We start from the raw sequence: 72,089 nt of genomic DNA, 5'->3' as shown, positions 1-72,089 counted from the left end.
CTTGAGTGATCGTCGTAGTAACTCTTCTTGTGCGGTCTGGGCTAATAACAAGTTGGCTCGAGCAGTTTGCAAAGCTTGCGCTCTGTGGTTCTCAACAACCCGCAATCTTGCATTCTCAACTCGCACATGAGTCAACTCTGCTTCTAACTCTTGAATTCTTCTATTGCTTGCCATCGTAGGCCATTGTTCAGCTGCTCTCGTGAGGAATTGGGCACATGCCCGCAGATGTTCTGGTTGGACTACAAAATCAGGGGCTTCCTAGGGCATTCCCCCTATTAGCCTCTCCACTACTTGCTCTGGCTGTGCCGAAGCCACTTCTGTAGACTGTGGAGGCTCCACCACTGGCTGAATAACCGGTGAAAGGGCCACCACGGGCACTGGCACAAGCCGCACCGCTTCCCTCCATCTCTTATAGGCAAACCCACTTGCCTCAGATCCACTGCGTTTGCCCTATGTAACTCCTGAAGCGAAGGTCTGTGAGGTCGAGCCTGGCAAAGACAGCCCACTCTGGGTCTGGGCCGATACTGGTGCCTGTTGCTCCTGCCGCCTTAGCAGCTCAGTGCGTTGGTCGACCCCTGCTAGTTCCTGCATATCCGACGACGGTGGCGTTTCCTCTAGCACCGACTGCTGCACCGATACCTCAGCCGCCGACTGCTGCACCATACTAGAAACTCCTTCTAGAACCTCTTCAAGAACCCTGTCCGTCAGTCTGCTCTGTGGCACAAAATTATCTGGGATCGAGAACAGGACGGTCAAAATTTTCCCTAACTTAGAGTTACATGTGGCGTTCTTTACCTACTGGGCTGCCACCCTCCTGTCGGATCCTCAGCGTTGACACTCTAGCCCATGACACAGACCTGGTTGCCGTTGTTTCTATATATGCCTTGGCCTTAACGGAAATAGTATACGTCTTGGCCTATGACCGGATTGCCTCCAAAAACCAGCGATAGCACTAGCGGAGCGATTCAGAAGAACACCCCATCAGCTTGTACTCAAAACCCTTCTTGGCCCCAAACCACCTCTCCATCTCCTCTGCAGTAGGGATGCGGGTGACATTAGTGGTCCCATCCATTGGCAACAACAGGGCCTGATGCACCCACTCCCCTATCAACATACGGATCCCCCACCACGAGCTCATGTGTAAGCGAAATTGCCAAGGGGTGCACTGGAATCGCCGCCCAATCTAGCATAGAGAACTAGAACAGGCGCATATGCTGGTAGCCAGGCTGTTGTCTCTGCATTAGCTGGAGCTCTTAATGGCTTGAGGGGTACAAACTGAGGGCGGGTTCACATTGGAGCGGCGGAAAACATACTCTCAAACACACTTTTCCAGGTGGAACTCTTACAAAATGCACACTTCCGCCGTCCAAGTGTTCACATAGGGAGGGGGAAGTAAAAGGGAGCCTGACTTCTTCCGCCGCCCACTGTGAACACTGGGGGGCGGCGGAAGAAAGAGTAAACACCATACCAAAAACCATAGAACAAAGCTATATTATGTCCACAAAGCATAGTGTAACTACAAAAATAAAGAAGCCACACTACAAACCACAATAAGCCAGACAAAAGACTTGTATTACAAAGGCTTAATCGGAGTTGGTAGGTGAGTCCAGCTCCTCTAAAGCCGCCCTTCCAAAAACTTGTAGGACATTCATCCTTGCTTGCTCTCTATACATTGTTCGGGCAAGACTATCTCGCCGCTCCGAGCCAACTCCAAGGTCACTCGCACCCCCTTCATTGCCTCCTTGAGCGCGCTCCATTGCATCCTCTATGTCAACTTCACGTATTGCTTGAAGCTCCCTCATGGAGGTAGCTATTGCTCTTCGATCCTCTTCTACACGTCCAGAGCATGCTGACAATTCTGCTTCCGCCTACGTACCCACTCCATATCAAAAGACTCTCCATGTTGGATACAAATGTTGTGTAGCACAAGACAAGCCGCAACAAGATCTGGGACATGATGTAGATTCATGTCACATCTTTTTAGCAAGATGCGAAACCTTGCCTTGAGCATACCAAACGCTCTCTCAACTGGCATCCTTGTGCTCGATTGAATGAAATTCCAATGGTACTTTAGACGTGTCAACCCTTCCTTGCATCCTTTGAAAGGCACTAACATGTATGGCCGTGCGGGGTAAGCACAGTCGCCAACCAAACAATAGTTACCCAGCTCGCCCCTTGCACATGCTTGCCCTGTATCACTTCTGGAGAAGTTCAAGGAGTCATGCGCTGATCCGGCCCAACCGACATCATAATTCCATACTGAGCAATTGGCGGCTACTGTTAGTTGTAGCAAAATAGAGTGGAACCCTTTCCGATTGAAGTAGTCAACATGGTTGTCACGGGGTGCAATGATGGGGATGTGAGAACCATCTATCGCACCAACGACGTAGGGAATTCCCCTAAGTGCCTCAAACTCTCGTGCTAAAGTTGCAAGCCGAGATCTTGAAGGCCATCTTATGTACATATTCCGGAGACCCGATTTCACAATTGCCTTGGAAAATGCAAGGATTATTTCACAACATGTGCTCTTAGCACAACCATAGGTGTCACCAAGGCCCAGTAGTCCATCTCCTGTAGCAAGTCTGCTTAGAGCAATGGCTACCCTGTCTTGAATAGACACAGGCACACGGAAGTTTGTGGTTTTCTTTTGCATGAATGGTGCTAGACTCCCACAAAGGTAATGAAAGGTTTCTTTGCTAACCCTAAGACGCCGCTTGAACATGGTAGCACTATAAGCACTTAGGAGATAGCATTTTACAAAGCCTTGAGGCCGTGGATATGCCCACGCTTGTCTGTGTTCATGACCCCTCCTACGGTTCGCAATCTTCCTCAACCTCACAGATCGTGCCATGCATTCGGTAACATGCAACCAAGTCTGCACTATGCACTCATCATTGTGCATGCTTGGTTCTTTAAGCAATTCATAGATCGCTATAGAACACAACCACGCACAATAGAGTGCAATGTCTTTGGACACGCCCATTGTCACCTGCAAATCCAAAACAAGTTGATACATATTAAATTCTCAGCTTATATGGCTTCTTAGGAGCTTAGAAACATTCATAAATCCATACAACGCATAGGAACAAAGCAACGTCGAGATCCCAAACTTTATAAACTCATACAAGAATAATAACAAGAATTTCCCCCGCCAAGGCTACTTGTTGCCCCCCCTTCCTTCCTTAAGGAATTCACTCATTGTGGCATGCAATCCTGCCAATATCTTCAGTCGCTCCCTCTCCAAGGCAACATTTTGGCTAGAGGTCTCCTTGAGATGGTCCAATAGATGTTTCCCAGTATCGGCCATTGTGGCCAAAGATTCCTCATACTTGGGAGTCACTCGACGACTTGAGGACATGGGTGCTTGTGGCTTCTCGTCATCTAGTGCTATAGTTACTTCATCCTTGTCACCGCCGCCGGGGAAAGTAGCATCATCCATTGTTGATGAAGAAGCGTGGCTAAGAGGAGTGACCGTGGCTCTATCGTGGTAATACTCATCCACCACATCGAACCATTTACATGTGTGCCTCCTGTCATTGCCAGATACCGAGTTGTGAGCTTTGTCCACTCTATATTTTGCTAGCACCGCTTGCCACTTCTTGCGACAACTTTCACTATCCTTATTGAAATCAGGGTAAATGCCGGCTAGCTTTGTGGCCACCTTTGCCCACAAGTTGACCCCTTGTTTCCCAAGATTGTTGAACTCCTCACTCATGCCCCCCCTGACATGAATGAGTTGGTCAACCCAAAAGTCTTGCCACTTGCTTTTCTTATTGTCGTTGTCGTCATCTTCCCCCAAGTCCACCACCACCTTCTTTTTGGAGTTCCTGGGTTTCTTTGGCGCAGGTTGGGTCTCTGACACAATCTCCTCATCGCTAGGCTCCTTCCTCATGCCACGAACTCGCTTTGGTTGAGAAGATAAAGGGGGGTTATTGAGTGAGTTGGGTGATGGTTGGCTTCCTGGGGAATTGGGAATGGAACCCATGTTTGGGATACCTAGGGGGGATGATCGATTAGGAGGTTGCGCTACCATAGGTGAATGGGGGGGGCGAAACATGAAGGGAGAGTTTGGAGAAAAGGAAGGAGAATTGAGCATGGCTTGGAAGCCATGAGGTGGCACATGAAAAGGAGGATGGGGAAATGAATAGAAATTAGAGTGCGGGAGAGAAGTTTGGGAGAAAATAGGATCATCGTCGCCTCGTTGTTGCGATGAATCAAATTCATGGCTCGTGTTGGAATCCATAGTACCTACATCAAACACGAAGAGAATATTAGCACCACATAAATTAAAAACACATAGATAAGTCATGATAATGGAAATGCGGTTTGTGAGGGGTCACCTTATGCGCTCGCTTCACGTTGCCTCCCGCCCTTTTCGCACACCCCTAAAAGAAAAACAAAAGCACACAATGTCAAGTGTACCACAAAAACATTAAAAGAAAGGTAAATGGGTGGATAAAAAGAAAGCATGATTGAAGTGCATGTAAAAGCACCTTGGAGAATGGAAATTGTGAAGCTTATTATGTTCTCTAGAAATTCTAGAGGGTACAAAATCTCACCCTAAACCCTTTAATTTATAGGAAATTGAAGGGTGTTGGGGGGGAGGGACGTTGGAAAATGAACGTTCGAAAATGGCCGTTGGGAAAAAGGCCGTTGGGAAAAATGGCTGGAATCCGTTTTGGGCGAGGGGGGGGGGGTCGGCACAATATCAACCCCCTTCTTCCATCACGTGGCAAGGGGGGGGTGGATTTCCACCGCCCACTGTGAATGCAGAGTGCCATGGGGCACTCTGCGATTGCATGGCAAGCTGGCGGCAGCTTGGCTGCCGCCTTATCTGAACCTGGCCTGAATAGAAGCCATCACCATGAGCAGAGAACAAATAACCACCAGTTGTAGGAAGGACACTGATTGTTGCAAAGAAGAAACTGTGTCGCGCGAGAGGGAGTGATTACACAAAAAATTCAGAGCAAATGAATGCCAACACTACTCTTCATTCCACTTTTGCATGCAACGCCACGTAACAACGGCTAAGCATACTTTTGCATGATAACCCTTTAATCCTTGCCATAAATGCCGTCTATTACTCCCAACTTGCATGTCCACTAAATGATTTGGAGACGGGCACCCATGACGATCTGTTACTGCCACAGCCACCCAATTTACCGCAACTTCTTCTTGAATGGGAAAGGAGCACTCTAGGTCGATTCCATCATATGGTCGCAATCAAAAACCATTTACTCTATGTGGTAAAAGTCGACCTTGCAAATATGTCAATTGGAAAGCATTACCTCCAACGTTGCGGTAAATCCAGAATGGCCCTGACCATCATATGGGTATTAAAAACCAAGACTGCTTGACCTCTTTCAAAAACGTGCATTTTGGAAAAGCGATCCACTTGTTCCTTTTTGCGATTCTACAATTTTGTCAACAGGTAGAAACTCTGCAACCGGTCTTCCTCTAGATTCTCCAAATATGCTCACCGGAATTGCAACGACTCTTTTGGAAGTAAGCGGTCCTCCACCACAATGCGAAGACTCGGGACCACATACTCCAAAGGAGTGACAGCTTCCATCTCGAAGGCTAACTTAAACGATGTTAAGCATGTGGCTACTTTGAATGCGGTCCGATATGCCCATAAGGCTGATGGCAGCTTACTGCCCCAATCTTTCTAGTATGAGTGACCACTAGTTTGGTCAACATCTTCCCAAGTGTTTTATTAGTTGATTCTGCCAGCCCAATTGCCTATGGATGATATGGAGAAGATTTCTTGTGGATGACCATAAATAATGCCATCATTCTCCACACCACCTTGTTTACAAAGTGACTACCTCTGTCTCACTGACCAACTCCATCGGACAGCCATATCGCATCAGCACATTCTGATATAGACACTTTGGCACACTGATGTTGTTGTATTATCCCTCAATGCCTAAGCTTCGACCCATTTAGTGTAGTAATCCGTGGCCATCAAGATGTACCTATTTCCAGTTCCTTAAGCTACTGGCTTGGTTGGCCTAACAAAATCCAACCCCCATTTTTGGAAGGGTTCTAGAGGCAACACCAGCTGTAGTGGCATCCGATGCTTAGCAGTTGGCTAGCCTAACCTTTGGCATGCATCACACTGCTTAATAAACTTCTGCGCATCGGCGTGCATTGAAGGCCACCAAATTCCAGCTCTTGTAGCATGATCTTAGCAGTGATTGGTCTCGCAAAGTGATCGCCCGCCGTAACCCTAGCATGGGCTTTTGCCCGAACAGCCTCCTGTTCCATTGGTAAAACATAGCGCTGCAGGACACCTAACAGGTTTCGATGATATAACTATCCGAGTAAGACTTCAAAATTTCGGCTCCATAGAGCCAACCTCTTCCTCTGATCTGTTGAGAGGTGAGCTGTCATCTCCCTGGACGTAAGGAAATACATCATCTCATCATACCATGTCCATGGGACTCACACACCCATATCCTCAAACTCTGACTAAACTGCAAACAACTGTGCATCTAGGAAATCATCATCGACCCCTACTGCTAATTCTCCATTATCTAGTCAGGACAGATAATTGGCCACCACATGCTGAGTGCCGGACCAATGAACCACAGTATAATCAAATTCTTGTAATAGTAGCACCCACCGTGCTAACCTCCCCGCCCGTTAAGTTCTGCTTCTTCACCAAGTACAACAATGCCGAGTGGTCTACATGAAAAATGAAAGGGCGTCCCAGCAGGTAATATCTGAATTTCTTCACAAAATAAATCATCCCAAGACACTCCCGCTGTCTAACTATGTAATTTAAAGTGTAGTAGATAAAAAGCTTATGGTGTAAAGGTATTTTGAGGCACTTTAATGTGCTAGAAAGAACATTAAAGCACTTTTGGTTGCTAGAAAGCATATTAAAGCACTTTCAGTTGTTAGAAAGCACTTTCAAGTGCTTGAAAGCATTTTCAACCGTGTTTGAAAGCACTTTGAAGTGCTTGAAATCTCATACATTTTCTTGAAAGCACTTTTAAGTGCCTTTGAAAAGCTCTTTCAAGTTCTTTTTGGCACTAAGAATGCTTTCTAGCACTTTTGAAGTGCTTTGCAGTGCTTTGCAGTGCTTTAAAAACAAAATAAAATAGTCAAAAAATACTTTTAATAATAAGATTATCCAGTAAATTATTGAAATCCTAGTGTTGTTACCTCTAATGATTCCACCTTTTCTTTCATTGGTGAGCTCCTCTGTGGGTCAACCCTACAAAAGCTCAGACCCTTCTCATACATTTGGATTTACACTTCTAGCTCTCCAAACTCCACCAGGTCAGTCCTCAGGTTTCTTATATTGTAGCCATCTATTTTTTCAACCTTTTTAGCTCTAACACGAACAATGTAGCTGTGCTGGAAGCACCTTCTAGCCAAAGTAGAGCATCTCTCTTACTTTCATACTCTACTTTTGATGTCCTTGATGCTTTTTCCTTTTCAGCCAACCTGAATTTCACCTTGGCAAGCATTGCCTTTGCCAGCCCTATATATTTCATAAAAGTTGCTTTGAGCTTCTTCTCTTTCACTTCCTCCCAAATGGAGGCATGCCTTATGAAGTGTCTTTCTCTAACATTGAGCTCCTAGCAGTGGTGGATGGGTTGTCAATGGCCCACTCGCTTTCCTCCAAGTGTCCAACTTCCTATTTAGGACACCCATTTGGCCCTACATAGTCTTCAACACATTGTCACCAAAAAGGGCCCATGCAATTTTGAGGCCCTTTGGATCATTTTTGCATGCTTCCCATTTTTCAGATACAAAGCACTTTGCAAACTTTGTTGTGATTTCATTGTTGGGAGGAATCCCTTGGTATACTTTCTAGTAAAGTAGTTGACACTCATGAAAAACTCTAGGCGAACCATGCTCAATCTTGCTACCTTTTGGTGGTTGGCATTGAAGACCGTCAACGACTCTAGAATATCCTTATCATTGAGATGCATTGGAAGCTTGGCTGTTAAGTTGAGTCCATACTCAGCATTCAATTCCTCTTCCATATAGCAAAATTTTGTAACGTAAGTATATTCAAAGTTAGCAGACTACTTACCACTCCCTACATATAGAAAACCATAAAACATGATGAAGAATCAAGACTGATTGCCTCAATTAGAATCATGCAGAAACCATGAAAGAAAAAGCCATTTAAACTAATATTAATAGAAACACCTTACCTTGGAAGGAGCTTTGAATGATGACGTTCCTGATATCCAACATCATCAGGGGGCTATGGAAGGTTTTTGTTGGCACAATTTCTCGGAGGAGTTTTTATTCTGCACAAATAATTTAGGGAAAAGACGCGGGTTACAGAAAGTACACCTATAGGAGACAGAGAGAGAGAGAGAGAGAGAGCCAAACCTGTTGTTCTGATGTTTTGCACCTCTTCAAATCCCCACAGGTGTAGCTATTGTTTGTTCTACATTCCTTTTTTCTTTTTGACTTTCCCTTTCATCCATGAGATGAGAATTATATGTGTTCTTTCCTTCGTCAAGATAGGATGCACTGCTCCCAATAGTGTGTTGAGAAATCATGGATCAAGCTCTCCTAATGACAAATGAGATACTAATCCTACTCTAATGACAACATAATTAACATGACTAATCTAAGGTGGGTGATACCTAAGTGAACTTATTCATGAGTGAGTAGTGCTAAAATGAACTCAAGTACAATTAGGTTACAAGATTGAGACTTGAACTCATAGAGAGACTTGAGATTTGTACAAGTGATATGATTCATTGCTTTGTTGAATGGCCCCCTTTTATATGAGGAGGTACACCCTTAGGCTTGTACATCAATGTGGGATAATTCATGTGGCTTCATGTGGCTTCATGTGGCTTCATGCGGCTTCATGCTAGACTTTGCTCTTGCTTGGCTACTCATTCTCACTCCCTACCTTTTCCTTGTGCTCAATGGCACCACATTTCTCAACACCCCCACTTGATGCCATTTTCTTAGGCTACTGGTCAAGTGTGATTTTTACAACATATTTTCACCCTCCCTCATTTCTAACTTGGCTAGGTAACTCAGAGACTCTTTGGCTTGGTTACTCTCTAGGTCAGAGGTTACTTTTAGAGATGGTCAGGTTGATTTTCACTCCCCTAGGGTGATGCTTCTCTAGTGGTCGAGTGTTTTACATTTGCATATTAATTTGCCTACTCATTTGGTGGCTTTTACAACATATGATTTTGATTAGGGTAGTGGTTGGTAGCTCCTTCTTTGCTTTGTTGAATGCTTGTTGGCTCTTGGTCTTTTGCTCCTTTGATGTCTACTAGATGCACTTTTCGTTTATGGTTTTGACATACTCAAGTGGTTGCGGCGTTTTTACATGGGTTGCATTCTTCTGTTTCACACAAACTAGCGTGCTCATTTGACAGCTAACAATATTTTTTCCAACTTTGTTGATCGAAAACCTTGTTGATGCATAATTTTATGATATCGTTTGGTGATCTCATTGTTGATGAAGATTTGGATGTGGTGATTTTTGATAAACCCATGCGAATAGGCCAGTTTTGCTTGCTTGAAAAACACCTTTGGTGTGAACACACCCTTAAGGGATGGCTAATGGTTTGAAAAACCCATGCTTGCTTGAAAAACGCCCTTTGTGTGAACACACCCTTAAAAAGATGGCTAAGGGTTTTAAAAACCTTTATCTCCAATTTTCAACCACAAAAAAGAAGAGGAAAATGATTCTATGGTAGGGTGGCGGGCGATGGCGGCTCTCTCCCGCTTTGATGGCGATGAACGGATTTCCTCTGCTAGCGATAGCTGCTTGTTTCTGCTCGTCTCTCTGCTTACTGCTAGCGATAGCTGCTTGTTTCTGCCCTTCTCTCTGCTTGCTGCTATTTGCAGATGGAGCTGTGTCGTGTGCTTGAGCCGGTTGAAAAACCTCTACTGCGCGCTGCTTGTGGGTACGTTGACTGCAACGAATGGCGATGCTGCTCGCAGGCTGCAGCTATGCGTGTTGCAGTCTTCTTGATGGCATCGTGGAGATTGCTGTGTTGTTGTTGTTACTGCATGTTGCCTGCTATTAGAGGCATCGAGGACAACAAAAGTAGAGTATGAAATTAAGAGAGATGCTATGCTTCGACTAGGTGCTTCCAGTACAACTGCAATGTTCATGTCAGAGCTGGAAAGTTTGAAAAGATAGATGGCTGTAATACAAGCAGCCTCGCGGAGCCCGGACCTGGTGGAGTCCAGAAAGCTAGAAGTGTAAATCTAGCTATGTGAGAAGGGTCTGAGATTTTATGGGGTTGACCTATAGAGCCTCTTGCCAGTGAAAGAAAATTTGGAGTCATTAGAGGTAACAACACTAGGATTTCAGTAAATCTTATTATTAAAAGTATTTTTGACTGCTTTAAAATATGCTTTTAAGCACTAGAAATCACTCCAAACTGTTGGAAAGCACACTTAGTGCCAAAAAGAACTTGAAGACACTTAAAAGTCCTTCCACCCATTTGAAAGTGCTTCCACCCATTTGAAAGTGCTTCCAAGAAAATGCATGGAATTTCAAACACTTGAAAGTGCTTTGAAGCACACTTGAAAGTGCTTTCTAGCACTTTCAAGCACTTTATAGCACTAAAAAGTGCTTTCTAGCACTTTATAGCACTAAAAAGTGATTCTCTTGAAATGTATGGGATTTCAAGATCTTCAAAGTGCTTTGAAGCACACTTGAAAGTGCTTTCTAGCACTTAAAAGTGCTTCCAAAAGAAAATGTATGGGAATTCATACACTTGAAAGTGCTTTCAAACACCTAAAAGTGCTTTTTCTCCAATGAACTTCATTGCACTTGAAAGCACTCCAATGTGTTGAAAAAGTACTTTTAAGTGCTAAAAGAACTTGAAAGTGCTTCTAGGCACTTAAAAGTGCTTCCAGTCACCTAAAAGTGCTTTTCATTGCACTTGAAAGCACTCCAATGTGTTGAAAAAGTACTTTTAAGTGCTAAAAGAACTTGAAAGTGCTTCTAGGCACTTGAAAGTGCTTCCAGTCACCTAAAAGTGCTTTTCTTTAATGTACTTATAAAAGCACTCCGATGTGCTTGAAAAGCACTTTTAGGTGCTTAAAAGAGCTTTAAAAGTGCTTCTAGTCACCTAAAAGTGCTTTTGAAGCACCTGAAAATGCTTTTTCTTTAATGTACTTAATAGCACTTTAAAGCACTCCAACGTGCTGGAAAAGCACTTTTAAGTACGTAAAAGAACCTGAAAGTGCTTCTAGTCACCTGAAAGTGCTTTTCAAGCACCTGAACTTAAAAGCACTTGAAAGTATTCCAATGTGCTAGAAAAGCTCTTTTAAGTGCTTAAAAGAACTTAAAAGTGCTTCTAGGCACTTGAAAGTGCTTTTCTTTGAAACCACTTTGAACTTTGTAGGTCTCATCAGCACTATGCTTGATCTTCTCTGTAGTGTGTAGATAGTGAAACTCGTCCTCTCTTTTAAGTGTTCCTTCTCTCTGATCATGGTTTCTATTTAATATGCCCCCTTAGGAAAAACATGAAGCTGCTATGTCTAAAGTTGCATATGCAGAGGGCCAATGCCGATTTACATAGGCACTACTTCAACAACTGAAGCTTGATGAGATATTCAACATTGTCCACACACCCCACGATCCTGAACTCTTTGGATTCACCACCATTTTGGTTGATGGGGAATGTGTTGCTTGTGGTCTACCATTGGAGGGTGAGGATGTGGTTGGTGTATACATGCTTGCATGTAGACACCAATACCACCCTCTGTGCTTTGCTAGTGCAAGTAGAGGCAGATCGATCTGTGTGAAGACTAGATGCAGTCAGAGAATCCCAGAGCTTGTAAGGCAATGGGTGTCTGCCCAACCATCTGTGTTAGGTAAGTATGCTTGTTTATACTATACTCTACACTCCGTATGTATACTTTTACTAGAAGCACATCTGTTTCTTGCTTTTGAATGTAGGGCTTAATGCAAGCGCTACGAAGTAACATTTTATACATGATTTAGACGAGGATGGCTCAAAATCCAGTGGGAGACAAGGCTACAAGGCCTTTGATATACGAGAAGAGAGTGCATAGTATGTGCAAGGGGCTACTTTTTGTATTGCTGCAGTGGTGGGAGACAAGGCTACAAGGCCTTTGATATACGAGAAGAGAGTGCATAGTTACAAGGCCTTTGATATACGAGAAGAGAGTGCATAGTATGTGCAAGGGGCTACTTTTTGTATTGCTGCAGAGGCAGAGAAGGCAACTGAGAGTTCTACTGAGACAAAAGAGAAGATAGAGAAGGCTGCTCAGGAGGTGCCTACACATATGCAAATTTGGATGATGCAGTAGCAGCCAGTGTTGTGGAGGCTGCTTTGAAACTACAATTTTTGATGGCTCTGCCACCCTTGAGGATACCCTTCAGCAAATGGCAACCAAGTTATCAAAGAAGAGAGCAGGCAAAGGAAAGAAAAACGATAGTGAAGCTGGTATGTCATGTTATGTTGTCTAGAAACAATGTAAATATATGTATAAGATAGAATTTAATGATCTTTTGTTTTTATGCAGGTGGAAAACATAAGAAAGAAAAATTAGCACACATGGATGCAATGGAGCAAGAAGGTGACCCGCAAGCAGGACCAAGGAGTTCTGGTCATGTTGAGAAAGGAGAAGATGGCTTGCCTAGAGACCCCAAAAGTACTGCACCTACACCACCTATAGCACACCCTCCTAAGCCACGAGCATGTAAAAAGCTATAGAACTGCACTAGATCCTCTAATGTTGCCCTAGCTACTTCTTGTATCAAGCAATGAATGTTCCACTTTTGTCATCTCCACTAGTGGAATGAAATGTTTTTGTGTCTTTGTGCATCATGTTGTGCTATCTCTTTTTGTAATAAAAGTATAGTTCTTTTTGTAAAATAAAGCACGTGTATTTTATAATATGGTACATTTGTATAGGGCTAAGGTGCACAAAAAAGCACAAGTCCAAGCCCCTGAAATTGAAGAGATAGAGATTGACAAGGTACTGCCATAGTACGTGATGCCTTTAAAGTTTAGAGAGGATGATTGGAAGGGAAAGCCAACCCTCATCATTGACATGAGCAATGTGTGTTGATAATGACTTTTGACCCTAGCAGGGGTGATCCTCCAAATTTGAGCATTGATGATGTAGACATTATCGAAGAATGTATGGTGAAGTACTTTGTGTAGAAGGATGGAGAGATATTTTTTGCTGTAGTAGCGAGTACGTACGCCAATGTGTTTATCTGGAGCAGCGGAATGCTTGCCAATGTAGACCGTAAGATGAGAAAATGCTTTCCAAGAGCTATAGGCTTGTTATCTGGTTGGATGGCGCAAGAAACTTTCTTGGTTGCAGATTTCACATTTCCAATAGGGAAACATGTCTTTTTTAAGCAACTTAGGTAGTTTTGGCAGTTGTACTCGTCGCAGTTCAATGAGTCCAATACTCTATTGTTGGATGACTCTCCGTACAAGTGGAGCCGAAATAGTCCTGGCATGTATGTGATAGTACCAAAGATGGAGGATCAATATGAAGCACAACAGAAAAGTTTCATGGTGAAAGAGCTTGAGCCATGGTTGTATAAGTGGCTGTTATCAGTTGATCATGTGGAATGGGCATCAACAATGAACCCCTTTAATGTGCGGGGTACGGTTGAAGAAGAGTTTGTACAAGAGTCTCGGCTCAAAGGAGGAAAGATTATGCCTTATGAAGAATGGTGCAAAATGGAACAAGCTAAAGAATGGTGCAAAATGGAACAAACTAGTCACAGAAGAAAGAGAAGGAGGTGAAGAGAAATTTATGTTCCCCTCCTTATGTAAATATGTTCCATTGGCCATGTAAACACTTATAATGTAATTTGTTGTAGTTTGCTGGTATCAATACAAGAAGTTGCTGGCATTAATGTACTTTAATGTGTAATTTCTTGGTGTCAATGTTTTTTCATGCGTAAATTGATGTTATCAATATAAGTACTACAAATGTACTTTAATGTGTAAACTAATGTGAAATTCTTAAAATGCAGTAATAAAAAGTGGAAAGTGTTGTACATTTTATTAAGTCAAGTGCTATAAGGCACTTCCATGGACACACATAATAAGATTTTGTAAGTTTGGAAGTTCTTTTTTCAGTGTGAAGACTAGCTAGATCCAGAGAACCTAAGTTTCTTATACAGACACCCATATCTAGAGTGTAACCAGTTAACCCACATGTCAACCATTGATAGAACTTAAGAAACATTAGGTATCATATACCCAAAACCAATCGCCACAACTCACTTATCCACTGATATCCCAAAGTCATACATGTTTTTGGACAACCTGTCAAAATATTCAAAGCTTCACAGATTTAGAACAATTGGACATTCATTCTACCCATTGTCAAAGACACATCATGCTTTCAGCTGTAAGTGTAACTTTTAATCTATGATGTCACAAAATTGAAGAAGTTTTTTCCTGCTAGAAGATAGTTGTACAAATTTGCACTTAGTTAGTTGATGAAAGGCATGCTGTTATATATTTTTTCTTCAACCTCAGGTGATAGCCTAAATAGATTTTCCTCTTTTACTATGGGCTCCATATGGAAGTTGATGGCCCGCACTAGGTGTGCGTACATGAGAATAGGAGGTTCGTTGACAAGTAGCTCCCACACATCATCGTGGACTCTCTCATAGTAGTATCCTGTAACTACTAGCAATCTGGCACAGCAAGAATATCTCCCCAATTATCTGGCATCGCCTTGGGTATTCTTTTCTTTTCCACAGAGAAGTTAATAATGTAAAAGTCTTCACCTTGCTTTTCATTGCTTGACACATTAACAGCAAAGTTGTCTCCCACAGCCAATGCGTCACTTAGGGAATCTGGGTGACCAACATACATGGGGGTATCAACACCCTCTTCATCTCACTGGAGCTATCATCTGATCCTTCACCATCACCCATGGGGACAATAGTACGATACTCCCAACTGTCTACATATGCCTTATTCTTGCATCTTCTCCATTTTCCCTGCATACATGGATCACAAAAGCAAGAGAGCCTCCTACATCTCAAGGCACATTTATTTGTAGAGATGAATATCCATTAACAGAATGCATAGAGCGTGAACCTCCCACATGTTTGCATTCCCACTTATTATATCCTTGTACTTCATCCTCTTTGATTTCGCAAAATACTCTGTTCACCTCACTGCCACAAAACCTGGCCCTTAGAAAATTCATGACATCAGTCGCACACTTTAAAGTCCATCCATTGGTTTCAACTGTTCATGTGTAAGCTCTCTCTTAATGACAACTCCAGCTCCATCGTGTTCTCCTTTCCCAAGGCTTGAAGTTGGAAGCTCCATAGCATTTCTATACCAGTTAGGCTAAAGTGCCTAGCAACAAAGTAGAAAGGGTGCTTGGCTTTGAGCTGGGCTGCACATTTGTCAGACCACACCCAATGACGTTTTAGTGCAAGACCCTCATGTTTAAGCCACTGGTCATGTAAGAGAAATAAATGTTGTGTCATGTGTCTTTTCATCTAAAATATAGAAATGGAGAGTTTTCCTAACATCACCTGAATCAGTGCGCACATATGTTATGTGCACTAAGATTGTAACCTGATTACATTACTAGTGCATGGACTGTATTTCATTCTGGTCTTTAAAGGAAGAATTCTCAGCAAAATAAATTACTGAGACCACAACATCATTTGGAAATTTCTCAATACAATCTCTGTATTGTTGAGCCAGCCACTTGCAAATGAAGTTGTGCTTAGTGAAACTCTTGATCTGCTATGTAAACAAGGATAAAAAATCAATGCATTTCATTTGTTGCACCACAAGATCCTCTCTCTTTTTCTTTCCACCATCTTCATCAAATTTTCTTGTCTCTATATCTTGAAAGACCTTCACAGGGAGAGGAGCACGTTATTATTTGTTGTCTCGTAAGGACATAGCACCATTCTTCTTGTACTACATTCACCACATAGCCCCATCATGAATTTATAAGTGTGGAACAATGAGTCTATTGGCTTTGGGCATAGCAAGGATTCCCAAAGAGTTGTGACACTGTTGTAACTAGACTGTGCAGCTTCACACATAAAATTGCTCGTGCCCTAAACACAAACAGAGCAGGCACATGTGTATGTTGTCCTATGAAGCCCGAACTTCTTCTATTGCATGTAATTGAATGATTCCTTCAAAAACATTATTTGCACGGTGAAATACAGCAGTAAGTGTATCTATCCTTCAACTTGTGCACAAAAAAGGCTTGAGGCCTTCAAATCATCTTTGAGAAATCTTGAGCTAGGGATAGCGGGCCTTGAATCTTTTAAAGAACTCCACCTACCACAAAACAAGGTCGTTGATAGTACTTTTCGAACCACATAATAGTACTTCTGGACTACTTCAAAGTACTTAAGGACCACTTAATAGTGCTTGTTGAGATATCGAGCTCAACTAGTGCCATGGTGGACATTGATGACCCGCCTGGGTGATAGCTTCCGCATCTACACCACTGGCATGGTTGGTGAGATTATGAGTGATGCGGCCAGTGGGACGATAGGCTGTGTGATAGCCATTTTGGATTACTAGAGACTGGCACAGTTATAGCGCCAGTTCATTTAGTCGGGTTCAGATTATGGACCCGACCCTTGTATGTTGGTTGGTTGGTTGAGTAAAGAAGAAGAAGATAGAAGAAAATTCAGCCATCCATCTCTCTCTTGTGTCTTGTTCTCTCTTGTGTGTGTGTGTTTGCTTGCTAGGATTTGAAGCTCTCCCTCTCCCCCACATTCTCTTTATGGTATCAGAGCTTGGTTCATGTGAGAGCTAAGGAGGCAAGCAAGAGGCAAGAACAAGCAAGGAAGGAAGCGGCTCTGCACGTGTAAGAGCATCATCATCTTTTTCCCCTTCTTGGTTTAGGTACAACACCCCCTCATAGCTCTGGGAGCTACACATCTCTGATTGTGAGGAGCTGTCTTCGCGCGAGAGCGGAGTTATAGGGCAGATATACCATCCGATTGGACAAATTTTTTTGGCCAAATTCGCGTTTCGGGCCTCGTTTCGTCAGTACAAGGTATTTTTGATAGTTTTTTGGAAGTTCTGGTAGAGAACTGTTCTGCTCAAAATCTGGTTATTACAGTGCATCAGTGCGTTTTGGAAGTGCAGACAAGGTTTGCACGTGTATTATTGATACTCGGTGTATGTACATGTACTCTGGTCACATTTGGTGACACACAGGTTGTGCTAAAGTACCGCTGCTGCTGTGTTACAGGAGATACTGCTGTGTTACAGGAGATACTGCTGTGTTACAGGTTGCATACAGAAGTTGTCTGTATGCAGGTTATTTGATTGCAATAGTTACAAGAGATATTGCTGTGTTACAAGAGATACTGCTGCAGTAGACAAGAGATACTGCTTTGTTACAGGTTGCATACAGAAGTTGTCTATTTGTAGGTTATTTGATTGCTGCAAGAAAAAATGTCTGATGGAATTAATAGAAAAAATGTCTGATGGAATTAATCAGATTGTTAGTGTGAGAAGCTGGATAAGAATAACTTCCATGCCTGGAAGTTCAGAATGACCAACTTCCTAATGGGTAAAGGATTTTGGGATTATGATGTAGGAGACAGTGAGGAGACTCCTGAGTTATCTGAGGAGAATGCCACTCTTGTAGATATAAAGGCATTCAAGGATTGGAATCAGGGTGCAAGAAAATTCATGTATTGGCTTTCAATTAGTGTCACAGACACTATGATAGGACATCTGGTTCAGATGTTCCAAACTAACACAAAGGCAAGGAAGTTGTAGTTAAAGCAAGAGTTGCATACTATGGAAAAGAAAAGCATGTCCATCAATGAATATGCCTTAAAGATAAAGGGCATTGTTGAATCCCTTGGGTCTATCAATGTATTAGTGGAGGATGATGATTTGGTGAGTGTCTGTCTAAATGGGCTTGGTAAAGAGTATAAGCCATTCAAGACCTCCATTGCAGTTAGGGACAATATTCCCAACTTTCGAGACTTGATATCTATGCTGATCATAGAAGAAAAGGCTTTAGGGTGAGGATTCTTCTTCACAAAGCAAGTACACATTGGAACAGGCCTTCTACTCTAATTTAGGTAGAGGCAGACGTAGAGGCCGTGGTCGACGAGGCCAAGGTGGTGGCTGACAAGGAAATCAGAATTCTGGGCAACAACAGTCCAATGATTTACAGCAGCAATCATACACGGGTGGAAGAGGCAAATTTAGAGGCAGGGGGAGCCAAAGAGGCCGAGGTGGTTGGCAAAGAAATCAAAATGAAAATATCATAGAGTGCTATTACTGTGGCAAACTAGGACACATGGGAAAGGACTACTACAAAAAGCAGAATGACATTAACAGTGTGGAAAGTTACAGTAAGACAACTATGCATCATCTAGCAAACATGGAGGTGATGATGATGACAGAAGTGAGCAGTTGTTTGTGATGCAGCACATGGTTAGTTCCATAACAAGGGATGTGTCAGGATCTCAAGATATATGGTATGTGGATTCTGGTGCCTCTAACCACATGACCAGTCATGCTGAGTGGTTTAGAGATATGCAAAAAATAGAAAAACCAGGTTATGTAGAAACAGGTGATGATACTGCGCATCCCATTGCGCATGTTGGTAAAGTGCCATTGTCTATGCAGGATGGCAAAATGAAGTACTTGGTTGATGTACTTTATGTTCCAAATATTACAAAGAACTTGGTTTCGGTTGGACAAATGGTTGAGCAGGGTCTACAAGTGAGGTTTAATCCTCGATGTTTTGTGGAAGACGTAAAAAATAAGTGTCGCAAATGGCAAGATGTTTACTTTGGATGTGAACATGCATGAGATAAAGGCAACCATATTTGCGTATGGAACAAGTGTCATTACAAATATTGACATATGGCACAAGCTCATTGGTCATGTGAATGTACAACGACTGAAGTCTATGTAGGCCCAAAATATTGTTGCAGGTTTGCCAAAGTTTAAGGTTGACGATATGCATAAGGTATGTGAAGCATGCCAACTTGGTAAGCATGCTAAACATGCTTTCCCACATGAAAAGCATGTCAGTGCAAGCCCATTGGATGTCATACATTCAAATGTATGGGGACCGACCAAGACTGCAACAATTGCAGGTTGCAAGTACTATGTTACATTCATTGATGACCACACTAGGAAAGTGTGGGTTTATTTCATGAAGGAGAAAAGTGAGATGTTTGCTCACTTTCAGAGATTTAAAGCCTTGGTCAAGAAGGAAAAATGTATGCAAATAAAATGCGTAAGATCAGATGGTGGGGGAGAATATTTCTCCAATGAGTTCAGTGATTTCTTGGAAAGCAGGGAATCAAGAGGCAGTTTACATGCAGGTACACTCCGCACACAGAATGGTGTTGCAGAAAGAAAAAACAGGCACATTGCAGAAGTGACACATGCCTTGATGGGGCTGAAAAGAATATGCCACATTACTTTTGGGCAGAAGCAGTAGCAATTGTTGTGTACATTATGAACAAGACACCCACTGTCTGCAGCTGTTCATGGTATAACTCCTGAACAGAAGTTTATAGGCATAAGATCGGATGTGTTTCACTTGAAAGTGTTTGGGTGTATTGCATATGTACATGCTCCTAATGAAGTGAGAACAAAGTTGGATCCAAAGGCAGAGAAATGCATCTTCATTGGTTATGCTATGGAGAGCAAAAAGGTTTTAGATGCTATAACCCTACCACTCATGAGATGCGAGTAAGCAGAGATGTCTTCAATGAGATGAGTAGCTGGTATGCACCAGTAGTAGTGAAGGCAACAGAAGATGCAGATGTAAGAAGTGCTGATGTTGCACCACATGTAGAGCAGCAATCACAGGTGCTGAGTGGACCTGGGGAGTCCTTGAGCGATGGATCCAATGTTAACCTATGGTCAGGTAGGTTGAGGAATGATGCAGGTACACATGTATAACGGAAAGGAAAGGAAAAGGTAGATCAACCTTTTGTGCCTGATCTATCTTAGCAGGTCAATCATGTGGATGGTGACTCTAGTGGCTCTAAGCAGAGCCTTGATGAGGAAATTCTAGAAATTCAAGGAATCCATTCTAACAAAAATATCCACCATAAAATTTATGGTATTTTTGTAAAAAAATCCATTAATGCTCGATTTTAATCATAAAAAATAGAGAAAATAGTTAACTCACGGAATTTCCCCGCAACGTCGATTCATCCATTGAATTGTAGTTACACACGTTCCAATCACCATATCGATGATCCACATGCAATTCAACACAAATAAACAAAATAACATTTTTATTAATAAATATTAAAATTTACTAAAAAAAATCAACAACAATTAACTAGAGATTGCTCTGATATCACTGTTAAAACCCTAAGATCTCTCTAGATCATTGTTATGCATAAACATGCATAAATCAGGCATAAACTCAACCACCCCCGAGCCCAAGGGATGCACACATGAATAATAATGAAATACATCATACCTCTACCTTGATGTCCCATACCATCAAGAGGTATATCTCCAATCCAATAGCATGTAGCTAAAGTGTGAAATGGTAGATGAGTAGATATGAACCTCTACACAAGAGAGCATAACATAGCCTTGGCTTCATAAGCCTAAGCCTCCAAGCCTCCAAGCCCTCAAGCCCCCTTGAGTGTGCCCCATGCCCCTATTATATAGGAGGGCCCTCAAGTGACTCTCGACTTTCCATTTCTCATGTGTAACCCTTGGATGCCTGACCCTAACCTTAACCCTTAAGGTTAGTCCTAACCCATGCTCCACTAGAGCTTGTTCCCATGCTCCCATGCTCACAAGCCTAATGTGAGTTAGCCTCCTAGTATATGTACACATAGTGTGCATATAACATAGCACACATAATGTACATATAACAGCTACATAGAGGTTTCTCTGGTGGATACCTAGAACCTTTGCTACCTTTGCAAAGCTGATAGATCGGCTACTGCCACCATGTCCATTGAAACCATTACCATTAACTACAATCATTAAAGATGACCTGTTCAAGAAAAGCTCATCTTTTGATCGGGGCACTTTGACTTGTGTCAAAGTGTTGCAAATGTTGGCCAACACAGCTCCTTCGCAGCCCATTCCTTCAGGTTGAACATCCCTGAAATTGGGATGAAGGAGGAGTTCTTCAAATACTTGCATACGAGTAGCTTTGCCGAGGCCCTTTGTCTGCTCGTACTAGGAGTTAACTACAACTTTACAACTCTTATTTCTTTCCTTCTCATCGACGGACCTATTCTCTTCAGGCCTTCGATTATCCTTGGCTTTTTGTCGATGTTCCCTTTTCTTTGTAGCCCAATATTGCCTGATTTTCTTAGTGCCTTCCTGACCAAGAATAATCATTCCTCCCTTTGCTTGTGCTTTTGAATTGTCCATTTTGACCCTGACCAACCATACTCTGAAAGTTTCATCGACCTAAAAACATTAGGAGAGCATAAGGAGATAAGTGGAGGGAGACACACTTTGTGTGTGTGTAGCAGAGAGAGAAAGAGCTCATGAATGTAGCACAACTCTTGTGAGCCACAAGAACAGAGATAAAGAAGCCGAGCACAAGAGAAACAATAGCTCACCTGTCGTCTCCATAGATCTACAAGACAACCGTATATGAGATGAGAGAGAGAGAGAGAGAGAGAGAGAGAGAGAGAGAGAGAGGGAGAGAGAGAGAGAGAGAGAGAGAGAGAGAGAGAGAGAGAGAGAGAGAGAGAGAGAGAGCACACGTAGTCATGGAGGGTGATCGGGCGTGATAAAATGCATCGTGAACTTTTCACGATAACTATTTGGTAACGCTGCGTGAACTTTTCATGATGATAACTATCAACCAAAACATTATTGTCATGATAACTATTCCTTTTAGTGCCTTTAACCACTCCTTGTTAGCACTTGACAAAGGAATGTCAATGACACTACTTTTTGATCCACCTATCCATGCTTTCACCCAAATGTAGAAAGCCCACACCTCTCGTGGTTAGACCTAGCAGCCCACTAGTTCTTTGATAACTTTTCATCACACACACACACACGCACACACACATAGGTAGTTGGCACATGTTCCACCATCTCCACCAGTAAAACCATCACCACATAACGTTTCATCATGAAGTGTTTTTTTAAATCATGAAGTTTTTTGAAATCTTAAACATTTAAGACCATATTAGGGAGTTTGGGAAAATCCCATTATTGGGAGTTTCCTTTTTCTATCTACTTTTTGGTGTATCTTGAGAATAACAATTCCAAAGTTGTCCGAGAATGTGGATTTAGAACCTACTCTTCAAGAGCTTTCCAATGATATGTCACATGAGGGGGTTTTGATGAAACCTTAAAAGGATTCACCGTGCCTCCCATTTTTTAATCTTGCAAAATGGGAATTGGGATTTTCCCAAACTCCCTAATATGGTCTTATTTGTTCCCACATTTAAAAATGCCTCTTTTACACCCTATAAAGGACTACTTGTGAAAGCCTTCTAAAAAGGAAAAACGTGGTATTGCCTATGCATGCTTTGACCCAGAAGTGGTACCGCCTATACATGCCTCTTTTACACTGTAAAGGACCACTTGTGAAAGCCTTCTAAAAAGGAAAAAAGTGGTACCGCCTATGCATGCTTTGACCCGTCTCGCCCCACCAGTAAAACCACCACCACATAACGTTTCATCATGACCTGTTTTTTTAATCATGAAGTTTTTTAAAATCCTAAACATTTGTTCCCACATTTTAAAATGCCTCTTTTACACCCTAAAGGACTACTTTTGAAAGCCTTCTAAAAAGGAAAAACGTGGTACCGCCTATGCATGCTTTGACCCAAATGGCCTATGTGGACTAATTATTATCTTTTGGGGTATTTTTGGGTGTCTTTGGGTAGATAAGGAGATGGACATGGCATGGACACGTCACTTAGGGTGTGGAGTCTCTTAAACCCTACTTTTTGGTATACAGTGATCTTTACGAGAGAATAAACAAAATTTTCTTTTTTATATGATCTTTTGCATGCTCTAGTGCTTATTATTTACTTATCTCTTTATTAATAATCCCTTAATCATTATTAGAGGATTTAACTTAAGTATCTACATCTATGTAGATACTTAAATTTAAGTTCAATCTACATTTATGTAGATTGAACTTGTTGCGATCATGGTGGGTAGAGAGAGGAGTTCTACTTCCTCCTCGACCCCATAGCCCCTCTATTTTACCATCTACCCCTCCTCTCCTTTCTGGTCTACCTTTTCCCTCCATTCGTTTCACTAGATTTCAACTTCCTCAACTCCCCCATTTCTCCCCTCTCAACCCTCTTTAACTCCTCTTCTAAAATGGCTGGGGATAAAGATCAATCAATCTAGATGTAGTTTAGTGATAGTAAGGAAGTTTTGCATGAGCCATGTACCACCAGCGGTAGTGCTAGCTTTTATGTGTGTGTGTACACACAATAAAATGGTGTTTACCTTATGTATTATTTCAAAAGCAAGTGGGGCAATGAGCTTTATAGGGTAGAGTGGTTAGAAGAAACATTTGTGAGCTATAAATGTTGCGCCCTAGAGTTTAAATCCAACCCAAACCACTTGAACTCCCCTTTTGTGAGTAGGGTACTTGTAATTTTCTTCTAAGCATTGAAAAACTAGTGATGAAGGGTGTAACCATTTGGGCATAAAGGGTGGTATTGCTCACTTGACCTCTACTAGAAACACATTCACACAAGAGATTACCTTAGCAAGCTACTAAGTCATCATGGGGGACCTTTCCAATGGCCAACCTCATAACCCTCAAGGTCTCCAAGATCCACACCTCCTTGGGGAGAACTTTCCATCACCATCTCTCCTGCAACAAGTATTGTCACACCATCATGTTGGACTACATGTCCTCGTCCCTCCTCTCACCTCACAACACTCATACAAGCTCACTAGCATGCATTAGTGAAGAAGATTAGAGAGAGGAATAGCATAAGAGAGGAAGCCTCTATTACACAATAGGAGAGTATATTATATTATGAGAGAAAGTGGCTTATATACAAGGTCATAAGTGCTCACATACACTTAAACTATGGCCGACTGGGCGCCCAAAGCTCATAAGTGGCATATTTCTTATATAATGTTTAATCTCATGTTACATGTGTGCAGTTCATTCATAGGGAAGCCATTCTAGCTTATTGCCACACACTCTCAGAGCAGAATTATTGTAAGTATTCCATTGGACCATTTTTTAGCGTTATCCAAGTTGTAGATTTGGACACCATTTCTTCATAGATTGATCATACATGCTTTTGGTGTCTCCTTCTTTGCTATTTGATGTGGAAGTATAGTGGTAACCCTTGTTAACCCTAAAATAGGTTAATAGTCCTTGATTCCTATTATCAATCACATCCTCATGATCGAGTAGAAGTCTTTATGATTCGAGAAGATGTTTTGTTGATGCTTATGTTGCAAGAATGTCCAATGGTCATATTCCTCTGGAAGGAAAGGGGAAAGCTAGTTAGTAAATGATGAAGTTAGTAAACAAGGTGGGGATTTCTATAATTGATTGCACTTTATTTATTTATTTTTATTTTTTAATAGAATCACAACCATGTTTACATTGATTATTTCAAGTTAGCAGTGGTTTTAAGGTTTGTTAGAGCAATGGAGGAGAAGAGATAGGGGTTCTGGAGGAACGTTTACACAATCATTAGAATAAGAGAGTGAATCTTAGTTTATCATTTGATACATTGAAGTAATGCAAATTGAGCTTCTTGTTGTTACTTTCTTTGTTTTTATAGGACTATGCTAGATGACCTTGAAGTGGACTTGTCCCTATTTTCTACATCCCATGTGCTTTATGTGTGTGTATGTGTGTGTGCGTGCGTGTGTGTGTGTGTGTGTGTGTGCACGTACAAAGAAAATATACAATGAGTGCATTAGAGTGAGGCAAGCAGAAGTCAAAATCATTAGAGAGGCGTGAAAGAATTCTTTTAACATGTGGCTAATTCAAAAGTTCTTCACCTTTTTGAGAGAAGTGTGAAATTTTATAGCAAAGAGGTTATTGTTGAAAGTGCTTTTTGTTTGGTAAGGTTTGAATGGGTTGAGGATAACCTACTGTGTTTGCACCTTTAAAGGGAAATCCAAGCGCTAGGTTGTACCATTGACTAGGCTTCCACCCACCATGGCCCCCCATCCAAGAATGTACCCGGAAGAATGTCAATGTATTTTTCCACCAATGGTTGAGTATTTGTGTTTACATCACTGAGAAGCTACTACTCTATAGTAGTTGGCCAATTGAAGGAAGAATGGTAAGCTAATGAGCTTACCCACCCATGATTGATGTGATTGGCTATTGATGACAATACTTGACCTTGCAGTCAAGTGTTTCAACCATGTAACTTGTGAAATTCTCTTTAGTGTATGACTTGGAGATATGAGTGGAGCATGGCTAGTAGGAGTCATTTCAAATAGTTTTGTCTATATGATTTACACTACCTTTGAACCATCTTTTTTGGATGTGAAAAACTACTACCTTTGAACCATCTTTTTTGGATGTGAAAAACTACTGATACTCACAGACGTAAACTTTGATTGGTGTTTCACATCAATTGGAATTTTTATTTTTCTTCTTTTTGAGGTTATCTTGTGGTTCAAGTGATTTGTTGAACAGGTTAGGTATGATTCTAATTGCCTTTGGAGCACATTTTTGGCATGAAAAACTCAAGATATTGACGCGGCCATGAGTTTGCACTAGTTTTTCACGTCGAATGAAATTTTGCATTTCCTACTTTTGTGAGGTGATTATATGGTTCACCTAATCATTTTGAGGATCTAATAATGGTCCCTTCTATTGTTTGAGCCAATTTTGTGGACGTGAAAAAATTGCGTATTTTCAGGCATCAATATGTACACTAGCTATAATTGATTTTCTAAATTTGATGCTTTTGAGTGGCCTTTATTATTCCTCTGACTTTTGTGAAGTGCTAAGCATGATTTATGATACTTTTTTAATGACTTTCTTGGGCGTGAAAAACCTAAGATACTCTCACAACACAATTATCTTATGAAATTCATGTATGACCATTCTTACATGTTTTGTTCATCTTGCCTTTCATGGGTGTTGGGGCCTCTCCTTTGCCTATTGCTAAGCTTCAAGGACTTATGGTAGTGACTCCCAAAGTGGGTTGGTAAAAATTTTTAATTGTGCCATCGAGTGTTTAAGTGGTTCTAGCGAGTTATTATTGGAGTTGAAGCTTTGAATGGTAGCTCTTCAGATATGGATGCATCTAAGGGTGTGACTTGTTGCATCCCCTTGTTACCCCTAGTGCAAGTAGATTCTTGTGGCTTCTCCATTTTTACAAGAGGTCTTCTTATTTTTTCTTTAGTACCACACCATTTATGATGTGGATATGCTTCTTCTTGGCACAGATGTTGGTGGTGAGGCTATTCTTTCTTGTAGGGCCTTGGGCACCCAAATGGTAGAATTACCCTCATAATATCATTGAGAAATTTTTATGGATCTTATGATGAGGGGGTTACTACCTTCATTGATGAGGTTGCTTCCTTTGTTTTAGGTTAAGGGGGTCTTATGGATCTCTTTGGAATCCACACATTTTGATTACCTTCATAGAATCTTTGTGCTTGCAATGATTTCTTGAGAATCCAATATTTGTTGATTGGAAGAAGATTTTGTCGAGCACTTTTGGGTATCTCTTGCTCTATAGAGGACAGGTTGACAAGTGCTCTTCTTTCCAAGCTTTGAGGTTAGTATTGTGAACATTGTAGTGTACATTTCTTAGGTTGATGAAGTAGCCAAATCAGATTGCCACCCTTAACCTTGAGCTATTAGTAACTGGTTCCCCACCGACCTTTTGATACCATGAAGATATCTTAACATTGACGTATTTGGTAAACCTTATTTTATGGAACGAATAGTTTGGTACCTTTCTTAGCATTAGCTAGCAGTGGAGTAGTGATATTTTTTGGCTTAGGCAGCATTGATGATGTGAGGCTTGGGTCTTCATGAGAGGTACTACTGATGGCGAGGTCACTTGGATTTATTTACTAGCTTTTCAAGAGCAACTACTGTCGATGACAAAGTTTTTATAATATATGCCTTTGACTCCTTTGGTGGTGAGGTTGGTTGAAGAGGAGCTCTCAAAGTAGAGGGTTCATCATAAGGTACTACGGATGTAGGGTAGGTATTTATTCTCGATGGCATCATCTCATAGAGGCTATTTTCTCGGATAAAGGGTGGTCTATTGATGTTGAAGGTTTTAGGGGGCTACCCTTACCAGAGTAAGATTCAGGCTGTGTTTTTGGTGTCGCGAGACAAGGTATAAGAATCTAGAATGGCACAGCCAATGACAAGGTTGTGAAATTAGAGGTAGAAGCCTATTCTTTTGATGGTGAGTTTGGAGCTGGGGTTATAGGGGTTTTGTTAGAAAGGGCTTCTAATGGAGAAGACAAGTTTCCATGGAGAATTTTGGGAGGAGACTTGTAGCCTTTTTACGATTAGCACCATATAGATCCTTCGGTGTCAAATCCTCTCTATCACAAAATGGTATCACCATCTCCATGTTTTGTATCTTCAAGGTGATTGTATTGCTAATGAAGCATGGTTTCACACTACAACAACAATCCATTCCCACCCTAGAACTAAGTATGCTTCTAACACAAATTCAACCATAAAGAATTTACAACTAAGAGGGTTAGTTCACATATAAATCATATGTTCAAAGTACCCTAGACATGGCATCTTCATGTTCTACATGAAATTGATCCACTCATGATGAGCTTGTAGTGTAGACCAACCAAATAACTCCTAGAGTTCAAGGGTCATGAGATTATGTTCACGGCATGGGTAAAGTTGGCTTGAATTTTTTTAATATTTCCAAAGGCTTTGAATCCTACATCAAATCTTCAAAGATTTTCAATAGGGTCAAGTTCATGTTCTGGGGTTTCAAGCTCAATGGGTTTAGGTGGTGAAGGCTCCCTTTCCGAAAAATGGATCCTCTTCATGTAAGAGCATTATGAATGTATTCACTTAGTGCTCTAAGGTGACAGTTTGCATTGATTTGTCAATTGAGTAGTACTGAGAACTATTTATCCCAAATCCACCCAAGATTATTTCATCAAGGTCCTCCAAGGTAGACTAGAACTCCCATTCTATATCAACACCCTCAAGGAGAAGAGTGAAATAACCTTTTATTTCCATGTATTCCCCATTAGCATCTATCACTTCAAGATTTCTAGGAGTGATTGCAGGTTGTTATCCCAAGGATACCCAAGTATCGCAAGATATAATGTTATGACTAGCCTTAGGACTAAACACTACTTGCTTCCATTTAGCATTCTTACCCAAGTATCGCAGGATATAATGTTATGACTAGCCTTAGGACTAAACACTGCTTGCTTCCATTTAGCATTCTTTCCCATAGGAAAATCTAGCCAAAATTGGATAGGCTTCTTAAATGGAACCATGGATGCTTCAATTTCATTTTTAGCATTCTTTCCCATAGGAAAATCTAGCCAAAATTGGATAGGCTTCTTCAATGGAACCATGGATGCTTCAATTTCATTTTTAGTGTCAATTTCCCATTCATTTTGAGTTGGATGTATGGAAATCTCATTCTCTGATGTATCCTCATTCTCTGACATATTCCCAAAGAGTCGATCTAAAGCACACTTCTCATCATCACTTTGATTCTCAAGATTGCTTAATTTGGCGCTCAATGTGAAGAGTGGCACTAAAGGAACCCTTACCATGTTTACTAAGAATTTCTTAGAAGCATGTCAAGACCTTGGAGGTTCACGTGTGAGATTGAAAAACACTTGATTTTTTAAATATCGTTTCTCAATCGAATACTGAATTGCACTATCATATGAAGATTTATCTTTTAATTTATCCTCATCATGGATTTAAAATTTTAGTTTTGGTACACACTACCTCTTCCTTTTGAAAAGGGAATCGGTACTCCTCTTTGTATTGGTTTTGCGAATGGGTTTAACAGGATGTGTTTCCATGTTAACTGGTGACCTAGTCAGAGCACCTCGACTAGTTTGAGCATGGTCTCTTGAAGCATATTGTTTGCTACGGGTCTTGTTTTTATCATGGGTCTTAGTGGTTTGATTTGACTTTCACTTGCACTAGATGAGGTGCTATACCCCATGTCTTCATCTGATATTTCCTAAATCACCAGTAAGTTTCCATTGTTCCTTCCCATGCAAGATGAGAGAGACTTTTGTTTCGAGCACTTATTCAAAATGTCGCATACATGGGGAGTCCTTAGAGTCAATGTTGGTACATGGTGTTTCCTTTACCTCCCAAGGGCTTATACTCTCTTTAATGTTGGTACATGGTGTTTCCTTTACCTCCCAAGGGCTTATACTCTCTTCAAGAATTTTTCCCTTGTCTTGAGGTTTTGTCCTAACCTCTTCAGATTGTGTAGCTTTGGCTTTCTTAGGTCTAAGAGGTTGTGAATTCTCTTTATGTTTCTTGTTTCAAAACACTATCCTCTTGAGCAAGCTTTTTGCCTTTTTCTATCATCGCAACTTGTCTTGAGGTTTTGTCCTAACCTCTTTAGATTGTGTAGCTTTGGCTTTCTTAGGTCTAGGAGGTTGTGAATTCTCTTTATGTTTCTTGTTTCAAAACACTATCCTCTTTAGCAAGCTTTTTGGCTTTTTCTATCGCAACTTTTCTTGCAAGTGTTTGAGCACATTCAATGGAATCATGGACAAGTGCCCATTCTACACACTTAAGTTATTGAGTGTTGGGTATTGCACGGCACCTTGCAACAGAGCCTCTCTCCTCATAGAATCTATGAACATGTGATCGATAGCGCATCAATCACACATGGGTTGTGGTATCAATGAGAGTAGGTGCATTCCACATTGGGTAGTCAGCAACCTTGTGTGGTACACAATAATAGAAGCAGTGCACTATTTGTCTAACTACTTTAGTAGTTTCTATCCTTGGTTTTGTTTCTATTTGAGTCAAGGAGACCAAATGTCTACATGGGGCTCCTTGGTTTTGAAATGATTAGTGTGCACTTGTTGTATGTTGAATACACACATTGTGAGATGTCATGACCGAAAGCCTTGCGATGGACCATAGTACAAAAAGACTGGCTTAGGATACGTGCAATGTGAATTGGGATGGTGCAATATGCACAACACATTAGGTCTACAAGAGAAAGGGGTCATAAAGGTTGCTGACAATCAAGATTACCCCCTTTCTTGTAGAGACTTCAAAAGAGCAAGGCTTTGTAGAATTCTGCTATGGATATATTAGAGATAATTGTCTCTTTCCTCCCTTTCTTAGAGTGACTTCAAAAGTTTTCAAGCAAGGCATTATAGAATTCTGCTATGGACATATCAAAGATCAATGTCTCTTTGCTCCCTGCTTTCACTAGCTTAGACGAGGAAGATTTCCTCCTCTCAATGGTATCTTCCATCATGTTATCATCTAAATGAATAACTTCTTTGAAATATTGATCAAAAGAATCTGGATTTGAGACTATGATCAAATTGTGCAAAGAGCTTTTCATTAATCCACGAAAAAACTAGGGCCGTGGAAAAATTGAGTTTTCACGCCACAATTCTTTGATTTTTAAAGCTCAATTTCACTTTCAATGGACTTAGGTGATCAGTCTAGATCATGTAGACACCTCAACAACCTCAAAAAATAAAATTTTTTGGACGTGAAAAACTTGAGTTAATGACGGCCGTGAATTTTCACACAATTCACTTCCAATGAACTTAGACGAGAAGTCTAGATTATGTAGACACCTCAATAACCTCCAAAAAAAAACTATTTGGCCATGAAAAACTCTAGTTTTTCACGCCCAAAAAAAATCAAGTTTAGTCTCTATCATTGGATCACCTTTCGAACTCCAAGTTTTTAATTTTTTCAGCAAATTTACGATCATGAAAGACCATAGTGGTTTTTCATGCCACTTCCAAAATTTGAGAATGAAATTTTCAGGGTAAGGTTTTTTTAGACTTAGCGAGGCAATTCCTTAAATCAATGTGAGTGATTTTTACACGTGTTTTCGGCATGATTTTCCCTGGTTTTTCACGCCAGGAGTTGGCATGAATATCTCAATTTTTTAGTTTTTTAAATTTTAGTTTTTCATGGAGGCCGTGAAAAACTGAGTTTTTCACACATGAATATCTATGGTTTTTCACGCCATTGTTGGTGTGATTATCTTTTTTATTAAGTTTTTCATGGCTATGAAAAAACTAAGGTTTTCAGGCATAAATATCTTTGGTTTTTCACTCCATTGCTCCCGCCAGCGTGATTATGTTTTTTTTAAAGTTTTTCACGATCATGAAAAATTGAGTTTTTTAGGTGTGAATATCTCTAGTTTTCCATGGTGCCAAGGTGATTATCTCTCTTTTTTTAAAGAATTTAAGTTTTTATAGTGTGGTTTGGATAGAGGGAGAGGGATGGTTCACATTAGAGGGTGTAAAAGGCTTTTTTCAAAAAGGCAAGTGGGTGGGAGGAAAAAGTCAACACTTTATGGAACCCCCTTACACACCTCTTACACATGTCATAAATGGCCCACTAAAGTGGATTCTAGCCAACTCACAAGGCATCTTCACATTGAATTCTTAATCCAAGATTAACCCTTTCACTAATTTTCTCCCTTTTTAGATTGATTAAGAGACCTTAATTAACCATTAATAACTAATTAATTCACATAATTAAGTCGATCTTTGGATTAAGCAATAAATTACTAAGGCATCTGTATTGTCTAATGTGCAAATTAACAAATAATTAATAATTAACTCCAAATCTTGGGCTCTTCTCTTATATAAAAGAGAGTTAGAATTCTTAAATTTATGAGTTTTGTGTGTGAATTTGGTGCAATTATGCCTGAAAATACACTCTATGCACTCCTAATCTCTTTTTATAAACTCACATTAACCCAACAACCACTAAAACCTCTAATTTTTTGGGTTTTTCTACTCTTTCTCTTCTCACTAGTAGTCACTTTCGTAATGCAAAAAACTAATCCAATTACTGAAATTGGTTAAAATTAAGAGTGTTGTATGTTTTTTTTAAAATTTTCTTTGTTGATTAAGCTAACTAAAATAGATGCTAACACTCTAATCTACTCAGATACATCAAGAAACTCATTGGAAGTGTAAAAATTAGCATGTGAAGTCTATGCAGAGAGCAAAACTTTCTCTAAACTACTTCTTAATGCTTTAATGTAATGCAAATGATGCATTCTAAGCCTATAATAGCCTATGTAGATGCTAAATAAATCATTTAAATCAATCTAAAAATAACAAAAAAATAAATTAAGCTAAAACACATTCTTTCCAAAACAAAAAAGAGAGGTAAAAACAACCAAAATCACCATAAATCTCCATACAACCAACTCTTTTTGGGAATCCACCACTAGAGATTATGGGCAAGAGGTTATGCATAGATTTAGAGAACAAGAAATGAAAAAAGCCAACAATGGCACCAAAAATGTACTGCTCACTTTGGCCTCTCTTAGAGATACATTCACAAAAGATTACCTTATTGTCGTGGGGATCTTTCCAATGTCCGAGCTCGTAACCCTCAAGGTCTCCAAGCTCCACACCTCCTTGGGGAGAAGTTTCCATCTACCGTGAGTGTTGTCACACCATCACACTGGACTACAGGTCCTTATCGCTCCTCTCACCTCACAACACTCATATAAGCTCACTAGCATGCATTGGAGAAGAAGATCAGAGGTAGGATTAGCACAAGAGCAAGACTCTATTGTACAATGTGAGTATATTGTATTATGAGAGAGTGACTTATATACAAGTTGTGGGGATCTTTTCAATGGCCAAGCTTGTAACCCTCAAGGTCTTGAAGCTCCACACCTCCTCTCACGCCATCACGTTGGACTACAGGTCCCTGTCCCTCCTCTCACCTCACAACACTCATACAAACTCACCAGCATGCATTAGAGAAGAATATTAGAGAGAGGATTAGCACAAGAGTAAGACTCTATTGCACAATGGGAGAGTATATTGTATTATGCGAGAAAGTGACTTATATACAAGGTCATAAGTGTTCACACACACTTAAACTATAGCCGATCTGGCACCCAAGGCTCATAAGTGTTCACACACACTTAAACTATAGCCGATCTGGCGTGCCCAAGGCTCATAAGTGGCCTATTGCTTGTACAATGCTTAATCACATATTACATGCATGCAGTTCATTCACATGAAAGTCATTCTAGATATTGACACACACTCTAGGAGCAGGATTGCCTTAAGTATTCCTTCGGACCATTTTCGAGTGCCCATCCAAGTTGTAGATTGAAACACCGTTGCTTCATAGATTGATCATACACGTTTTTGGTGTCTCTTTCTTTGCTATTTGATGTAGAATTATAGTGGCAACTCTTGTTAACCTCAAAATGGGTTAACAAAGGAGGACTTGTAACCTTAGGAAATTGTGCAAAGGGTCTCAAATCAAATGTCACATGAGTAGATGGGCCAAACAAATCATAAGCCATGATGTATGCGAATAAGAATCAGCCCAAGATACATCTAAAGAAGATGCCTAAATGGACTAGTAGGTGCATAAGAGTCAATAATCATCATTAAGCCTAGAATCATGGGAGATGGAAGCTACAATCAATCAAGGGAGCCATATTAGGCAATCGATTAAGCAAAGAAAGGTGCTAACAATGTACTCAAACTTAGTTGAAGGCACCCAATCTAATGCAAAAATGTGTGATTTGAGCTTAATCCCTTGCATTGGTATTATCTTGTCATTAGCTTAATCACTTTTTCTCTACTTTCATTATGCAAGTATGAGGAGCTTAATCCACTTCTATACACATATGCAGATATCCTCCAAAACCCGATTCACCCTCTTTGTTTCTCATTAGAGTAAGGGTGATCACAGGAACTCATACTCATCGCAGTCTCCAATTCCCAAAAAAACTAGCTGTCATAAATGTCTAGAAAATATTACTCATTATGTCACAAAGCAGACCACATAATCTGAAAAGCTGCTCAACAGGGTGATCAGAGGAACTCGTACTCATCACAGTCTCCAATTCCCAAAAAAACTAGCTGTCATAAATGTCTAGAAAATATTACTCATTATGTCACAAAGCAGACCACATAATCTGAAAAGCTGCTCAACAGTTATTGTGCCAATTCAGTTGCTTCAGTCATCCTTGTGGATAAAAATGTTGCCATCTTCGTCAACATGTTCTACCACTACCTAGATAAAGTGACATGCCCTCTACTAGTCCGTGGGCTAGTCCGACAATAAGACCCGCGGAAATGCTTTCCTGTTTATTCAAAGAAATCTCCAGAGGATCTAGCAACCCTGGAGTCCTAAGGCATTCAACCTTGTTCACCTGACACTGACGACATTTGACCACATAGTCCGTCTTCATCTAGGCTAGTAAAGCATTCATTGTTTCTTTTAATCATAAGTCCAATGTACCCCTAAATGACATGCCATAAGAGTGCCATGAGGTTCAAACAGTCTACTAATCTCACCATTAACCCAATACACAAACTCTATCATCTCCACCCTAGCAAAGGGTATGATCCCTTAGTCTTGGTCTAAACGGTGGAGCTCCTCGCCTAGACCTGTTTTCACCAATGCCAACTAGAATGCCCATAGGAGGTCTGACATAGTCAATCATACATCTCGCTCAAACTCAAAAGATTCAACTCCCTAATCCTACTCAAGGCATCTGCAACTCGGTTCAAACTACTTTTCACATACTTAATTTCATGTCAAAATGCTACAGAAGTTTTGCCCACCGAATCTTCCTTTACTCTAAGCTTGAGAGTACTGAAAAATCTCGTCAAGCACATCGTTCTAGGACTATTGGACTTCTATCCCCATCCTTGAGGAGGTTTTTGAGGAACACAATAAGTTCCGAATAATCCATCACATTGACATCCAAAGAAAGACAGTGAATCCTAGAAATGCCCGAAGTTGCCTCCTAGTCCAAGGAACTGGCAAGTCCAACACCTTCTCAAAGTCAATCTCACACACACTCTTTCTTTCTCTCTCCTACCCTTAGGACCACATGTTTCAAGCATGCATGACATAAAATTAAAAAAAGCACCATACCTTTTCAACCAAGATCAAGACCCTAGCAAATACCATAAGAAAAATACACGGGATTCTCAACATACTTGTAACCACACGTGAGACATGCAAACCTTTCTTTAGGTTCACTCTGATACCGACTGTAAGATCCTCACCTTAATCACAAGCTAAACAGAAGGAGGTACAAACCAAATCGAAAAGGGTGCAAAAAAGCTCACAACCCGACCACCATCTGCGTCCGTAGACCTCCCTTGAGCTAGAGATTAAAGCACTCTCTCATAGATCCACACCAAATTAGCACCACTAGAGCCTACTCATACAAATCCTTGACAAGACCATCTTTGAGACAGCCATGTCCACATTAGGACTCTTGGTATGACACCATCCAAAAACCGATACCTCACTTGTACAGTGAGTACTATTTCTATAAATAACATCCAATCATAAATAGCCAGTATACATGGATTTATTACACCACCTCACTTGTAGAGTAGTACTGTTGGTATAAATAACCATCCAGCCAGTCTACATAGATTTAGCCACCTGTGAGTACTGTTGCTATAAATAACCATCCAATTATCATGATTTACTAATTATGAACCTTAAACACCGGTATCACTCTGCTTTCCCCAACTAGCCTTGTTGCATTCGGTCACTAATCCCCGAATTAGCATTCAGTAGTCCCGAAGATTAGCACGGTTGTACACAGCGACGACGGTTCTCACAAGCGGGAGAATACTAGACGTTGGGGGGGAGAAGGGCTCGATGAGGACGGAGACCTTACGGGTGGGATGGCTAAGGTTATCAGCCTTACCATAATCTTACATTAATTATTAACCAGGGGAAAGAGGCCTTGGGGACGGAATCGCTAAGGTTGAGAGCCTTACCTTCCTCCACCAACTAGATATTTTATGACATCCCACGACTCTTAATACTGTCACGATCATAGAATTGAGGCCAACATGAGTGCAACTGAATTATCAGAGATGATGTGTGGTAGATCCATACCCACAAAGGAAGATTCAGCACAATGCACTCCACTGTTCTATCCTTATGAAGCCTAAAAAATAATGCATATGCACCATTTACATCAAAAAATAATATATTCAGGAATGCCTATGCACCCATAGAAAAACATGAGAGAGTTCTACTCATTAATGTTTTCAGAGAGAGGAGGTCTACACACTAGAAAGGTGGTCTAAACAATGTTTCAGACCAAAAGAATGTGCTTATGATGATTGAGAACACTCTTATATCGAGGTGGCAGATTAATCATAAATACAGCTGCCTTCAAGAATTCAACTCTAGTTCATGTCAGTGATTGCTTCACAACCCCATCCAGCGACCAATGAAGACACAGAGGGCTGATAGCAAAGCTCTTGTTGGTGGTAGTTACAACAACACTGACAACACATGAGATGAAGCATCTTTATGCTTCCAACTCCCCCTCGAGAATCAAACTTTAGTGCCATCAAAAGTCAACTAAGAAAAACCTCAGTCTACAAGAGACGGTTGCACACGTAGCTGAGAGCTAACTTTGTTATTGTAAGCATAAACATGATGCCCCAAAGCTTCTTGAATCACTGTGGAGGAGGGCAGATAATATATATGTACCTCAGCTTATCATCAACAATCAGCTCACTTGCTCACCAATAAGATCGAGCCCAACTAAGAGAAACGAGATCCCTTGAAATAGCAGAAAGTAGAAATGTACACCCTGCACTGACAACAAGCTTCGTACTGCTGCAATCAAGAGAAGAAAAGCCAATGCAAGTTCTTTCCTGTACAGTTGGTTCACCTTCTTCTTTTTGGGTTTGACAGGCTGGTCATTGATTCTAGATAAGGCATCAAGGCCAGACTCAGAAGTCCCCCGATGAAGCTTGGTCTGTTCATGCTCGTTCTGTGCTTCCTTCTCAGCAAGGGCCACTAGATCCGTCTCTGAAGCTCTGCCAACCTTCTTGGTAACAACCCACTCATATGCGCTTCCAAGCTGGAATAGGCCAGAGACCATGGCGTGGAACTTGGTGACCGACATTGTGTTCTCAAAGAGCAGGTATGGTACAATGAAAGGGAATGACTTTGGAGCTGGCGCAATGTTCATTAAAGACATGATGGCGGGCACATAGCAGATCACCCAGGCAGGCAAATGGGCCTCCGGGACGAACATTGTCAACGGAAGAATGATACAGAAAAGAGTGAAAGAATAGAATGGAAGGATGAGCTTCCTGAGCAAAAAGAAAAGGAAGACCAAGTTCGACTTCTTCCAAATGGAGATCTGCACAAAACACCGATGCGCCAACAAGTGAGAAAAAAACATACTACCTTTTGCCAAAGAGGACCCATACAGTCTAGTCATGCCTGTATGCAGAGTGCTCTCATTATAACAACTCAAGAGAAGCACTTGTTTTTGCTAAAGATGTAACCAATGCTTACCTTTGAGGTAATTATATCAACAAGACACAGCCTAAATAGCTGCATCGGACCTGAATGCCAGCGATGTTGCTGCTTTCTATATGCCTCGTAGCTCTCTGGTACTTCACACAGGCACTGCAGATACAAAGACTGAGTTTAGAACTAAGATCACATAATAATTCACTAGCATCAGGGAAGCCTACACCTGCACGGGGATGGCTCTCACTTCTAAGAAAACCCTAACTCTCCCCCGTGCAGACAGTATAAACATAGGTCTACTCTACATATTTTCATGAATAAGCGCACGCACGCACACACGCACACACCATCTCCTATACACTACCTTGACATCATTGAGGAAGATGAACTTCCATCCATTAAGATGTGCTCGGACAGCAATATCCATGTCCTCAACTGTGGTGCGTTCCAGCCATCCTCCAGAATCTTCTAGTGCTCTTATTCTCCAAACACCAGCTGTGCCATTGAAGCCAAAGAAATTGAGAAAAGCACCATTGACCTGCTGCTCAACCTCAAAATGATAAGACAAGTTGATGTACTGCAGCCGTGTTAGGAGATTCTCATCCTTGTTGACAAAGGACCATCGGGCTTGCACCAAGCCCAGATCTTCATTGTCCTACAAAGGAAGAGAATTGATGGTAAGAGATAGAAGCCCCATGCTAGCATGGAGATAAGAATGTGAACAAACTGCTGTAAAAGAAAGGCCAAACCATGTCACCTTGAAGTGTATGATAGTCTGCTTCAGAAAATCTGGCTGTGGCTGGAAATCAGCATCAAAGATAGCAACAAACTCATAGTCTTGAACATAGTCACAGCTCATAGCAGACTTCAAATTGCCCGCCTTGTACCCGGTCCGTATTAAACGATGTCTATACACGATCTTAACGCCCTTCTGATGCCATTTTTGCACCTCTTCTTTGATCAGCATCTGACATTCTTTGTCATCTGAATCGTCCAAGATTTGCACGAGCATTCTATCCCTCGGCCAGTCCATTTGGGCAACTGCACCAATTGACTGCTGGTAAACCTGCACATATGATGAGATCCTACTGAGTCACAAAAACCAAATATTCATTCTGCTAGCATGTGTAAAGAAATGCTGAGAGGCATGCTCTCCTCACACATGTGTAAGAGACATGCCAGTATATGGTCGGTGTGTGTGCATGTGTGCTAAAGAGACCCAAAAAAAATCTAGAAAGTAAGAGGCTTGCCAGTATATTATGGGTTGGGTGAATGTGTCTCTCTTTTTTTTTTTCGCAATCGAAGATATATTACCAAAAATTACTTTACAAATGGCCACATGGCCGCCAAGTGAAGTACTAGTTTTCCCCCCCTCTCTCTCTCTCTCTCTCTCTCTCTCACTCACTCACTCACACACACACACACACATGCACTTGCTTGCATTCACTAGGAGATCCATGAAATTCTCTCAACAAGCATTCTAATGAACCAATTCACACTTATATTACAGGATTTGAACTCAATTCAAGAACTGCTAGATGGAACGGCGTACATACCTCCTTCTCGTTGCACATGGGTATTTGAATCAGCACCATTGGGTAGCTAGAATAGGGCTGCTCTGCATCCCCCGTGTCCAAGGACTGCACTTTTGGCACAGGTTTGATCTTTTTGAGCTTGATCCAGACACACCCGAGGCACTGCATAATTCGGTCCACTGACTGGATAAGGAACAAAATTATGCAAGCGTTTGCCAATGACTGCAACGGAGGAGCAAGATAGTTTTCTCTGACATATATCCATGCAACATAGGTGGAATGGAGAAGTCCCTGTACATCCTGCGAGCCCGGAATGTGTAGATGTGGTGCCGTAAAATGCCATCCCTTCATGTGGGCTAAGAGTTCAAACCCTAGCATAACGATGGCAAAGGCCAGGAGTGTTTTGATTATGTTGAAAAGCTTGCCCTTCTGGGGCTTGTCTTCCACACCTTGTCGTAGAATGAGGCGCTTTTTGATGGTTGAGAGCAGGCCATACAGTGCCTGGGCAAGCCAAGCCACCCATCCAGCTGCCTGATGTGCTTTGAGCAGCATGACCCATGTGATCTGCTTGGCATTCTTGCCCCTACCCTTATCAGCAAGGTGAAAGTCATTGTCTTCGGGGCCCTGGAGCTCAAGCATTGCCCAGTTGTTGGGCTTCTCCATCTTCACTACTACAGGGGTGCCACCCATGTGATTCTCTTTCCTCCATTCCATGAGATCGAAACTGGGCGGCATGGCAAACTCTATCAAAGGATGATGCGATAAACAAGGAGTTGAATTTACCTCGGTGTAAGCTCAATTGCAATTCTCCCGGAATCAAGCAATGGTGTGGTTGTTGCATGTGCTGCACTGGTGATTGTTGCAGGAGATCAACAAAAGGATGCCATGTTTGTTGAGATCAGAAGTGGAAAGATGCCATGTGGGTTGAGCTTATTGGTGATGTCCTGGCAAAGCCCTTTTCCGCAAGAGCAGGCAAGGGTACACTTACAAGCTATGACTGGGTGACGATACAACAGGGGGCGATTTCACGGTAAGAAGAGGCAAAGGACCCAACACTGAAGAAGCCAGCAGAATGGGCGATCTTGTACTGAAAATCCAAATAGTGCAGAACCCAACTGTTTAAAAAGAAAAAGGTGAAGAACGCAAAAGCGAAGGACCAAAGACAGGAGGACCCAAACAGTGAACCCGACAACGGAAGACCCGGTAGGGTTTGCAGGCCACAGAAGGCCTGCAGAGTAGAGGAAATCAAAGAACCGATACAGAAGAAGCTCACAATGAAGGACCCGAAAGGAGCTTAGAGGCCACAGAAAGCCTGCAGAGGGGTGTAATGGGTGCTGGAGTGTGTGTGCGCGCTGATGCGAGAAGGCGAAGACTGAGGAGAGGTGGGATACGTAATGACAAGCGGGTCGGCCAAGCGCTTTATTAACGCAAATAGGCCATCTGGCAGCGTGAGAGGTCGGCGGCTGGCGGAAGCTGTAGATTGTTTTGGGGTAGTCGCGGACACAAGCAAAATTGGTACCGGGTACCCCTTTTGCCTTCGTGTGTACATACGTGGCAGTGGCACTTTAACTGCTGGCCTGCCGACGCACCCCCAAAAAAAAAAAAGCCACGGCCCCCCACGGTGGACCCCGCGTAGAGGTGGATCCCACACGTGCAAGCTTGCATGGTTTGAGCGCCCGGCCAGCCTGCGTTTCGTAAAAGTGCGTGCCCGCCCTTGCTGGCCATGCAAAAAAAAAAGGGAGAAAAAACGAAGGGTCGGTTTTAATTTTCAAAAAAAAGTAATAAATTATCGATGAACGCGTCGCACAAAACCGGGTGTGAAAACACCCCAACTGGCCCATCAGCATCTATGTAGCACTTTTCTTCTCTTTGTCCCCCCCTCCCAAAACATTTTAAAGGCATTTCACCTTTGAGTCCAGCCCTTTTGCCACATGCATGTACCCAATACACCCTAATAAATTATCCCTCGATCCATGTGACCCCCTCAATTTATCCCTTACTTGAACCCACGTTTATCTTAGATCTATGCACCCCTCCACAATTTCCATGCATGAAGGCCTTACTTGGGGATTACCAGACCCCAACCCCCACACCACCCCAAACACGCTAAGCCCACATCAATCCAATGCCACACAACCCCAAACACGCAAAGCACTCAAAGTAAAGCTCTCAAAAGCAAAGGCCTGCTTCCACGTCTGGGGATCCACAATGCACGTCAAAGTCTAGAGCACATGCGCAGCGTCTCATGAAGGAAACTAGATGTCTAAAGATGGAGAAATTTTTTAAAAAGTAAGCAGAGCATGAAGAGGTTCATGGACCTTAACTACCTACTATCACTATATAATGAAATCATGCTCATGAAAATGCTTATTCAATTGTTTGACTCGTCAAATCGATTAGGAGAGTGAAGAAAGCAAGGCAAGAGAGTATCATCTAGGATTCTATTATTACTTCCAAGAATAAAATGTAAACCAATATAATAAATTATTTAACAGTAGGAGTAAGTTTCAAAATCTAGTTGGAAATTTCATACCAACAACCACTTCACATTCCCACAAAGCATGACTTTATGGAGCTGAAGAATTGTAAAAGTCCATGCTCAACATGGTATAAAATGAAAAACATCATGCACAAGATGTAGAGAGTTGCATATGCCAAAAGTATCATGTAGAACACCATCAAAGATTGTGACAAAAAGGTCTTTTTTTTAAGCTTTCATCAAATGTACTTGGAATATATAAGCATATAATTCCTTCCAACTCATATCTTTCACTTCAATCTAACATGCTAAGAGCATCCAAGGAATCTAACATGCTAAGAGCATCGAAGGAATAGAGGGTTTTTTAAACCTTTATGCTAAAGTAAGTCCCTATATGCCAAACAAAAAGCAAATACGACAAGTCATTTTAACAACTAGACACTATTCTATAGTTTGAAGGACCAATAGTTTGGATCAAACATGTGGAGGCATGCTAAGGCATCACCTTATCTAGGATTAGAACATAAGTCATATGGTGCTAAGCTTGATGTATTTATAGCAACCCATGAAATTATCAACCAAGTGCTATGTGTTTTTTGAAGGAACAATAGTTTTGATTGAATAAGTGGAGGCATGCTAATCACCATACCTAGGATTAGAACATAAGTCATATGGTGCTAAGCTTGATGTGTTTATAGCAACCCATGAAATCATCAACAAGTGTAGCATGTTTTAGTTTCATTAAGCATTTTTAGTTAGTCACCTCATAGATGTTACTTGTTTTCAAATATGTCTTGTCAATCAATTGACAATGAATCACATTGATTTTCATTCATGAGTCAAGTAATGAACTTGTTCTTTATTTCACATTACATTACTCATATGGATCATTTGGAAAGATTGGTTCACACTGTCATGAAATTGTGGATGGTAATAACACAAATTGTTCATAGACTATTGTTGTGTACGAAAAAATGTTGCTTACCTTTAAACAAAACTAAAACTTAAGATCTTTGACCTATCTCTTTCACACCATAGTCCTTTACTTCTTTCTTGTTTGGACACGTTTTGAAGCTCATTCTTTACACTAGTGGCAAGACCCGTCTCTGACAGGCTGAGCTAAGCACACCATTAAAAAAGACAACTTCGTGAGGAGATAATCCATCCCCCATCCTTTGGACATGAGAGGTTTGGGTACCATAGAGTAGGCCTTAAATTTGAGGACAATCATGGACATCTCTCTCTCTCTCTCTCTCTCTCTCTCTCTCCCCCTCTCTCTCTCATGTTTATACATGCACACAAACTCTCTTTGCATATACATACACACATGCATCCATACTTTAGGAACTGGCACACATAACATATATACATATACACATACATCTACAATGTCTATCCATATATATTTAAGTACACACATATATATACCTAAATATAGATACACATATTTATGTTTTTGTAAATATATATGCTCACATACATATATACATTATATATACGCATTCATACCTATACATCCATATGTACCCATGCATAGAACCAATTAAGTATACATAAATGTATATGCATTTTCAACTTATCCTTATGTAAATGCATATATTTGCACATTTATGTGTACATGGTACTCACATAGACTACCTATACATATATGACCAACATCTATCTATCTCACATAGACCACCTATACATATGAACAACATCTATATATCTCTAGACATACATAAGTACAAACATAGCATACCTATACCTATACACACACGCACTTACTTATTTACACACACGCACTTACTTATTTACACACACAGTTATACCCGTACCTAGTGGCATGACCCGTCCCTAATAGGCAAGAGTATTCTTGCATGCATAAAAACAAAAGGCTCGTCATGGGGAGTTGGTAGAGATAAGCCTTATATTTGAAGCCCATTTTGGGCCTCATGGTCCTCAACTTGCCAACCTACATATACACACACAATACTTGTCATATATATCCATGTAGAAGCTCCTAAAGCACTTACATTTCTTTGAATAAAGTACCAAACTTGGCATAAAGATATACATCTAGAATTCCAACCAAAATAGTGTTGACAATCTTAACACACCTAAGCAAACATTAAAACAATCTTCGGGCGAGTGAATTATCTCTCCTTGGAAGCCTAAACTCCTCCCCTCCATCTGTCCAAAAAATATATTTAAGATAATAACATTGGCTATTGCAAGATTTAATTTATGCCTAGAAGAAGCAAAAAGAAAAAACCTTACAAAACTCCTTCGATGGATCAACATTTGAGACGAATTGCATTTCAATAGGCTTGTAGACAGCAAAGCAGAATATTCTGTAATGTCCAGTGCCTATGCACTAAAAATCTAACTTATTAGGCTTTCCATAGTCTACAAACATTACATGTACATTAAGCTGATCCACAATCTTTTGCAATCTTAGCTAGTAAATTCCAAGGAGCCCAAAACTATCATTGTAAGTGTCTCGACCATACAAACCTAGCAATAACCTAGGTTCCAAAAAATAAAGATATTCTCTATTGCAAAAAAAATCAACAATATTTTTTATTAACATAAAACACAAAAGCTACATAAAAAGATAGTTTTCATACCATAATACACTTGTGCTCTCTAATAGTTTGATTATTAGAGATGTTGCTTGTCCTTCCCAAAACGGCGGGTCTACAATTGAACCATGAAAATTAAATAGATTATGGTGAACAATGATGACTATATTATAGCGAATGTAAAGAAGGATACCTTCAATATATTGTTCATCACCATAAATAAATGTAAATGATCTCATTCCACATCCATGCTAAGCAATATACCTGTAATATCAAATCAAGATTTTGAGGTCAGTCTCTCTCTCTCTCTCTCTCTCTCTCTCACTCTCACTCTCTCTCTCTCTCACTCTCTCTCTCTCTCTCGGACGTTCGGTATTTCAAAAGTAAAGCAAGCAAAATAAATAAAGCCACTGTAAATGGAAGCAAGTCAGAAGCTAAACATTTGCTTATCTAAATGTTAAAAAAAACAAACATGAACTCACCGAGCCCCTACAACCATATCAACAATTTGAACCATCCCTTGAACAATAGATGGGTCACTCCATATTGTGCATCTATATGGTGGCTTTACCTCAATGTCAGTCATTTAATCCACAGAATGTAAGTAGATTTATATATATCGATTTAATATTAGCGGCAAGGGTAGTGCATTATAAGATAAATTGAAGGAAATTTGCCATCCAAACTTCGTGTCTTCACATCATAATAAAATAGTTATCATTCTAAAAGAAACATCAATCAACTTAAAAGCATGCACACTTACAAAAAGACAACATAAGGTATCACATGCCACATCTCTACAAGCATTCTCCTTTCAAATGCTTGCTTGATTAATACAGAGATATCTAGGAATGTAGTCTCTGCTATTTGTAGGCTGCAATATCAATAGCTCACTCTCAACCTTTTGGCCTTAGATTACATTTACATTCTTCTATATGCCATTTGCAATACCTCCTCGTAGACAACATTGGATATGTAGACTTCTTTTGAACCTTCTATGCTGCTTTCATGTTCCACAGTATCGTTTACACACACTTTCACCACATCAGATGATCTAACACGTGACATAGCAACATATAATTGTCCATGTGTGAATACTTATGCGGCCAAATAAAGTCCCAACACACTCAACACTTGTCCTTGGGACTTATTTATTGACATACCAAAAACTAGCCTCACAAGAAATTGTCTCCTTCTCATGTCACAAGAAACTGTCTCCTTCTCATGTCACAAGGCAATGCAAGCATAGTTGGTATGAATGTTATCTTGGGAATAAAGACCCTGTCTCCAATTTTTGTACCTGTAATAATTTCTAATTCTATCACCTTTGAGTGAAATCGCTTGCATATTAGTTTGGTACCATTACAAAGCCTCTACCGAGGGCCCAAATTGCGGAGCAACACGATAGGAGCATTCATTTTTAGAAGCAAGCGCTGAGGTGGATACCCACCACCTGAATTCAAACTATTCAAGTACTCAATTGGATACATTATTTTGTCATTCTCAGACGAAACAGTCGTGTCTTCATTCACTAAGGTATTCTCTTTCAGGACCAAGTAATGCACTCAAGGCTTGTTCATTGATCTCATCAACCTCTAGATTTCGTGGTGCAAGAATAACATGGTCTTTGTAGAAGCATGCATAGTCCTCCACTCTTTGAACATCTTTGTACACCCATTCAACCAAACTCAAAAGGGAGTTTCCATGGATCAACATTCGTGGTGGAATTACCACTTTACCTTGATTTTTTGGATGGTCTAAAGAGCCATCTCCAATTTATAAAGTCCATTTGACAAATTCTAGTTTTGTACAATCAAATGCACTCTGTTTGACCAACATGTTTTGGGTGAGCTTTACATATCTCCAAATATATGATCGGCATAACGTTGCATCAACAATATCCTCACGCGATCCCTTTGCCACAACTGATAAGATTTGCTTGAAGTCACCACTAAAGAGCATAATTTTCCCACCAAACACAATATCACTTTGCATAATGTCTTTTAATGTCTTGTCCAATGCTTCATAGGCATACCGCTGCATCATTGGAGCCTCATCCCAAATGATCAACCTTGCAAGCTTCAACACCTCAGCCAATGGGCTATTACCTTTGATACCACGTGCTAGAAGCATTGGGATTTTGAAACGTGAATGTGTTGTACGACTATTTGATAGTAACAATGCAGCAATTCTGGATGATGCACAGGTCAAAGCAACTTGATTCTCTCCACATAATCGAGATAGCAAGGCATTATAAAGATATGTTTTGCCTGATCCACCTGGTCTATCAAGGAAAAAAACACCACCATTATTCAAAGTAACAGCCTCAAGGATAGTATGAAATGCTCTTGATTGACAACTATTTAGACTCCTTTCCATGGATACAGACAAATCAGTCTGTTGAACTAAATCAAACATCATCTCTTCCATCGGCAAACCATTGTTGACAGTAGCAACACTTGATCTATCAAGAATATGCAACCCTTAAAAATCATGTAGTTGTTTTCCATATTGTTGTAAGAGCTCTTGCATGTTCAACATAGCTTGGTTATAGAAAGACAAACATCATCATCATCAGCACACCCTCTCTGCAAGCCATGAAAAAAATCATTTGAAAGTTCTATGTAGAATTTGTTCCAAAGTTGTCCAAGGGATATAGGCCCACAAAAAACCAGTATAGTGACAAATAGTTGACGTAGTTGGAATCTTGTTTTCTATAATGCAGCTTCTTGAAGACACATACGCCACTCCTCATCACTCTCCAACATTCCTCTTGCTTCTTGAAGACACATTCTATAATGCAGCTTCTTGAAGACACATACACCACTCCTCATCACTCTCCAACATTCCTCTTGCTTTACATGCAACCTTAAAGCAGGGATACAATTGTCCACTTATAGTTCGTACATCCTCAAAAGATTTACAGCCTTTACACACTGTGAGTAACATGAAAAGGTAGTATTGCTCCCCTGCACTCGGGCTAACATTATACATACGACCAATCATATTTCTCCTTTTTCTTTGAGTCCATGATCAAAGAGCTGAATTCCAAACCCACTTTCAAGGAAAATCAACATACAACAAGCTATTTGCATCTACATGCAACTCATTGGCTCTGCACCATTCAGAGAGTAGTTCTTTGGTTTCTGTCATAACTAATTACATCACCCAAATCATTGTGGTCATTGAATATTACATTATTTTACATTGGAAGATGAACATGCAACCTTTTTATATCAGGCTTTTCATCATACAAATCATATTGGTATAAGCACCAGGATGCCTCAGACGCAGACACGTACCATGCATCCAGATATTGACTAACCTCGTCAATAACTCCATGTGTATCTTGCAACTCTATAATAGCTCTATCATGTCCTTTATATACCTACTTATACAAATACTTCACTACTGTAATAATACTAGAGCATACTTCTATGTTAATATGCGCTTTGTATCTCATAGAGAGAGAAAAGGATTATATGGAACAACCCATTGACTACCCACCCTATGATTTTTTACTTAGATGAAACTACCATCGTCTCACCGCATGTATGTTGGATATCCATTGTCATCAACAATAATAGTCTTAGAAAACTTCCAAGGATGTTGATGTTTGCAACTCCTGCTGACCATGCAAGGAGAGCGCATATTTAGTTCCCCACATGGTCCATGAATATTACAATGACTAATTATGTTGTGCAACTCAAGAAACATCGCCTTATCTGGAAGTTTAGCACATACGAGCATATCATAGTAGTAAGCAATCTCTGTCGGTTTACATCCACTTTCCAATATCAATAATATATGTGCATGTGGAAAATCTTTTTTTTTGAAATTCAATAACAGAAACAAATCCTACCACCCTTCCAAATAATGTTTTTTTTAAACCAATAAGTGCATCATATCCTTATGCTTCTCATAGAAGACCCGTGCCGTTAAGTCCGGTCGATCTTGGGCGGTTTGACCCGGCAGTAAAGCATGAAAAGATGCAGGGGGGAAGAGAGCTTGAGCTCTTGCAAGCACACACACACACTCACAAAACCCTAATAGAGAACACACAAGGTGAGAGGCTAAAAATCTTCTTCTTCTCTACTCAACACTCAACATAACATATACAAGATAAGAGTACACATAATATGAAAGGTACTCAACCAATACATACACGGGTTCTCTATAGTGTGAACCCGACTAAATGAGCTGGTGCTATAACTATGCCAGTCTCTAGAATGGCTGTCACACAGCCTGTCATCCCACTGGCCGCATATCTCCCATGATCTCACCAACCATGCCAGTGGTGTAAGTGTGGGGCCTATCCCCCAGGCGGGTCATCAGTGTCCACCGCCTCACTAGACGAGCTCGATATCTCAACAAAGCATTGCTTATTTCATCCCACTTAGAATTGCACAAGTAAAGGTAATAAAGAGGTTAAGCTTACCCATCTTCCTAACAATTTCCATTGAATCTTGATATAATTGATGCATATATCAAGGACCCCCATTATATGAAGATGGTAGAACTACAACAATGCTTCCAGAGACTCTATTGACCCCATCGCTTGTATTAACTATATCTGTAAGCCCTTGGTATACTTCAACATGCAATTCTTTTTGGTTATTACGTATCCATACTAATCGTTCACTTTTTTGGTTATTACGTTATTACCTGTCATCCCACTGGCCACATATCTCCCATGATCTCACCAACCATGCCAGTGGTGTAAGTGTGGGGCCTATCCCCCAGGCGGGTCATCAGTGTCCACCGCCTCACTAGATGAGCTCGATATCTCAACACTCCCCCTCGAGCTCAACTCCATCTCATGTACACCAAGCGAAGCCCTGAATCTGCGGAGCTTCTCTGTACCCAATGCTTTGGTGAAGATGTCAGCTACCTGATCCTCTGTGCTGACATAAACAAGGTCAAGATCTCCTGCCAAGACCCTCTCTCTGACGAAGTGGTAGTGAACCTCTATGTGCTTCGTACGAGCATGAAAGACTGGGTTCCTGGCCAACTGTATACTACTAATGTTGTCACAGAAAATGACAACCTGTCTATCCACTGATAGACCCAAATCTGCAAGTAGCTTTCTCAACCAAGCTACCTCACATGCTGCCATAGCAGCTCCTCTGTACTCGGCCTCTGTACTCGATAGAGCAACCGTAGGCTGCTTCTTGCTGCTCCAAGTCACAGCAGCACTCCCCAAAGAAAACATGAATCCACTGGTAGATCTTCTATCTGAGATACTAAAAGACCAATCAGCATCTGTGTACCCATGTACACATATCTCTGTCCCAGTCTCATAGAATAGTCCACAATGCAAAGTAGACTTCACATACCTCAGTATGCGTCTCACTGCATCCAAATGCGGTTTCCGTGGAACCTGCATAAACTGACTCACTAACCCAACAGCATAGCTCAAATCTGGTCTGGTGATCGTCATGTAGATCAAACTTCCTACTATGCGTCTGTACATAGTAGGATCCTCCAAGATCTCTCCTGAATCTGCACTCAACTTGCCATTCTGATCCAATGGCACAGAAATAGGCTTACAGCCTATCATACCATACTTGGACAACATGTCCAAGCCATACTGTCTCTGCAGTAATCCAATACCATGTGGTGACCTAATCACCTCAATGCCCAAGAAATATCTGAGCTCCCCCAGATCCTTCATCTCAAACTTCTGTCTAAGTAAGATCTTTACATCAAAGATCTCTGCATCATGGTCCCCCGTAATGATCAAGTCATCTACATAGATGACAACAAGCACAACTCCTCTATCACCATGTCTCACATACAATGAGAAGAAATTTGCATTGGCTACATGAAAGCCAATAGTGACAAGATATTCAGAAATCTTGTCAGACCATGCTCTTGGTGCTTGCTTTAAGCCATACAAGGCTTTCTTCAACCTGCAAACATGCTCGGGGTGACCCACATCCTCATAACCAGGTGGCTGCAACATATACACCTCTTCTTGCAAATCCCCATGCAAGAATGCATTCTTTACATCCATCTGATGTAAAGACCATTGCTTTGACGCAGCCACTGCTATCACAACTCTCACCGTTGCCATCTTGGCAACTGGGCTGAAAGTTTCCTCATAATCAATCCCATATGTCTGCGCATATCCTTTGGCTACCAATCTAGCCTTGTACCTGTTTATGCTTCCATCACTGTTATGTTTAACTTTGTACACCCACTTGCATCCAATGGCTTTCTTGCCTTCAGGCAATGCACTAAATCCCAAGTTTCATTTCCATATAGTGCATCCATCTCCTCATCCATAGCTTTCTCCCAACACACATTTCCAATAGCCTCATCAATGCATGTGGGCTCTACAACCTGCACAACCTTTGCCATATATGCATAGTGATGTGCCTCATAACCATCATAAGTAAACCTCTGCACAGGGTTCTTCACTCTCCCAGATCTTCGCAGCTTTTCATTCATGGCTTCCATAGCCTTCTTTACACTAGGTGTTCTCATAGCTGGGATCCCAAGCTGCTCATCAAGGCTCATATCTGAGCCACTAGACTCTCCATCAACATGAGAATGCCCTGCAGAAATGTCAGGCATACCAAGGGGCTCAACCACTTTCTCTTTTCCTTTACGTGATGTAGTAATCACATTTGCAGGACTGGTATTATGACGCAGCCTGCCACTCCATGGTCTATCAACAGACCACTAGATGAGGACTCTCCTGGTCCACTCAAAGACTGTGATTGCTGACCTGCATTCTGTGCAACCACACTTCCACTCACATCAGCCCCAACAGCTTCTTTTTCAGCAGCATACCAGCTGCTCATCTCATCAAAGACAACATCCCTGCTTACCCTCAACTCACGTGTAGCAGGGTTATAACACCTGTATCCCTTTTGCTCAAGGGAATATCTAATAAACACACATTTTTCAGCTTTCGGGTCCAACTTAGTTCTCAGCTCATCTGGCACATGCACATATGCAATGCATCCAAAGACTTTCAGATGAGACAAATCTGGTTTTCTGCCAGTAAACCTCTCCTCTGGAGTTACATCATGTATGGCTGCAGTTGGAGTCCTGTTCATGATGTATACTGCTGTAGAAACAGCCTCAGCCCAATAGCAATGCGGCATATTCTTCTCTTCCATCAATGCTCGCGCAATCTCAGCAATGTGCCTGTTTTTCCGCTCAGCAACTCCATTTTGCTGCGGAGTGTATCTGCATGTAAACTGTCTCCGAATACCATTCTTCTTCAAAAATTCAGAGAACTCATTGGAGAAGTACTCTCCCCCTCCATCTGACCTTAGGCACTTTACATATTTCCCTGTTTGCTTTTCAACCAAAACTCTGAAATTCTGAAAGTGAGTGAACACCTCACTCTTCTCCTTCATGAAATATACCCACACTTTCCTTGTGTGGTCATCAATAAAAGTCACATAGTACCTGCAGCCTCCCATAGATATGGTCTTCGTAGGACCCCATACATCTGAATGCACAACATCTAGTGCATTTCTGCTCACATATCTGTTACGTGGAAACACATGCTTTGTTTGCTTCCCAAATTGGCATGCTTCACATATTTTCTGCATACCTTCCACTTTAAATTTTGGCAGCCCTGTCACAATTCCTTTTGTCTGCATAGACTTCAATCTCTGCACATTTACATGTCCAATTCTTTTATGCCATATGTCTGTGTCTGCAACAACTCCTGAACCATTTGCAAACATCGCAGCACTCATTTCAGGCATGTCTACATTCAACGTAAACATTCTGCCCACTTTATTGCCTTTTGCAACCAACCTGCACTTATGTTTGAAATCTTCAACATAACACCCATCAGGGTTAAACCGAACCTGCAAACCCTGCTCAATCATCTGGCCAACTGAAACCAAATTCTTTGTTATGTTCGGTACATGAAGTACATCTGCAAGGTACTTCACTTTGCCATCCTGCATAGACAATGGCACATCTCCAATGTGGGCAATTGGATGAGCAGTGTCATCCCCTATTTCCACAAAACCTGGTCTTTCCGGGTTTTTCATCTCCTTGAACCACTCCCCATGACTCGTCATGTGGTTCGAATCCACATACCATACATTATCCTTTTGTGCTGCATCAACATTTTCAGACATGGCATTCACGACATGCTGCATAACAAACAACCTTTCATTATCCTCATTATTTCTGCTTGAGGATGCATAGTTGTTTTGCTGCACTTTCCCATTTTGCATGTCAGCTTGCTTTTTATAACATTCTGCCTGCACATGTCCAGGCTTACCACAATAATAGCATTCACGTGCATCATTGTACTGCCTTTGCCAATTTCCACGGCCTCTTTGACTCCCCCTGCCTCTGAATTTGCCTCTTCCACCTGCGTGTTGTTGTTGTTGTTGTTGATTCTGGGACTGTTGTTGCTGCTGCTGCTGCTGGCCATAATTCTGATTACCTGTTCGGCCACCTCCTTGACCACGTCCACGGCCTCCTCTACCTCGTCCTCTTCCTGAACTCGTGTAGAAGGCCTGTTGCTCTGAACTGTTTTTGCTTTGTGAAGATTGTTGGTCTTCACCCAAGCTCTTCTCTTCGATAATCAGCATAGACACCAAATCTGTAAAGTTGGGAATGTTTTCTCGAGTCTGAATGGACGTCTTGAACGCCTTGTATTGTGGCCCGAGACCACGTAGACAGACTTCCACCTTGTCATCATCATCTACTGACACACCAATAGATGCAAGGGATTCCACAATACCTTTTATCTTCAGCGCATAGTCATTCACAGACATGCTCTTTTTCTCCACAGTATGAAGTTCATTCTTCAACTGTATCTTACGTGCCTTGGTGTTTGTTTCATAAAGCTTTACCAAGGTGTCCCACGCCTCCTTGGGGGACTTGGCATCCTGAATGTGCCCAATCATGGTGTCCTGTATACTAATGGAGAGCCAATACATAACCTTCCTGGCTCCTTGGTTCCAGTCTTTAAACTCTTTCACATCTGCAGAGCAGTCAGATTTATATCCGGTATCTCCGGTGCCTCTTCATGTTCACCTTCTATGTAGTCCCAATAGCCTTTTCCCATCAGGAAATTCGTCAACCTGAACCTCCAAGCATGGAAGTTATTCTTATCCAGCTTCTCAGCCACAATCTGTGTTATGCCATCATTAGACATCTTGCCAAACACACAATTTCACCAAAAACTGCACTCTGGTTTTTCTGCACAACCTGCAGTATTTCTGCACAGCGGTACTGTAGTACTCTCAAATGTCAACCAGTGACTTCAATGTGCATACATACACCCAATGGCAACTGTAGACCTCTTTGCAGCACCCACAGTGTCTGCACAGTCAATCTGTCTTCCTGCAGTTCTTAAAACAGAGTTCTGCAGAGAATTGATGACTTACCTGCAGTGCTCGAAATCGCCTGCTTTTTGAAAAACGAAGGTCCAGACGTGCCCGAAACGCGTTTTCGGCCCGAAAATTTCAGTCCCAGTCCGAAGGACTGTATAGTTGCCCTATAGCTTTACTCCCACGAAGAAAGCTCCTCAATCAGAGACCGTTTGCCGGTGCCTCCCGTAGAGCTCCCGACAAGGGTGTAGTCACCAACACAATAGGGAAGAGTAGTTGAAGCTCTTACCCTCGTACCGCTTCCTGTGGTTCTCTTGCTTGCAGCTCAGCCCTTAGCATGAACCAGGCTCTGATACCATGAAAAGATGCAGGGGGGAAGAGAGCTTGAGCTCTTGCAAGCACACACACACACTCACAAAACCCTAATAGAGAACACACAAGGTGAGAGGCTGAAAATCTTCTTCTTCTCTACTCAACACTCAACATAACATATACAAGATAAGAGTACACATAATATGAAAGGTACTCAACCAATACATACACGGGTTCTCTATAGTGTGAACCCGACTAAATGAGCTGGCGCTATAACTATGCCAGTCTCTAGAATGGCTGTCACACAGCCTGTCATCCCACTGGCCGCATATCTCCCATGATCTCACCAACCATGCCAGTGGTGTAAGTGTGGGGCCTATCCCCCAGGCGGGTCATCAGTGTCCACCGCCTCACTAGACGAGCTCGATATCTCAACAAAGCATTGCTTATTTCATCCCACTTAGAATTGCACAAGTAAAGGTAATAAAGAGGTTAAGCTTACCCATCTTCCTAACAATTTCCATTGAATCTTGATATAATTGATGCATATATCAAGGACCCCCATTATATGAAGATGGTAGAACTACAACAATGCTTCCAGAGACTCTATTGACCCCATCGCTTGTATTAACTATATCTGTAAGCCCTTGGTATACTTCAACATGCAATTCTTTTTGGTTATTACGTATCCATACTAATCTTAATTCTTCCATGCTACTATATGCATCAACAATGAACTGTTGCAAAAGTTGGCCACTGCAGAGAAGGCATGTATTTGTATCTTCCCTTATCTGTAATCTATATGTATAATATTACCGTTGAGTTACAGTCTTTGACTCGTCATTTAAACCTTGTCTATTCCTACCATGAAGTGGAATTCCAAGATTCCAGTCATCCTCTCCTAGAGGAAACAAAAGAACATATAATAGACGCATATATGAACGATGCAAGATAGATATTCTTTTTATAGCACTTGTCCAGCACATTATTTGAATATCTCTATGACCTACATGAAAATCATCTCCTTGACCTGACATGATAGCAGCTACCTCACTCCCTGTAGGAACCAAGTATTGCCTTGAGGTTGGTCGAGCTTCCGTGTGATGACCATTCTGAAATCAACATGTGGACTTGTTTGCATCATTTCTCTCATTGTACAAAGTGCATGGTCGTATGGATTATGTTCATACATCATTGTTTGCAACCTTTGAAGCATGATATGATTTAAAGAAGGCATTCCATGAAGTCTATTCTCTAATTCATGCTCCGTATAATACACATATAATTGGGCAAACTGAAGAGCCGCACCTCATGTTTCATCAGGTATTATAGAACCAACACGATGATAGTAGAACCATGGATTTAAAAATTAAATACTCCTCTCCCCCTAGTGAGCTGATTATCCAATTGAGCACCCAGTGAAACAAATGCCAAGGCATTGTTATAAGAGCGTATATTCGTTCTATATTCCTTGCTTACATTATCATTACCACAAGTAATAACTCAACCAATGTAAAAGGAGGATTTTCCAAAGGTAACAAAGAGATATTCCCACTTGCACAATAGCGTTTTCCCACATATTGCCCAAGCTTCCTTGACACCTCGCATTTCCAAATTAGTGCACCACAAAATGGCACTTATAATCAAGGGATCCTAAAGATAGAAGGGTACATTCTCCAGAACATACCATCATAGTTGCTAGGTGCTTAACATTCCGAAGTAATGAAAACACACGCCTTATAGAGTGACACTGGGATTTAATATCTTTCACATCACCAACAGCACATTAAATAGATTGAAGATTATCAACACAACCAATCTCATCTTCAAATAAAAAGAAACGGGACCTTATGGCATATCTATATGTACCTGAACAGTCTGATGTTCATTGATAGGTTCTTGAGTGGCTCTGTTACTCAAATATAAATGGATTCTATCATAGATTCTCTATGCTTCTCCTCTACTTCAACCCTTCCAAATGTTTCGATTTCATTTTCGTTAAGGTACTCCGTTAAATTAGCAACAATTTGTTTTCGAATGTAAGTTCTTGTCCACGAACAATTATGGTGAGACACACGTTTTGTATCCAAAATTCAAAGCCTACGAACTTGGCTCGAACTTCGATATATGAAGCTCCTAACCATCTTTAACTTTCTTTGGAAAAAAAATAACAAATACTAAGAAGACTGAGAGAACAAAATAGAAATAGAGATGTACATAATTTGAGAAAATCGAAACTTCATAAATATCACCATAATGAGCTAGATCTGTGGAAAGTTGCAATACAATTTTTCCCTTGAGCAAAAGCAAAAAATCTCTAGGCAACTACCCTAGTCTACAATATCCAGCTCATCATTTTTATAACAGCACTGAGTTGATCAATAGATATCTTTAGACTCAATACCTCCAAGCCTAATGTACGTACTTGCTCTTTGAGAGAATCAATTTGTTCTTTACATTCCCTATTGCATCCACCTAGACATTCCCCAATTTCAATATGCATATTTTCCAGGAAAGACATCATGTTGGTTAGCCTCCATGTGACCAGTACCATTAAGAATGCAATGGAAATGATGAGTTAACTCATCTCTTAGCGTATCTCCCCTTTGGCTACCACTTCCACGGATCTCATCCCAAAGAGCATCTAAGTACTCGTTGCAAGAAACTTGATTTTTCTCAATGCGCTCACATATGTCTGAAATAGTTTGTAGTTGTTTAGAGCTTTGTTGTCCAGATGGAGTGTTTGATCGAGCAAGGTGTTTTGCAGCTTGAACATTTATCAACTCAGGTGGGGTACACAAAGCTACTTCAGCCACCACTAAGGCATTAGAACCATTGTTATCATTTTAGATCTCCATTTATTGAAATACAAAATTAATATCTTAAGGCTCTATAAACATCTCTTTATATCTTTGTTAACATATAATATAACCCTAACTGTATACTAGCACTATATACTGGTAGATACCTCGTTGATAGAAAAAGTACTATGTTCATTGAACTACATTGACATGTTCATCACTCAAGACAGCTTTCACAATCTCCTCTCTCGCTTCATGTTCTCTCTCTCTCTTGTCTATGCTGTCACCTCTTGCATCTCTCTTACTCTTCATGTTCTCTATCTCTCTCTCTCTCTCTCTCTCTCTCTCTCTCTCTCTCTCTCTCTCTCTCTCTTGCCCTTCGGATCATTTGAGCCTACAAACTTATCATTCATTTATTTAGATAGTACACATAACTTCATTTAACCTATAATGCAATTATAGGTTAAATGCTATCACCTCTTGCATCTCTCTTACTCTTCATGTTCTCTCTCTCTCTCTCTCTCTCTCTCTCTCTCTCTCTCTCTCTTGCCCTTCGGATCATTTGAGCCTACAAACTTATCATTCATTTATTTAGACAGTACATGTAACTTCATTTAACCTATAATGCTGTCACCTCTTGCATCTCTCTTACTCTTCATGTTCTCTATCTCTCTCTCTCTCTCTCTCTTGCCCTTCGGATCATTTGAGCCTACAAACTTATCATTCATTTATTTAGACAGTACACGTAACTTCATTTAACCCATAATGCAATTATCCTCTATATATCCTTTGAGTTTATAAACTTAACACTATCTTATTCATCTACACAACACATATAATGTCATTACTTTATTAGTGTATTTAACATGTTGAGCACAAACATTATTGAAACTCTCATTCTTATTTTATTTTAAACCCTAACACACATCTCTCTCTCTCTCTCTCTCTCTCTCTCTCTCTCTCTCTCTCTCTCTCTCTCTCTCTCTCTCTCTCTCTCTTCATATGTAAAAAAAGATCATGACACAATCCCAAATAATTGTTAAACCCAATCACTTGAATATTTGTAAACAAATATTTTCATTGAACTACAATGACATGTTCGTTAAGATAACATTCACAACCTCCTCTTCGAGATCAATACAAACTATGTTCATGCCTAATTTATGGGCTACCATAGTACAATCTCCACATTCTACATAAAGCTCCACAATAACTTGCCCTTCTTTTGCATGGTGCTTCAAGAGACTATCCCAAAACTCTTTTGTGCATTGACATCCACCTGCAATACCCATAATTTGGACTACACATATGTTTATGCCTTACCTTGCCATGTAGTCCCATCTGGGTGTCTTTCTGGGTGCATAGTGGATTAAGGATCAATGACATAATCAAGTGAAAATGCTTGTGCATGGTTTGTTCCAACTATGCTCAAGAAGGTGGCAATGATAAGGGTATGTGTTCACAATAGTATTAAAAGATTTATTGTAATAGAAATTATTGTTTCAATGGCAACTTTATGAGAATCATAAGCACCTCTATGGTTAGTGTTACTCACCTCTTGTCCGAATGCTTTTCCAATATTTGTTATACACTACATATTCAATAGTGTGTCCAATATGAAGCCATATTTCTTGGCCTTGCCTATCATGGTTGTCACTTGATACATTTTAGAAACAATAAGGGAACCAAGGATGGTCTTACAAATCTTGAGCAATAAAGGCTCATCTCCATTTATATGACGTTGATGTGAAAACATGAGAATTTTTGCCTTAGCTTACATACTAACATGCAAGGTTTCATTGTTGAATAATTCCACTTAATTACTTACATGTATAGAGATTCCATGGTGGGATAACATCATCAATGAAGCCATAAACAGATCCTCCTATGGGCAACCTCACTATAATACAATCAAATCCTATGTTTGTATTGATAACTTTAATATTAAAGGCCTGATTTGCTGCCACAAACACTTTATAACATTTCTTGAAGACGTTCTTTCTCCTTTGGACTCTCTTAGTTTTGAATTTCATGTCCTATCTTGATAGGATCCCCTACAAATTCTCTCACCTTCACAAAAGTATCTAATGCTACACCATGTTGAGAAGAGTTTGTTAAGAACGATACAAAAGACACACATTACATGCTGTTATAGATGTGATGCACAATTGATTAGCATACCTATGAGCATAGAGGTTCCTACAATAGTAGAGAAACTTGCACTTTAATGTTGAAACACACTTGGAACACCGAGGGCTAAAGTGTAACACATATTTTTAATAGTAAAAAGATTTTCATCTTATGAATTATAAAGTGTCCTTGTTCCAATATCTTTCACAACGCACGCATGGGTATCGTCGGCAATCCAGAGCCCGAGCACCGTATGGTCAGCACCCTCCAGGATCCTTTGCAGGTCACCTAGCGCTTCACTCATAGGCCGCTTTCTTGGTCCCTCATTCACCGTACCGGAAGCTCACCATTTTAATCAAACCGAGGCTGGTCAAGACCTCGGCCAACCTTGCTATGCAAGACGTCCTCCACTGACTCTCCGTCTCAGGTGTTGCAACTTTATTAGATTAGGTCTCCATGATCTCATTCACAAGATGGTCAAAATGCTTCCCTAGCATTCGACATAAAACAATCATTAAAAAAAAGGTCATAAATACAGTTTCTATAGTGAACTCTCGTCTTTCCACATTGTTCCACATCATTCCTCATTTATTTCATCTGTATTCCCTTTCTCATCACATCATAATCATTCACATCACAATTCACATGACACCACATTAACTCTCGTCGGTCACATTCAATTACATCACATCCATTTACACCCATCACATCTCATTCTTTCATATCCATCACATTCGTTCATTCATTCTAGCACATACATTCACATAACCATCCCATCACATACATTCTATCCACATTATATCACATCACTTCTGTCCACACCATATCTCATTCATATACATCCATCCAATCGTTCATCTATACGGCTACCCACATCTATTCATACATTCATATCTATCACTTCACATCTACACATATTCATGTCACATCACATCATTTTTCATCACATCACATTCCTTCGCATATGCATACACATCCACATCACATTCTTTTACATACATTCACATCCATTCTTTCACATACATCCACTCACATCCCATATCATTCATTTACATCCTGATTCACATGACATCACATCTCATTACACCTCACATCTCTTCACCCCTATTTACATCACATCCACCCATCCATCCATTCATGCACATCTATCTGATTCACATCACACATCTCATCACATCTATTCACCTCACATCTCATCACCTATATTCTCATCACATCTATACATCCCTTCATTCACATCTATCTGATTCACATCACACATCTCATCACATCTATTTACCTCACATCTCATCACATCTATCCATCCCTTCATTCACATCTATCTGATTCACATCACACATCTCATCACTTCTATTTACCTCACATCTCTTTTTCTTCCTAAATTATCTTTCTCAAAAAGGGGTGATATTTCAATTACTAATTTATTGAATTTCATTCATTGAATATTCACTTAACTGATTTCTAAATTAATCACGAATTTCGATGAGGAATAAATTAATCATTTATCTGAATATTTCGACTTCGATAGATTTCTTGAATTTTCTCTTTACAAACCGAGTAAATATGAAACGATAGAATTTTTCCTCTCAGAGTATTTATTATTCATTTATCAAATATTCATGGAAATTAAACATAGAATTAAAGAGAATCTAGTTTTGATATAAAAATTCTTTATGCATCTATTTATGCATAAAATCAATTTAATAGTGAAAGGATGCAGGGGAGAAGAGAGCTTGAGCTCTTGCAAGCACACACACACACTCACAAAACCCTAAAAGAGAACACACAAGGTGAGAGGCTGAAAATCTTCTTCTTCTTCACACAACACTCAACACTCCATATACAAAGATAAGAGTACACACAAGGTGAGAGTCTGAAAATCTTCTTCTTCTTCACACAACACTCAACACTCCATATACAAAGATAAGAGTACACACAATATGAAAAGGTACTCAACCAAATACATACTAGGGTTCTCTATAGTGTGAACCCAACTAAATGAGCTGGCGCTATAACTATGCCAGTCTCTAGAATGGCTGTCACACAGCCTGTCATCCCACTGGCTGCATATCACCCATGATCTCACCAACCATGCCACTGGTGTAAGTGTGGGGCCTATCCTCCAGGTGGATCATCAGTGTCCACCGCCTCACTAGATGAGCTCGATATCTCAACACTCCCCCTCGAGCTCAACTCCATCTCATGTATACCAAGCGAAGCCCTTAATCTGCGGAGCTTCTCTATACCCAATGCTTTGGTGAAGATGTCAGCGACCTGATCCTGTGTGCTGACATAAATGTGCCCAATCATGGTGTCTTGTATACTGATAGAGAGCCAATACATAACTTTTCTGGCTCCTTGGTTCCAATCCTTGAACTCTTTCACATCGGCAGTAGTCAGATGATTGATCTTTGGTATCAGAGCCTGGTTCATGCTAAGGGCTGAGCTACAAGCAAGAGAAGCACAGGAAGCAGTACGAGGGTAAGAGCTTCATCTACTCTTCCCTATTTGTGTTGGCAAAACTCTGTTTTAAGAACTACAGGAAGACATATTGGTTGTGCGAACATTGTGTGTGCTGCAAGGAGGTCAACAGTTGCCATTGGGTGTATGTATGCACATTGAGGTCACTGGTTGTGACATTTGAGTGTAGTACAGTACCGCTACAGATAAAATATAGCATTTTGTGCACGACAAACCAGAGTGCTGTTTCTGTGGTAAATTTGTGTGTGTGGAAAGATGTCAAATGATGGCATAAACCAAATTGTTGCTGAGAAGCTTGATAAGAACAAATTTTATGCTTGGAGGTTTAGGTTGACAAATTTCTTCCTAATGGGAAAGGGTTACTGGGACTACATAAAAGGTGAGCATGAAGAGGCACCGGGGATCTTGGAGATTAATCTAACTGCTGCAGATGTGAAAGAGTTCAAGGATTGGAACCAAGGAGCCAGAAAAGTTATGTATGGGCTCTCTATCAGTATACAGGACACCATGATTGGGCACATACAGGATGCCAAGTCCCCCAAGGAGGCATGGGATACCTTGGTAAAACTCTATGAAATGAATACCAAGGCATGAAAGATACAGTTGAAGAATGAACTTCATACTGTGGAGAAAAAGAGTATGTCTATGAATGACTATGCATTGAAGATCAAGGGTATTGTGGAATCCCTTGCATCTATTGGCGTTTGAGTAGATGATGATGATAAGGTGAAAGTCTGTCTACGTGGTCTCGGAGAACAATACAAGGCGTTCAAGACGTCTATTCAGACTTGAGAAAACATTCCCAATTTCACAGATTTGGTATCTACGTTGATTATAGAAGAGAAGAGCTTGGGTGAAGACCAACAGTCTTTACAAAATAAAAACAGTTCAGAGCAACAGGCCTTCTACACAAGTTCAGGAAGAGGATGAGGTAGAGGAGGTCGTGGACGCGGTCAAAGAGGTGGCCGAACAGGTGGCCGAACAGGTGGCCGAACAGGTAATCAAAATTATGGCCAGCAACAGCAACAACAACAGTCCCATAATTCACAACAACAACAACACGCAGGTGGAAGAGGCCAATTCAGAGGCAGGGAGAGTCAAAGAGGTCATGGAAATTGGCAAAGGCAGTATAATGATATACGTGGATGCTTTTATTGTGGTAAGCCTAGACATGTGCAGAGGTAGATTGTTATAAGAAGTAGGCTGACATGCAAAATGGGAAATTACAGCAAAACAACTATGCATCCTCGAGTAGAAACAATGAGGATGATGAAAGGTTGTTTGTTATGCAGCATGTCGTTAATGCCAGGTCTGAAAATGTTAAAGCAGCACATAAAGATGATGTATGGTACGTTGATTCAGGTGCTTCGAAACACCTGACAAGTCATGGTGGGGAGTGGTTCAAGGAGATGAAAAACCTTGAAAGACTAGGTTTTGTGGAAACAGGGGATGACACTACTCATCCAATTACCCATGTTGGAGATGTGCCATTGTCTATGTAGGATGGCAAAGTGAAGTACCTTGCAAATGTACTTTATGTTTCGAACATAACAAAGAATCTAGTTTCAGTTGGCTAGATGATTGAGCAAGGTTTGCAGGTTCAGTTTAACCCCGATGGTTGTTATGTTGAAGACTTTAAAGACAAGTGCAGGTTGATTGTTGCAAAAGGCAAGAGAGTAATGTTTACATTGAATGTAAACATGCCTGAAGTGAGGTGCTGCGATGTTTGCAAATGGTTCAGGAATTGTTGCAGACAAAAATTTGGCATAAAAGAATTGGACATGTGAATGTGCAGAGAATGAAGTCTATGCAAACTAAAGGAATTGTGACAGGGCTGCCAAAGTTTAAAGTTGAAGGTATGTAGAAAATATGTGAAGCATGCCAATTTGGAAAGCAAACAAAGCATGTATTTCCATGTGACAGAATTGTGAGCAGAAATGCACTAGATGTTGTGCATTCAGATGTATGGGGTCCTACGAAGACCATGTCTATGGGGGAGGCTACAGGTATTATGTGACATTTATTGATTATCACACAAGGAAAGTGTGGGTATACTTCATGAAGGAGAAGAGTGAGGTGTTCACTCATTTTCAGAATTTCAGAGTTATGGTTGAAAAGCAAATAGGGAAACATGTAAATTGCCTAAGGTCAGATGGAGGGGGAGAGTACTTCTCCAATGAGTTCTGTAAATTTTTGAAAAAGAATGGTATTCAGAGACAGTTTACATGCAGATACACTCCGAAGAAAAATGGAGTTGCTGAGCGGGAAAACAGGCACATTGCTGAGATTGTGCAAGCATTGATTGGGAGAGAATAATATGCCGCATAGCTATTGGGCTGAGGCTGTCTTTACAGTAGTTTACATCATGAACAGGACTCCAGCTGCACCCATACACGATGTAACTCCAGAGGAGAGGTTTACTAGCAGAAAACCTGATTTGTCTCATCTGAAAGTCTTTGGATGCATTGCATATGTGCATGTGCCAGATGAGCTGAGAACTAAGCTGGATCCAAAAGCTGAAAATTATGTGTTCTCTTTTAGGGTTTTGTGAGTGTGTTCTCTTTTAGGGTTTTGTGAGTGTGTGTGTGCTTGCAAGAGCTCAAGCTCTCTTCTCCCCTACATCTTTTCTAGTATCAGAGCCTGGCTCATGCTAAGGGCTGAGCTGCAAGCAAGAGAAGCATAGGAAGCGATACAAGGGTAAGAGCTTCATCTACTCTTCTATATTTATGTTGTCGACTACACCCTTATCGGGATCTCTACGGTAGGCACCGGCAAACGATCTCTGATTGAGGAGCTTTCTTCGTGGGCCTGCTATAGGACAGGATTTTTTTGGGCCGAAAATGCGTTTCGGGCGCATTAGGACCTCCATTTTTCAAAAAGCAGGCGATTTCAAGCATTGCGGGTAAGTCATCGATTCTCTGCAGAACTCTGTTTTAAGAACTATAGGAAGACATATTGGTTGTGCAGACATTCTGTGTGCTGCAAGGAGGTCAACAGTTGCAAGCAAGAGAAGCATAGGAAGCGGTACAAGGGTAAGAGCTTCATCTACTCTTCTCTATTTGTGTTGGCGACTACACCCTTATCGGGATCTCTACGGGAGGCACCGGCAACGATCTCTGATTGAGGAGCTTTCTTCGCGGGCCTGCTATAGGACAGGATTTTTTCGGGCTGAAAATACATTTCGGGCGCGTTAGGACCTCCATTTTTCGGAAAGCAGGCAATTTCAAGCACTGTGGGTAAGTCATCGATTCTCTGCAGAACTCTGTTTTAAGAACTATAGGAAGACATATTGGTTGTGCAGACATTCTGTGTGCTGCAAGGAGGTAAACAGTTGCCATTGGGTGTATGTATGCACATTGAGGTCACTGGTTGTGACATTTGAGTGTAGTACAGTACCGCTCTGCAGAAAATACAACAGTTTGTGTAGTGTAGTACCGCTCTGCAGAAAATACAGCAGTTTGTGTAGTGTAGTACCGCTCTGCAGAAAATATAGCAGTTTGTGCAGGACAAACTAGAGTGCTGTTTCTGGCAATTTTGTGTGTCTGGCAAGATGTCAAATGATGGCATAAACCAGATTGTTGCTGAGAAGCTTGATAAGAACAACTTCCATGCTTGGAGGTTCAGGTTGACAAATTTCCTGATGGCAAAGGGTTACTAGGACTACATAGAAGGTGAGCATGATAAGGCACCAGAGATACCGGAGATCAATCCGACTGCTACAGATGTGAAAAAGTTCAAGGATTGGAACCAAGGAGCCAGAAAAGTTATGTATTGGCTCTCTATCAGTATATAGGACACCATGATTGGGCACATACAGGATGCCAAGTCCCCCAAGGAGGCATGGGACACCTTGGTAAAACTCTATGAAACGAATACCAAGGCACGAAAGATACAGTTGAAGAATGAACTTCATATTGTGGAGAAAAAGAGTATGTCTCTGAATGACTATGCATTGAAGATCAAGGGTATTGTGGAATCCCTTGCATCTATTGGCATTTCAGTAGATGATGATGATAAGGTGAAAGTTTGTCTACGTGGTCTTGGGCAACAATACAAGGCATTCAAGACGTCTATTCAGACTCGGGAAAACATTCCCAATTTCACAGATTTGGTGTCTATGTTGATTATAGAAGAGAAGAGCTTGGGTGAAGACCAACAGTCTTCACAAAACAAAAACAGTTCAGAGCAATACGCCTTCTACACAAGTTCAGGAAGAGGACAAGATAGAGGAGGCCGTGGACGCGGCCAAGGAGGTGGCCAAACAGGTAATCAAAATTATGGCCAGCAACAACAACAACAACAACAGTCCCAAAATTCACAACAAAACAACAACACGCAAGTGGAAGAGGCCAATTTAGAGGCAGGGGGAGTCAAAGAGGTTGTGGAAATTGGCAAAGGCAGTATAATGATACACGTGGATGCTTTTATTGTGGTAAGCCTGGACATGTGAAGGCAGATTGTTATAAGGAGTAGGGTGACATGCAAAATGAAAAATTGCAGCAAAACAAGTATGCATCCTCGAGCAAAAACAATGAGGATAATGAAAGGTTGTTTATTATGCAGAATGTCGTTAATGTCATGTCTGAAAATGTTGAAGCAGTACATAAAGATGATGTATGGTACATTGATTCAGGTGCTTCAAACCACATGACAAGTCATGGGGAGTGGTTCAAGGAGATGAAAAACCTTGAAAGACCAAGTTTTGTGGAAACAGGGGATGATACTGCTCATCCAATTGCCCATTTGGAGATGTACCATTGTCTATGCAGCAGGATGGCAAAATGAAGTACCTTGTAGATGTACTTCATGTTCCAAACATAACAAAGAATCTGGTTTTAGTTGGCCAGATGAGCAAGGTTTGCAGGTTCAGTTTAACCCTGATGGTTGTTATGTTGAAGACTTTAAAGACAAGTGCAGGTTGGTTGCAAAAGGCAACAGAGTGGGTAGAATGTTTACATTGAATGTAAACATCCTGAAGTGAGTGCTGCGATGTTTGTAAATGGTTCAGGAATTGTTGCAGACACAGACATTTGGCATAAAAGAATTGGACATGTGAATGTGCAGAGAATGAAGTCTATGCAAACTAAAGGAATTGTGACAGGGCTGCCAAAGTTTAAAGTTGAAGGTATACAGAAAATATGTGAAGCATGCCAATTTGGAAAGCAACCAAAGCATGTATTTTCATGTGACAAAAATGTGAGCAGAAATGCGCTAGATGTTGTGCATTCAAATGTATGGGGTCCTACAAAGACCATTCTATGGGAGGCTATAGGTATTATGTGACATTTATTGATGATGACCACACAAGAAAAGTGTGGGTATACTTCATGAAGGAGAAGAGTGAGGTGTTCACTCATTTTCAGAATTTCAGAGTTATGGTTGAAAAGCAAACAGGGAAACATGTAAAGTGCCTAAGGTCAGATGGAGGGGGAGAGTACGTCTCCAATGAGTTCTTTGAACTTTTGAAGAAGAATGGTATTCAGAGACAGTTTACATGCAGATACACTCCGCAGTAGAATGGAGTTGCTGTGAGCGGAAAAACAGGCACATTGTGCTGAGATTGCGCGAGCATTGATGGGAGAGAAGAATATGCCGCATAGCTATTGGGCTGAGGCTATTTTTACAGCAGTTTACATCATGAACAGGACTCCAGCTGCTATAGCCATACATGATGTAACTCTAGAGGAGAGGTTTACTAGCAGAAAACCTGATTTGTCTGATCTGAAAGTCTTTGGATACATTGCATATGTGCATGTGCCAAATGAGCTGAGAACTAAGCTGGATCCAAAAGCTGAAAAATGTGTGTTTATTGGGTATTCCCTTGAGCAAAAGGGATAGAGGTGTTATAACCCTGCTACACGTGAGTTGAGGTAAGCAAGGATGTTGTTTTTGATGAGATGAGCAGCTGGTATGCTGCTGAAAAAGAAGCTGTTGGGGCTGATGTGAGTGGAAATGTGGTTGCACAGAATGCAAGTCAACAATCACAGTCTTTGAGTGGACCAGGAGAGTCCTCATCTAGTGGTTTAGTTTTTTGATAGGCCATGGAGTGGCAGGCTGCGTCATAATACCAGTCCTGCAAATGTGATTAGTACATCACATAAAGGCAAAGAGAAAGTGGTTAAGCCCCTTAGTATCCCTGACATTTTTGCAGGGCATTCTCATGTTGATGGAGAGTCTAGTGGCTCAGAGATGAGCCTTGCTGAGGATCTTGGGATACCAACTATGAGAACACCTGGTGTAAAGAAGGCTATGGAAGCCATGAATGCAAAGCTGCGAAGATCTCGGAGAGTGAAGAATCCTGTGCAGAGGTTTACCTATGATGGTTATGTGGCACATCACTATGCATACATGGAAAAAGTTGTGTAGATTGTAAAGCCCACATGCATTGATGAGGCTTTGGAAATGTGTGTTGGGAGAAAGCTATGGATGAGGAGATGGATGCACTATATGGAAATGAGACTTGGGATTTAGTGCAATTGCCTGAAGGCAAGAAAGCCATTGGATGCAAGTGGGTGTACAAATAAAACATAACAGTGATGGAAGCATAAGCAGGTACAAGGCTAGATTGGTAGCCAAAGGATATGCGCAAAAGATTTCCAATATGCATCTTTCTATGCATAGAATTTAAATCTAATGAAAATAACACTTTTATAATAAAAAAATTTCCAATATGCATCTTTCTATGCATAGAAATTGAATCTAATGAAAATAACGATTTTATAATAAAAAAATTTCCAATATGCATCTTTCTATGCATAGAAATTAAATCTAATGAAAATAACACTTTTATAATAAAAAAATTTCCAATATGCATATTTCTGTGCATAGAAATTGAATCTAATGAAAATAACACTTTTATAATAAAAAAATATCCAATATGCATCTTTCTATGCATAGAAATTGAATCTAATGAAAATAACACTTTTATAATAAAAGAAAATCCTTTTATACATCTATTTATGCATAAAATAGGAATAACACAAAATAAAAAGAATTTCTTTTAGAATGCACAAACGGTGGGGATTATTCTTTTTGAATAACATAAAGATAAAACTTATTTCCACAAAATTTAAGAAAATTTTGCCATAATCTCCTTTGTATGTCTGACCATTTCTCAATTTTTACATTCTAAATTTATTTTCAAATTTATCCCAAGATGAAATAAAGCACTCTAATCTAATCAAATTTTCACTTCTAAAGAGTAATCAAATTTTCACTTCTAAAGAGTAATCAATAGGAAAAGTTTAACTCAATTTATTTGTTACTCATTTTAGGATAAAGAAAGGCTGAAATTCTTAATGAAGAAAAGGGGGAAGCCTTTTCATCAAGGCTTATAATCCATAATCACATTAAAAAGCAAAGAATTCAGAAAACCATAGATTAGATTAAAAAAAGTAGAATTAATAACTTACATGGAGTTTTGTGAGCTTTCCTTTGGCTTGAGGGATTGAGGGTTCTACTTTCCTTTGGCTTGAGGGATTGAGGGTTCTACTCTTGTTTGGATCAAGAGTGGCCACCAATTCTTTGTAGAGGAATTAGTCAAAAACAAGTGAATTATCAAGTGAATTCAATGTTTTATTAAAAAAAGTAGAATTAATAACTTACATGGAGTTTTGTGAGCTTTCCTTTGGCTTGAGGGATTGAGGGTTCTACTTTCCTTTGGCTTGAGGGATTGAGGGTTCTACTCTTGTTTGGATCAAGAGTGGCCACCAATTCTTTGTAGAGGAATTAGTCAAAAACAAGTGAATTATCAAGTGAATTCAATGTTTTTGGCTCTGGGGAGGAGTAGAGTAACAGTGCATAAACACTATTAAGCTATTACAAAGGGGGAGGCTTCTATTTATAGGAAAAAGTGAGCCTCAAACCAAGCAAATTGATTCTATAATTTTCCAGATCAGTTTGGTCAATTTTTGACCATTTTGGGTCAGTTCAGCTTACTTTTTGGAACTAGACTTGAATTAGGAGAGAGGAGAGATGAAATATCTCATTTTATTGATTTAAAATGGAAAGCAATGATGAGAAAAAAGGCACCTCCTTCATGAGGGGGAATCCCCATTTTGAGGTGTCAAAAATCAGTTTTTTAACTATTTTCCTTGGTCCTTAGTCCACTCTTCGTCTTATGTGAGTATTTACTCATTTTTGGGAGATTTTTCTTTATTTATTTAATTTATCTTATCCCCTACATTTGAATTAATCCAATTGGTCCCTCAGAACCTTAATCCAAAATTTTTAAAAAATCTGGACCCTTAGGCTAAGGCCTTTTAAGCAAATTATAATTTATTTCTAATGCACCTTAGGAAATTCTTTTTAAAATTTTGTTTCGAGGAAATTTATTTTAATAAAAAAGCATATTTTTTCATCCAAAGATATCTAAAAATTGAGTTATCTCTCTCTAGAATATTTTCTCTCTCTAGGCCAAAACAGGTAGAAACAAGATCTTTTATTATTCTGAAAAGGGGATTGATTACAGGGGAAGAAACTGGACATCTTAAGGGGCTAGGGAGGAATCTTACAGTAGAGATATTGAACCTATACTCGACTTATGTCGCTCTACTAAACACGCTGCTATTTTGGCTACAACGGGTCGTTGCTCAGTGTAGCGCTACTGAGTGCAGTGAACGTACTGCATAATAAAAAAAAGCTGGGGCAGACTGGGGAGTCTGCACATAGGACTCCCTAGTCTTCCCCAACTCTTTTTTTCTAATGTAGACATAGTAAAACTAACATAACTTCACATCATCATGGACAAGTGTAATGTAAAACTTACAAATACCAAAAAGAAAAGACATTTGCAAACCATGGTTTTAGGAATTTCAAAATGTAAGTACAATACTTAGCGGATTACATAAGTGTATGTTTCCAAAAAACTCATATACAAGATAAAGCGTAATAAAAACCTATGGAGATAGGGGCTATCTAGATCTCATGTTGCGATTGGTATTGTTCCTTGCGGCTCCAGCCCCTTCGCTTCTCACATTTCCATTGCTATCGGCATGGACATTTGGATCACCGTTTCGAGTTATATAATCCGAAAACATAATAAAACTAACACAAGTGAGAATCGGTTTTGCAAAAACAAAGAGGTTTAGGGTTGAGGAATGTACTTACTTGCCATGTAACAATCCATCCTTCATCTTGCACCCTATCAAATAGAGATTGCAAACCCCGTTGTAATGCAAAATCATATTCCTCTTGCGTAGGGGGGCGGTCCACTGCTTTTTTAAACTACAGTTGTACAAACAAGTGAACATTTTAGAAAGTTGTTATTTAAGATAACCTCTTTAATTAAAAGATAAGATACAATTTGAGGCTAATGTATACTTACAAATATGTTGGGATATCGACTCCTCCTTCACGTGTAACATCACTCCTCAAGTTATTTGTCATCTATCTAAGAAAAAACATAAATACTTAAAACTCTTATGCATAGGAAGCTACCGACATGCATTGGTTGCTACTCGCATGCGTAGGAAGCTAATGGCATGCGTTGGTTGCTAACGGCATGCCTTTTGCTATCGGCATACGTTGGAAGCTATCGACATGCGTTGGAAGCTACCGACATGTGTTGGTTGCTATCGGCATGCGTAGGAAGCTTCCAGCATGCGTTGGAAGCTACCGGCATGCGTAAGAAACTACCGACATGTGTAGGAAACTATCAGCATGCATAGGAAGCTACCGGCATGCGTTGGAAGTTACCAGCAATGCATAGGAAGCTACCGGCATGTGTTGGAGGCCATCGGCATGCGTTGGAGGCTATCGGCATGCATTGGAAGCTACCGGCATGCGTTGGAAGTTATCGACAAAAGCATAGGAATCTACCGGCATGCGTAGGTTGCTACCGGCATGCATAGGAAGCTACCAGCATGCATAGGTTTCTATTGGCATGCGTAGGTTTCTACCGGCATGCGTAGGTTGCTACCGGCACGTAGAGGAAGCTACTGGCATGTCGGTAAGTACCGACATGCTTAGGTAGCACCCAGCATATAATGGGAGCTTCCGGTGCATTTCGGTAGCTACGTGCATGCCTAGATAGCACTCGGCTAATGCAGAAGCCTTATGCATAAGGCTCATGCATACTATGCATAAGGTTTATGCATAGCATTCATAGCTTGCACGAGGCTACACATTCGTAGCCTGCATAAAGCTATGCATAAGCCTCATGCATAAACCTTATGCATTAGCCGCCCACATACATGAGGCTTATGTATTAGCCATATGGAATATTAATACATAAGCCTCATGTATGCAGCTTATGCATGAGCTTATACATAAGCCTCATGTATGCGGCTTATGCGTGAGGCTTATGCATAAAACCTCATGCATAAAGCTTATGTACCCGGCTTATGCATTAGCCATATGCATAAGTTTTATACATAAGACTTGTGCACATGGCTTTAGACATGGCTTATGCATATGGATTTATATATGATGCTTATGCATACGGCCAATACATAAGCCTCATGCATAAGCTTATGTATAAGGCTATACATAGAGGCTTATTGCTAATGTATAAGCTTTATATATGAGGCTTATGCATGAGGCTTTATGCAAAATTCTCATGCATAAACCTATGTGTAAGCCTCATGCATGAGGCTTATACATTTGGTAATGCTTATGCATGAGGTTTATGCACTACCCTTATGTATGACACTTATGCATAAGGCTAATGCATAAGCTTTATGCAGCACTAGCCTCATGCATGAGGCTAAGGCATATAGCCACCTCTAGAGAGGAGCTATGCTATCCATTTAGGGGAGAAAAAATAACAAGTCCTAAAACTTACAAACCCTATAACATGTAAAAGCATAAGAGAGGAAACATAAAAGGGAGAGATATCTTACCCTTATGAGGCTTGTATGTGTGGATAACCTACAAAATCAAACCAAATAAATAGATAAAGTATTAGTAATCCTAATCTTAACCCTAATAGAAAGCATATACAAAACCCTAATCTTAAAAGAAATCTTAGTGAAAAATTTTGCATAACATAGAAAACGTATTGAATCTTTCTTTTTCCCTTCTCATTATAGCATAACCCTAACCCTAGCTTCTAAATAAAAAACATAATA

The 72,089-nt window shown here is 40.6% G+C and overlaps 2 protein-coding genes and 1 long non-coding RNA gene across 3 annotated transcripts in view; all 3 read right to left on the bottom strand.

Moving 5' to 3' along the window:
- LOC147625239 (uncharacterized) overlaps window positions 1–4,981 on the bottom strand; it is a 6,248-nt gene extending 1,267 nt beyond the window's left edge. The window contains exons 1-2 of the long non-coding RNA XR_015268940.1: window positions 4,846–4,981; window positions 1–1,275 (exon numbers count right to left, since the gene is read on the bottom strand). The exon at window positions 1–1,275 is cut by the window's left edge and continues 1,267 nt beyond it. This is a non-coding gene — a long non-coding RNA (uncharacterized LOC147625239). The remainder of the gene's footprint in view (window positions 1,276–4,845) is intronic.
- On the bottom strand, window positions 3,158–4,594 carry LOC147625240 (uncharacterized). Its single transcript, XM_086817960.1, has 4 exons — window positions 4,494–4,594; window positions 4,341–4,385; window positions 3,997–4,248; window positions 3,158–3,960 (listed from the first exon to the last, which is right to left on the bottom strand). The coding sequence occupies exons 3-4, from the start codon at window positions 4,241–4,243 to the stop codon at window positions 3,158–3,160; spliced, it is 1,050 nt and encodes a 349-aa protein (XP_086674086.1). The 5' UTR covers window positions 4,244–4,248; window positions 4,341–4,385; window positions 4,494–4,594.
- A 31,110-nt stretch (window positions 4,982–36,091) lies between the features above and the next one.
- On the bottom strand, window positions 36,092–40,437 carry LOC147625238 (putative xyloglucan glycosyltransferase 5). Its single transcript, XM_086818511.1, has 5 exons — window positions 38,955–40,437; window positions 38,156–38,464; window positions 37,763–38,053; window positions 37,441–37,554; window positions 36,092–37,282 (listed from the first exon to the last, which is right to left on the bottom strand). The coding sequence occupies exons 1-5, from the start codon at window positions 39,666–39,668 to the stop codon at window positions 36,641–36,643; spliced, it is 2,070 nt and encodes a 689-aa protein (XP_086674637.1). The 5' UTR covers window positions 39,669–40,437; the 3' UTR covers window positions 36,092–36,640.
- Between the last annotated feature and the right edge of the window lie 31,652 nt (window positions 40,438–72,089).

The sequence above is a fragment of the Cibotium barometz genome, chromosome 24, assembly GCF_041138505.1.
Source record: "Cibotium barometz isolate CiBa-2024 chromosome 24, ASM4113850v1, whole genome shotgun sequence".
Classification (NCBI taxonomy): Eukaryota; Viridiplantae; Streptophyta; class Polypodiopsida; order Cyatheales; family Cibotiaceae; genus Cibotium; species Cibotium barometz.
This window is presented reverse-complemented; position numbering and strand designations above follow the sequence as displayed.

What these genes read in the sequence shown, in the direction of transcription:
- LOC147625238 (XM_086818511.1), bottom strand. Translation starts at nt 39,668, where the DNA reads ATGCCGCCCAGTTTCGATCTCATGGAATGGAGGAAAGAGAATCACATG. An exon ending in AGACTATCATACACTTCAAG is followed by an intron (nt 38,054 to 38,155) that starts GTGACATGGTTT and finishes CTTCCTTTGTAG; the next exon opens with GACAATGAAGATCTGGGCTT. An exon ending in TTGATATAATTACCTCAAAG is followed by an intron (nt 37,283 to 37,440) that starts GTAAGCATTGGT and finishes TGTTTTGTGCAG; the next exon opens with ATCTCCATTTGGAAGAAGTC.
- LOC147625240 (XM_086817960.1), bottom strand. Translation starts at nt 4,243, where the DNA reads ATGGATTCCAACACGAGCCATGAATTTGATTCATCGCAACAACGAGGC. An exon ending in TAATCGATCATCCCCCCTAG is followed by an intron (nt 3,961 to 3,996) that starts GTATCCCAAACA and finishes CCAATTCCCCAG; the next exon opens with GAAGCCAACCATCACCCAAC.